The sequence below is a fragment of the Haliotis rufescens genome, unplaced genomic scaffold (assembly GCF_023055435.1).
Source record: "Haliotis rufescens isolate VD_foot unplaced genomic scaffold, xgHalRufe1.0.p SCAF_10, whole genome shotgun sequence".
Lineage (NCBI taxonomy): Eukaryota > Metazoa > Mollusca > Gastropoda > Lepetellida > Haliotidae > Haliotis > Haliotis rufescens.
In genome coordinates this window covers 38,285,207-38,346,154 of record NW_025963780.1, presented here as the reverse complement: position 1 = coordinate 38,346,154, position 60,948 = coordinate 38,285,207, and the positions used below count along the sequence as shown (strand labels likewise).

At 39.2% G+C, this 60,948-nt stretch overlaps 1 protein-coding gene across 1 annotated transcript; it reads left to right on the top strand.

Moving 5' to 3' along the window:
• The first annotated feature begins 1,294 nt into the window (after positions 1–1,294).
• Positions 1,295–30,072, top strand: LOC124142624 (ceramide kinase-like protein). The gene is made up of 13 exons (XM_046511196.2): positions 1,295–1,569; positions 5,913–6,197; positions 11,964–12,095; positions 15,866–15,929; positions 18,249–18,391; positions 18,748–18,822; positions 20,414–20,594; positions 22,036–22,113; positions 22,474–22,583; positions 23,285–23,496; positions 25,673–26,032; positions 27,434–27,630; positions 28,327–30,072. Exons 1-13 carry the CDS (start codon positions 1,344–1,346, stop codon positions 28,421–28,423), a joined length of 2,160 nt encoding a protein of 719 aa, XP_046367152.1. The 5' UTR covers positions 1,295–1,343; the 3' UTR covers positions 28,424–30,072.
• Positions 30,073–60,948: the final 30,876 nt, after the last annotated feature.

Sequence of the window (60,948 nt, the reverse complement as noted above, 5' to 3'; positions counted from 1 at the left end):
TATATCACGGCGTGTAAGCATAATGCGGGAGTGAGTGAGTGAGTTTGATTTTACGCCGCTTTTAACAATATTCAAGCAAAATCACAGCGGGGGACACCAGAAATGGGCTTCACACATTGTACCCATGTCGGGAATCGAACCCGGGTCTTCGGCGTGACGATCGAACGCTTTAACAACTAGGCTACCCGACCGCCCCTCATAATACGGGAGAAACAGATACTAGCCTCAGACATTTACCACTTCGGTGAAACTCACGGGCACAGGTATATGGTGCTGACAAACCTAGAAACATTATCGGGTCGAACCGGGATTTGAACCCACAATCATAGGTTTCTGGCGTGCCCAAGGCACCAATACTTCAAAGATCGACCGGGCCTGGGATCTGTGTTAAAAAGAAAGTATTTTTGCCTTCTAGGGTTTATGCCAACCAAATATGCTCGCTGAACATGCCGGGTGTCCTGAAAAATATATAATGTGTTACTTGTGAAAAAATTAGCTGCTCGGCTCCTCTTTTCAGAGGAAAAAATTGTGTTTTGAATCAGTGACCGAAAAGAACATTATGTCTCCGGCATCCCGGCCCCAACATCGAGAAAATTACATGTCGGGCCCTTAAACGTAGATAAATCTGGAAAAATATATTCTTTTAACAAGGCAGTTAAGCAAAACTGAGCTTTCATATGCTGCGTTTACATAATGCCAAATATATGTAGGTGTGGTGAGATAGCCTAGCGGGTAAAGCATTTTCGCGTCACTCCGAAGGCTCGGGTTTGATTCTCAACATGGGTACAATGTGTGAAGCCCATATCTGTGTTCTCCGCCGTGAAATATATGGAACATTGCTAGAAGCGGCGCAAACCCCTATCATATGCCATGTACAATAATGATAATTTTTCAATCTTTAACTTTAAATAATTTTAATGTTGTCAATTTTTAAAGACCAAAAAACATAACAGTTGTATGTTCTTTGTCATATTCGGCTTCAGTTTCAGATTTCATAAATGCCGTGAAATATGGAAGTGGAAAGGAATTTACAAAAAAAGGAGCCAGTATATAACTTTTCCAACCAAACACTGTTATCTTATCGACACCCGAAGGATAAATTGGTTTTGATTCTATAACTACATGGATATAATCAATATATCAACTAGAGGCCGATTTTACAGTTATTTTGCACTTGACGGCACCCTTGTTTACGCGTTGCCATAACCACAGACGCGCCCTGACCCGCGCAAACGGGTCAATAGGTTTTTAACCAATCAGCGCTGGCTTATACCGCTAGCCCGTAAGTGTGTCAATAATATTCATAACAGATCAATGTGGGAGAGTGGTTTGAGAAGAGAAAGATGAGCAACGTTAAGCAAACACACTTTGATCCTATAGGAGTTACTTACGATGAGGATGGAAATCCAAAAGTTAGCTACAGGTCTGAGGCCGGCACCTCCTCACACCTTCCTTCCTTTGACGCCGAAGAAGATATAACAAATATCTTCGACATCGCCGGCGAGGGTTATGACGTCACACTGTCTCTGGCTCAAGGAAGAATCAGCTGGCGAGCAATGAACCCAAATGGTGGGTATAGATGATTGTTAGATAATATAAAATGAAAGAAGTCTGGTCATTTTCATAAATTGATCATATGGGGATTTTTGTGCATACGACTGCAGTTTTGTCTTGTCAAGATGGTAGATCATATAGAATTAGTGGAAGCTATAGCAGACTTTTGAAACTTCTTGCGTTGTTTTCATAATCATTGTGATGAACATAAAGAGATAAAACATGTAGATATCTAAATAATTTTACTTTATATAAAACGAAAGATGTCCATATTAGTTTCTCTTCCTCCGAATTGTAGATTTTGGATCAGATGGGCTTGTGGTTAAGTGAAGCTCTGTCTTGGTTTGGTTTGGTTTTGGTTTGGTTTTGGTTTGTTGTTTAACGCCGCACTCAGCAATATTCCAGCTATATGATGATTGTTTTTAAATAATCGAGTCTGGACCAGACAATCCAGTGATTAATATCATGAGCATCGATCCACGCAATTGGGGTCGATGACATGCATCAAACCAATGGGTTTAATGTTTACGCCACTTTTAAGAGTATTCAGTTATATCATGGAGTATCAGCTTAATGTTTGAGGAAAGTCCGAAATGATGCAGGTCACAGATATTTACCACTTCGGTGAAACCTACAAGCAGGTGTATGGTGCTGACAAACCAAAAAACAATCCTAGGTTTCTGGTGTGGGCAAGGGACGCAAGATTATAAAGTAGAGTTCTTATTAGTATTACATTAAATTATGTTATTTGACTCGTTAGTTGGCCTTGATGAAACTTTCAAAATTTCCTACATGTCTCAAATATTAATCTTTGAACTTACAAGTTACTTGTAAGAACATCCTGTGTATTTTATCTCAATTCTGTTATGATAACCGTGATCACGATTTAATTAGACTTGCTCAGAGTCCGATATTTGGCCCCAAGTCTGCAGCAAATGATAGTTAAAATTGAATTTGAATTATACATTTTCCAATTCCTGAGAGGTATTGAAAATATTAATAAAATTATTTTTTTAACAATATCACAATGTTGTCCCAGTTTGCCTGCCAAGGGCACTTAGTTTCGAATCCCTGATAAATCCCTGAATGAGTGAGTGAGTGAGTATGGTTTTACGCCGCTTTTAGCAATATTCCAGCAATATCATGGCGGGGGACACCAGAAATGGGCTTCACACATTGTACCCATGTCGGGAATCGAACCCGGGTCTTCGGCATGACGAGCAAACGCTTTAACCACTAGGCTACACGAACCACCCCCAATCCCTGAATGAAAACCCTGAACATATTCACCGTCGTACCTTCGTTTTGAGTCGGTGTTGAATGACACATCTTGAAAGTAGTCCGATACAATTTCAGGATGGAAACAAGAGGTTGTATCAGCAGTGCTCCGCTTGCCTTGCTGCATGACATCTCACAGACAAACAGCATGGGAATGTGTTGTAAAACAAAGACGTCCCTCCCCGATCTTAATACTCAGAAAATCCATAAATCGCTCCGATTATGTTTCTAGGTTTTTGAGCACCATACCCATGTGTTTCACCAAAGTGGTAAATGTCTGAGACATGCATCACTTCAGGCATTCCTCCCACATTAAGCTGACAAGCCATGATAAAACTGGAATACTGTTAACTGATACTCAGAAGAACATTATGAGCTAAATGTCAACATATAACAGTCTTTGCATTCAAGTATATCAGGGCAGTGTGGTAGCTCACTGGTTAATGTGTTTGCTCCTTATGCCAAAGTGTTGAGTTTGATTCTCTACAGGGGTTCAATTGTTTGAAGACCATTTTTGGTGTCCCCAAGATGGAATATTTCTAAAAGTGGCCTAATACCATACTCACACATGCATACACGCACCACACCCCAGGACTCCCACACCCTACACCCCAGTACTCCCACACCCTACACCCCAGTACTCCCACACCCTACACCCCACGACTCCCACACCCTACATCCCACACCCTGCACCCCACGACTCCCACACCCTACATCCCACACCCTGCACCCCACGACTCCCACCCCCTACACCCCACGACTCCCACCCCCTACACCCCACGACTCCCACCCCCTGCACCCCACGACTCCCACCCCCTACACCCCACGACTGCCACCGCCTGCACCCCACGACTCCCACCCCCTACACCCCACGACTCCCACCCCCTACACCCCACGACTCCCACGCCCTACACCCCACGACTCCCACCTGCACCCCACCCCTGACAGATTAACCATAAAATATGAAAGAATCGAGTGGTCCTTAAGTTTTGGCACTATGATGCCACCTTGTAGTGGGACAATACATTGATGCATTGGTGGATTGCGATTTATTATTTCTCGATACAATTATCGATCTCAGTCAGTCATTAAGTTAAAAAATATCGATTCTTACCTTCATTGTTTGCTTTTAATAACTGTCACACCAAACACTAATTAGTTGTGAAAAATTTGTAACTATTTTCATCCATTTCGCCATATGTGACAATGCCAATTGTAAATCGTTAGTGTGCTAGGTATTTGGCCATCCTAGCTATGAGAAAGATGGCTAACGTACCACAGGCAAGAGCACATGCAAGTATCGTGATACGTATCGGATCACACAGTTGGTGTATCGTCCAAGCCCCGATGCCTCTCTATATTCAGATCTGGCAAACATTACATGAAGGTCATATCAGGTGAACCCTGAGTGAACTTTGACCCCCCCACTCAAAATGAAGGATGTGATGGTTTTTGAGCAAATTAAATGTCAGCTTTCAAAACTATTTAGCTTCATTGCTTTATCACCGAGATTCGCAATGTTTGATCCCAAACAAAATGTCCCCACATAGTAAACACTTTTGGGTGTAGATGCCATAAACCTCTAAAAAAAAAAACCAGGGTATGAAAAATATCCACAAGAAATGCCTATGTTACAGAGCTACAGATAAGCAGCATATTTGCGTCAAATACCCCCCCAAATTATCAAAACGCAATTACTTTTAATTAACTTGCATACAGAAACATATGCATTAAATAAAAAACTCAAATGTATAAAAACAGCTTGCGTAAATACCAATTGAAGCTTTTTCAGAATGGGTACAAAGGAGCTAATTTCCGAAACACAATTACGAGCTAATTTGCTTTCTGAGTCACGCCCATATATTTAGAACAGTTATATAGATCAAAAACATTATTTCATTTTTTTTGAAATCTTAAAATGTTCACTACTTTTCGGAAAAACCCAACAGAGTGATGAATAGATGAGTGAAAAAATATTGGTTACCCAATGAAAAATGTAATAACCTAATGAAAATAGGAACCCTAAAGTAAAAAGTCAATTGCTCAAAAAATTATCTGGAGCTCTGATGTTATTTGATATTTGGCATTGCTCATTCTTATTCCTTTTTTAGATCTTTTTGAGAAATCCGAAATGTATTGCTCTGAATGCTTCGCTTGCATGTAAAGACAATTAGCAGTCTTGATGCTGATTGGCTGATAAGATCATTTGACGTGACCTTGTAACATATCTGAATAATATATCTGATTTTCATGACCTTGTAACCCCAGCTGCGTGTTGGGTGCAGATGTACTCATTTGTAGGGATAGAGTAAATGTAAGAAGTCTTCATTGTTGTTTGTTTGTTGTTTAATGCTGCACAATTGGGCAGTTTTGCAGGGACTATAGGACTAGTGCCATTTCTAATGCTGCAATTCAGTGATAACATCATGAGCATCGATATACGCAGTTGGGATACGATGAAATGCATCAACCGAGTCACCAAGCCTGACCCCATGATCCATTTCGTTGCCTCTTGCGACAAACATGGGTTGCTGGGGACCTATATTTTTACCCAGAATCCGCACGGGTCTTCATTACTAATCTTGTTGTAGGGGGCGGTGTTGTAGCCTTGTGGTTAAAGTGTTCTCCTGTCACCATGAAGGCTGGGTTTGATTCCCAACATGGGTACCATGTGTGAAGCCTATTTCTGGTGTCCCGCACCACAATAGACTAACACTTAGTCTCTACAAATACATAATTTTGATAGGAACAAATCACTCCATTTAATTTCGAAAGGAGCCTCAGTGAGATGGGAGATTCAGAACCTGAACCTGTAGAAAATCTAGACTTGCTTCTTGGAGGGCCATAGCATAAGTAAGGACTGGGTGAAAGGGAAACATACTACCTGTGCGTTTCTTATTACCCCCCGGGACGAAAAGGAAGGGAGATATATATGATGGTTCAGTGATTCTACGACAGACTATCACGTGATATTGCCTGAATATTGCAAAACATGGCGTTAAACCACCTCACTCACTCTATTGTTATTATTATTGTTGTGAGAACTCTCTTTGATTCGTTTATGTGTTTTATATGTGTAGGAGGCAAAAAGAAATCCAAGGGCTTGTCATCATTGTTCAAGAGCAGCAAAACCTCTTCGAAGGATACAGATGGTCTTGACCTTGAAGATGCATATGGTGTGAAAATACGGCGCCGACGGCGGGCAGACCAGAGTGAGGGAGAAGGATTCTGTCTTGGGTTTGGACTCTTTACTTATGAGATGAAGGAATCAGCAAATGTGTTGAAAGACAAGATTTTGTTCTTTGAGCATCCAAGTGAAGATGTTTGCATTCGATGGGTGAAACAAATAAGTTCTTACCTGTCTGGTAAGTACAACATCTTTTGTATATTAACAATTACTGATCCTAGATAAAAAAAGCAATGTTAACGCTATAATGGTCAAAAGTCTGGTAGAACAGTGATCTTATTAGGGATCCGGGTTAGAATAGGAATTCAGCAACCCGTGCTTGACATAACAGGCGACTATGCTTGTCGTAAGAAGCGACTGACAGTATCGAGTGGTCTGGCTTGCTGACTTGGTTTATGCATGTTATCGTATCCCAATTGCATGGATCGATGCTCATGATATCAATCACTGGATTGTCTGGTCCAGACTTGATTATTTACAGACCGCCTTCATATAGCTGGAATATTGCTGAGTGCGGCATTAAACAACAAATAAACAAACAAATTTTAGTAGGGATGGGACAGGTGACTCGGGAATACTGGTCAGGTGGGTACGGAGCAGGACCTGGGTACCCATAGTACTACCCGGACCCGTGGTTACTCACTGATATTTTGTTTCATGATAATAACAAAAAATGGTTGCACGTCAAGTCACTAATGTTCGCATTTCTTTCTGACTTAATTGAGTAAAGAGAAAGCTCCAGGTAAGTTCAGTGTATGCATGATCAGATCGTTTTATATGTGTATCTAAATAGTTTTTGCCAGTGCTGCGGTAAAACAATTCCCATTCAGACATTTTGTACCCAACTCTTGAGACATACAGCGGGCACCTGGGTAGGGTCGGGTAATAGGGTGTCGGGTACCCGGGTAGTAAATTTGGACTCATCTCAGCCCTAGATCTTATGATTGTTTTACTACTAAGATTGCTTTGTGGAGTGGGGCCCTGGGCCCCGTTCCACAAAGCGATCTTAGGGCTAAGTTGATTGTAACTTACTAAGTATGCAATCTTAAATTTTTGTTACGATCAGCCTCCCGTTCCACAAAGCAATCTTAACTAAGAGAGTTGTAAGTTAAGATCAAAATGCTAAGTTGCCCCGGACCAACTTAGGATTGCTAAAATCGATCTTACATATGTACCATAACAACAAAGATGGCGACTTTTATTATGGTGTGCAAGGAAATGCGTTGTCTGCTGAACATGACCAAGGGAGGCCACTCCAAGGGAAAATTTCGTATCTTTATGGCTGAAGATTCAGATCTTTGTTAAGATCGGCTACTTAAGAACTTGTAAAGTTACAATCACCCTAAGATCGCTTTGTGGAACGGTTGTAAACTTTAGCTAAGACAATTTTAGAATCGACGTAAGTCTCTAAGATTGATTGTAGTTACGATCGCTTTGTGGAACGGGGCCCTGGTAAGTAAAAATGGTGTCAGTCGGTTGAGAGAGACAGGGAAGGGTCAGCAAAATATATATCATGATATATAGACAATGCAGAATGGTAACAAAATACTGATTTGTGGTAATTAGCACCCTGGGATTTTGAAAATTGACCAATGGTGGCACTTAATGCAACCTTCACATGTTAAGTTGGTTGTTGGAGATCGAGCGTTGCAAAATGGTACTTGGCAAGTCTATACTTCTTCTGCACTGAACGGGTGGCCCAGTCGTCCAAGGTGCAGCGATTCGCTGTGCAGAGTTGTGTCCCTTCGGCACGCCAGAAACCTATGATTGTGGGTTCGAATCCTGGTTCGCCCCGATTATGTTTCTAGGTTTGTCAGCAACATACCCGTGCTCGTGGGTGTCACGGAAGTGGTAAATGTGAGACCTGCATCACTTTGGGCTTTCCTCCCACATTAAGCTGACACGCCGTGATATAACTGATAATACTGTTAAAAGTGGCATTAAACCCAACTCACTCACTCACTCACTCCTTCTGCACTGCTATTTAGTGTGAAAACAAGGAAACAAGGAGTTTTATGTAAATTTTCAAGCTTAGAACGGGAGCTTATAAACTGTTTACAGATTGGAGTAGAGGTTGGTCAGGGTGCTTATTATGACAACTAAGAGGGTATGTAAGTCCAACATCATCAATGTATTGTTATGCATACCAGAATTTTAAAACGTAGTATTTTTGTCATTTTAATCTAAGGCTTAACTGGTAAACTATCGCCAGTGACTGAAGGAATGATATAAATCCAGCCAGGGTCCATGCAGGAAGCAAAGGCACTGTAAGTCCCCATGGTCCCTGGTATGGTGTTCTCCCTTTAGTTACTGACGATCTCTAGCCCATTTTTATACTGTGTTGTTAATTCTTTCTGCTTTTATATGTTCCTCAACTAGTTTTAATACACTCTGTGATATTCTAGTTATTGTACTGTCCTTTGCTGACAGTTTTTTTTTATAAAGTATATATACTTATTTGTTAATAATGTATTAATTCTCGTCACGATATGGCTGAAATATTGCCGAGGTGACGTTAAATATTAACTCACTCACTCACTCACTATTATGACAAATATGAAAGAAATGGTAGAGAAGTATGCACACTTTTAATTTGGGGTCATGAACAGTATGAAAAGAAATTTGACAGTGATAAAATTTATAAATGTAAAAAATAAATGAATAATTCATTCCCAAAATCATGTTTACCATGTTTACATTTGTTAAGATTACCATGGTAACGATGGACAAAGAGAAGGCAGAAAATTCAATTTCAAATATTAATTGGATCAGCCTGGTTCATATTAGCATTAAGTTGATTAACTGCATGTCCGGAAAGGAAAGTTATATTTTTACATGTACAGAATAATTTATTTATCATTAATCAATATGTGTCGTTTTAGAGTCATACTTTTGAGTCAATATTTCGATGCTAAAATTTCCAGTTAAGACACCTCTTGACAGAGGTCAGGAGAAATCTGTTGCAATGAGTGAGTGAGTGAGTATGGTTTTACGCCGCTTTTAGCAATATTCCAGCAATATCACGGCGGGGGACACCAGAAATGGGCTTCACACATTGTACCCATGTCGGGAATCGAACCCGGGTCTTCGGCGTGACGAGCGAACGCTTTAACCGCTAGGCTACCCGACCGCCCCCTGTTGCAATGAAGTCTTGCTTCACTGTGCCTGTTGATGCTGAGCAAGGAGTTAAGCCATCTTGCATCACTGGAGGTATTGATTGTACCTGCCTCTGCAACTGTGGGAGCTTGCTCTGGGAGACCATCACCAGATAACAATTGTTGGTTGTGTCAATAATTAACAAGCACTCGCTCTCAGTGTCAAGTCCCTGAAGCACTCTACAGTGGTAAAGGCAGATGGGATAAAATATCATTAACATTAGATAATGTCCATTCTATGATACAAGAGACATCCGTGATGAGTTCCATCACCTATTAATCTGTACATGTTTTATAGAACAGAGAAATATTTGTGTTTCATTATATACTGAAACGCATTGAAAACGCATCAGAGTGAAATTGAATCCAAATGATATATGGTGTTGGTTGTCTACTACAATCACACTCGACCCGTGAAGATCCGGGGTAGAATAGTTCTTCAGCAACCCATGCTTGTCGTAAGAGGCGACTAACAGGAACGGGTGGCCAGGCTCGCTGACTTGGTTTAAGCATGTCATCGTTTCCCGTTTCCCATCGAAATAACCGTTGTCTGTGCCTCGGTGACCATTGTAGATGTGCATTTCGGTGCTTTAGGGTCAGAATTGACGGGCACGTTAACCAGAGGCGCAGAAAAGGAAAAGAACGAGTACCGAGCAGTCATCAAGTTTTTAACTTTAACCCCAAGAAATTTCATGACCGTATGTCACAAGTGTTTGGCGATAAGTGCCCCAGCTAATCCACTGTGAAATGTTGAGTTTAAGGCTGGGAGAGCAAGCCTTGATGATGACCCTAGGTCTGGATGTCCCTTTACTTCCATCAGTGAAGATTCAATCAAGGAAACAGGAAACCTGTACTGTCAGATAGACCTGATACCATTGCTGGATTTGAGAAAGACACAGGTCTAAACCCAAGATCTATTGAAACTATTATTCATGTACATTTTCAGATGAATGAGATATCTGCTCGTTGGGTGCCAAAGTTTCTAAATTCTTATCTTCAGGAAACAAGAACTGACATTATCAGAGAAAATTTGGAGCTAATTGAGGGGGAATTCATCGAATTCAAAAAGAGATTAGTAATGGGTGATGAAATATGGGTGTACCACTATGATCCCAAGTCACAACCACAATCCATAGAATAACACCATTCCACTTCTCTGGCACTAAAGAAATTTAAGTCTTCTAGTTCATGATCAGTGGAGAAAGTTATGGCCACCTGCAAATGGTGTGATCCTGTTTATTACTTAGAAAGTCAAATGACGATTACTGGTGCATTATACTATGCTGATTTCCTTCATCACCTGAGAGATTCTATCAAAGTAGAGCGGCAAGGAATGCTGACTGCTGGAATTCTACTACTTCATAACAATGCCTCTCCTCAGACCTCTCGACTTGCAAAGACTGCTGTGCAACATTGTGGGTTCGAAGAGCCTCCTCAGCTTCTGAACTCGCCAGACCTGGCACCAAGTGATTTCCACCTGTTTCCTGAACTGAAAGAACACCTTCGCTGAAAGCGCTATGACGACAACAATGACCTCAAAGGCTGTGAATGGCTTTTCAGGGTGGCTTCAGAAAACTTATTCCTGACAGGAATTGAAAAGCTTCACTATCAATATGAGTAGTGTTTTCAAGTGCAGGGAGATTCTGTTGAAAAATAAAATTAAAAGCTTTTGATTGTCAGACTTAGAACTGTTTGACCAGCCCTCGTAGCAGTTGGTTAAGCTGAGTTACAGATACAGAAATTGGCACTACTCCTATAACCCTTGTCAAACTTCCCAATAGTTAAGGTATCAAAAGGGCAAGGAGATTTCCATTTCCAAAGGTTTTGCTATGTGCTATCATTATTAGGACTAGTGGACTAAATATGTTAGTTTCTATTGCTGTATCTTTAGATTTTCATCATTGCCTCCTCCTGTCTTGCGCTTGGCATAAGGGGATAAGATAAACAAATAAACAACACTCAAACACACACTTTCTCGCACACACACATGCACATCGCTAATAATGCTTTCAATGCTACTGTCGAACCCATTTGACAGTGTATGTCGCTAGCTGTGCCGCTACTGTCGAACCCATTCGCCTGGCGAATAACATGAGCACATGTCCAATCAAACTCATAATAACTGTTTTCGGAGCAGGGTTTCATATCATTTAAATTATGTTTGATGTACTCGGCTTGCTAAATCTTTCAGATGTATGTTTACCTCAAAAAGAAAATTCTGCAGGTTAAAAAAGTATCGGTCAAATGTATCAGAACACAACCACCTGAAACGGCCATTGATGACTTGAGTCAATTCAAGTGGAGCGGCATGCAATCCGATATTATAAAAATCTTGAATGAGAAGTTAAACCCGTTTTCACCTCACATCACCAGACTATATATATATTCATATGGTGGCTATATTGTTTTCTGATAACTTAGAGCAGCAATCTTAAAAAGCAGAAACTTTGTTTTGAGAAAGAGTGAAATGGAAAGCTACCAAAAACTGTTTGTTCTGTCTGAAAAAAAACATGCTGCAAGCGACAAGTTTAAGCTTCTGTGTAAATATATTGGTTACCATGGTGGCGAAGCTTTGTTTATGATATTTCTTTCATAATGATATATGAATGAAGGCAGGTTGGATCACCACGGGGAGAAGTTTAAAAAATGTTTTCGCTTGATTCCATAAATGAAATATTCTAATTAAGAGCATATATGTAGTAATATATAATTTATATGATATTATGAATGCTTATTATGTGTAACCTATTCCTAGGTGCTTGTTTGTGAATGAGTTTTCTTTGTTTCAGCAATCAAAGGAAGGCCCAAAACGATCAAACTGTTTCTACAAGAACACGCTGGACATAAGAATGGCCGCTCCTTCTATCGACACACAATTTTACCAATGTTCAAAAATGCTGATGTCAGTGTGGACATGACAGGTTGGTACTCTTCTCTTCATCCACAAGTACCTCATCTTCCCAAGACCACCTCCGCCGTCTAGTGGTAGAGTGTCTGTCCGGAGAGCGGAAGGTCCGGGGTTTGATCCCCGGCCACATCATACCAAAAGACGTTAAAAGATGGTACTTGTTGTTACCCTGTCTGGCGCTTGACATTAAGGGGCTAATAGAAGGACAAATCGGCTCGGAGACAGCATACTGTGTCTGAGGGGCCAACCTTGCAAATGTGTTAACTGTAATAGGATTTGTTGATGTTACTAGCTGCCCAAATTTAGAATAAGACAGGTGCACAATGTAATATTTTGGCAACATATTTCTCAAATTATTAAAATATGGCCCAATCGTACAAAAATGAAATTCTGTTTCTATACATGGAATGACACAAAGTGTACAAAACCTTTGATCTTAGGCACCCCCAAGTCTTCTGCATTCTTTTATCATTCACCTGTGATAAGAACATCGAAACTTTGTCAAAGCAATTCTATAAATAGGAATTGTTACAATTGATAAATATTCTTCAAAGATAAAGTACATTTTTAATGCCCGATACATATCAAGCTTAGAGTTAAGTGCTATTTCTGCAAACCATATTTGAATAGCTATTGCAATGCATCTTTCTTTAAAAGCAGTCATAAAAGAATTATTACACCCAACATCCTGGTTTTGACATATAAACCAAAATCCATATCCAAGCTTTGAATATTTACGGGCCTTTTGATTTAAACCTTTAACCACGAACCTAATGGGCTATTGAACCTTTCATTTCATGGCATTATACAAGTCAATTCTTCAGTCTAATTCATTATACAGTCCTAAAATACCAAACCAAAAATTAATATTGACTAGGTATTCACTATCTTTATGTGAATAATTGAATGTTAGCTCAGCCAGAGTAATTACAGTTCTTGGCCAAAGAATATTTTATTAAATGAAATTTGCCAATAGCTTTTGGCACTAGTTTATGGTGATGGTGGTTGATTAATGATGTAGAATTCCTATTGCAGGGAGAAGCCGTTAATAGCCTACAGGGAAGTTGTTTATTGAGTTTTCTATTCAAGGGATGTTCCTGTTTATTTTGAGCCATTATTGCGTTAATGTATCGGCAAGTCAAATCTGACAATCAGTCAGTATCGCTGTCCTGTGATTTGTGTGTTTGGGAGCAGGCTTCAATCCAGGTTAGATCCAACACTACATGTTGATGTTAAAATTTAAATTTAAAACTGAGATAGACAATTTTAACACACCATATTCAACGTAATAAGCGCTCTCATAATTAGATATAGGAGGCTATTATTAGAATATCATTTTGGTGAAACAAACAGAGTTAAAGGATAAATTTTGTGGTTTATGCCGACAGCCTGAAATGTTTATATACGACAGATATATTTTTCGAGAATTTAATTGCCCATAATTAAGGGTGCAAACAACACACGAGTGCGTATTATACGCAAATAAATAAGTCCTGTGTACATTGATCAATCGGAAGGGGTCTAATTGGGATTGTTCACTAGCCAATATGTTAGCAAATATTGCCGTGGGCGCTTATTAGAGTGGGGCGCTTATTACGTTGAATACGGTAAACTGTTTCCTTTAATAAATGGATGATTGAAGTTGAGAGAAGTGATTTGATTTTTCAGATCTTCAGGGATATTTGTTGTTATCAGATATTTTTATTGTTGATTTAGATCAGAAATCAAAATTTTCTCAAAGAAATGCTTTTCAAACATTGATACAAACAAAATCAAGTTTTAGCTTTGATATGTTATGTGTGATATAGATCAGAAATCAAAATTTTCTAAAATAAATGCTTTTCAAACATAATACAAACAAAGTCAAGTTTTAGCTTTCATATGTTATGTGTGGTACATTTACACCTATTGTGAAGCTTGTCAATAACGTGACATACATAAAAAAAAACAATTTGAGTTTGAAATTTCCTTGTTTTTTATATATAGAATAAATATATGTAAGAGTTGACTTTCACATTGTGTGAGTTCATTGGAGTATGAACCTTCATAGAATCAGGGCTCAACTGTATGAGGGACTGGCGATGACATTCATACAATGGTTAGCTCTCAACGGTGAGTGAGTGAGTGAGTATGGTTTTACGCCGCTTTTAGCAATATTCCAGCAATATTACGGCAGGGGACACCAGAAATGGGCTTCACACATTGTACCCATGTCGTAAATAGAACCCGGGTCTTCGGCATGACGAGTGAACGCTTTAACCACTAGGCTACCCGACCGCCCCTCTCACTCTATGACGGTTCATACTCCAATGAACTCACAAAAAGAGAAAGTAAATATTATTAAGTACACAATTTAATGTTGTACGTGTGTCTTCATGTTTACACTGACAGCCATACAACAGCCAACTGTATAACAGAATAAAATAGTTCATCAAAGGAGAGGTAACATGAACGTTTATCATACCTCCATGTCAGAATGATGAGATCTGATTGGTCCAGTGATCGTGATAAAATACTGTTTAACCTGCCTTGGAGGGTAATAAATTTCTAAGCGGGGGTATAAATCTCTTATACCCCGCCACGAGCAACACAGGCTGCACATGGATTTCTGAGAAGCAGACTATATCCCTCATACCCCGCTTCGGGGCGGTCGGGTAGCCTAGTGGTTAAAGCGTTCGCTCGTCACGCCGAAGACCCGGGTTCGATTCCCGACATGGGTACAATGTGTGAAGCCCATTTCTGGTGTCCCCCGCCGTGATATTGCTGGAATATTGCTAAAAGCGGCGTAAAACCTCACTCACTCACTCACTCATACCCCGCTTCAAAGCAAAAAGCTGCACGCTTTTTCCGAGTCAATCTGACATAGTCATGTGACATTGTCATGTGACATTGCACAAGTTAACCTCATCTCAATCGAAAAACTGTTTTCCTCAGGCTCGTGGTATAAAACCATATAATATGTGGGACACATAAAACCCCATCTACCCCTCATGATCCTGCTACAACTTATAATGTATTCTTAACTTGCTTCACACTTATGAACATCATACACTTATGAACATCATTTTGTTGTCATGTGACTGACCTCTCATCCAATGCAAATCCTGCATATTGTCAAAACTTCACATTAAAATATTATTGTTTCATTGTGCATTGTGCAGTAATTGTAACCCATGTTTGAAAGAATGGTCAAAATTTCTGTCAGATCATTTTTTAACAGAATGCATTTTATGAACACACAATGCCATTTAGAAAGTGGTCAAATGTGACAAATGTTATATTTGGGATAACACTTTCTCTGTAAATTACAGAGCCTAGTACTTTTTTGGGGTTGAGTCCCACCCAGGATTTGAACCCACACTGCCAGAGTGAGCCACCTAATCATCAGTACACAAAGTCACTTAGTGGAAGCCTCGGTGCCTGAGTGGGTTAGATCGCTGACTTTGTATGCTGGCAATTAGGCAGCTCACTCTCGCAGTGTGGGTTCAAATCCTAGGTGGGACTCAACCCAAAAATGTATAAGAATCTGTACACTCAAAAAGTGTTATCCCAAATATAACATTTGTTATAAAAATACGCTTAGAGACCGACCATTTAATACTTAGGTGTGGTGGGGTGTGGTCGAGTCTGGGGATAGTTAAGGTTATGGGGTCCTCCTACATGCTAGTGTAGAAACTATACAAGGACTCACGATCTGTCTTAGCTTAATTAGCAAATTAATATTGTTAAAAGTTTGCTGAGCGGGTTATCAAATAATGAGTAATATCTTTGACTATTTTTCAGAGGTTCAGCACAACGAACACATCAAGCAGGAAATGATCCACATGAACTTGGAGGACTTTGATTGGTATGTTTACAAACGTATAACACCAGTAGGTATAATACATTCATTGTATATGAAGGGGAGGATGTTTTTTAATGTATAATCTGGCCAGTGAAATATAGGAAAAAATTATTGTACTCCATATCTAAGCTGTGATATAAGGGGCATTTTCCTGTGCAGAGTTCTGTCCCTTTGGTGTGCCATAAAACTATGATTGTAGGTTCGATGCCAGATTAGCCCTGATTTTGTTTCTAGGTTTGTCAGCTCCATACCCTTCCTCATGGGTTTCATTGTGGTAAATGTCTGAAGATCTGCATCACTTCGGGTGTTAAACCCAACTCACTTTATAAAACAATTGTCAGATGAATGAATGGATGAGTGCCAACTAGAGTCCTATCATCCTGAAAAGTAGAATTGTTGACTGAATGATGAATTATTTCATCTAAAATATTTTATGACAAATATGTCTGGAAAATATCCCATTTCATAAACAAATAGAATGTTTTGAATTTGAAAAGACCATAAATGACTTTGCATGTAAATAGTTACCATATTTTCTTGAGTATAGTGCGCACCAATGTATAATGCGCACCCCCCTCTAGCGGATTCAATATTTTGGAAAAAAAGAAATTTGAATATTATGCGCAGAAAAAAATTTCCACCGTACCCCTTCAGCCGAGTCCGGCAAACGAACAGGTGATGAGAAACTTTTATCAGTACAAATTCGAAATTTGAGATAAAAAATCACCAGACATGTTGATTTACTGTTTAAATTATATTTTTTGTTCTACTAGGCATTGTTTTATATCCAGGGATTAAGTTTACCTTGTGTATTTTCTCGTAAACTAAGCCGGACACAGCAATCAGCTGTACACACGTTCTCTTGGAATCTACCGGTGATTCGGTCAAGACACACCCAATGATATAACTTTACAGTATTTTTAATGCAAGGATCGGCAAAAATTGTATCTGCAACTTTTTTTTATCAGGAATAATATATTCCAATATCTTGTTAATTTAGATGCAGCTTTTACTAAACATATTTAAAATAATAATAACCATAAGCGAAGCAGCTGATCGTTATTGCCGGGTATTATTTTTTACATGGAACCAGTCTGACAATTCACCGTCAAGGCTCCCGTGCACGTGATCGCGAGAATTACGTGTTGACATAGAATCGTCCAACAAAAACAAATATGACTTTTAACGATTCAAAGTATGGTATGTATGATATATGTATCCATTCTCTGTCAACTAAAGTTTGTTTCAAGGCGTCAATAGCAGTAATCTGACCGTGGTTGCTGTTAATAACGGTGAGTTGTTCGATCTTCCGATCGCTTCACACACGATTTCGCCGCAATTAATTAAAACAATATTAAAAGGAATTTTGAATAAAATTAATGAAATAAGTTACAAACATAAGTCCAGATATACAAAGAACACTTTTTATAGCCAGACAGTGTAATTACATGAATAATTTGCGTACTTCAGTATGGATTTGTTGACATGGTATTTTCCGGTGTTTCGTGCTCACGGTAATGTCTTTCCATGGAAAAAACATAAAAACTCATAATTCGTGTATAATGCGCACCCCCTTCTACACAGCTGTGTTTCTTGGAAAAAAGTGCGCACTATACTCAAGAAAATACGGTACATATCATATTACAGGTGACAAGTGATATCTGAGAAAATAATGTCACGATATGGAAGGCTGATAGGCTTGTCAGTGCAAGTTTTCGATGTTGATGTGATTGCCCTCAATGACAAGGTTCTGTAGACATGAAAGACTGATTCACAGATAACATGATCTCTCTTAAAGAAGTGGGTTACAATTGGTCTTCAACAACCCATGCTTGTCGTAAGAGGCGACTAACCGGATCAGGTTGTCGAGCCCACTGACTTGTTTGATGCATTTCATCGTATCTAAATTGCATAGATTGATGCTCATGATGTCAAGCACTGGATTGTCTGGTCCAGAGTATTAACAGACCACTGTCATATTGCCAAAATATTGTTGATATATCGTTAACCAACAAATAAAGAAAGAAAGAAACAAACTGTTAAGATGACATCAATTTAGCCCTGTTGCCAGTAAACTCTACATGTGGGAACTCATTTGGTGATTGTGTGGCCACAATAACTCCTGAATTCCTATGGACCTTAGTGATGCAGCACTCTACGCTGTGACCTGTCACCGTGGCATGCTCATGCTTTCAGCCTCTGGTTCTCCTGCTCCAATCAGAGTCCATATTGGAGGTCATGTGATCATAATGAGTGACCCTTATTCTCCTTGATTTTCGACCCACCCTTGCAGAATCATTGTTTATTTATTTTATTTTCCAGCATTGTTGCATGTGGTGGAGATGGGACTGCATGCAAGGTGGCGGATGCTCTACTCAACCGATGGCAAAAAGACAATGATATCGATGTGAAGCCAGGGTTTACACCTGCCAGGTGCCATATTCCATTAGGCATAATTCCCCTTGGTAAGTAGCTTATATAAGGTATAATACCCACAGGTAAACAGTTGGTATAAAGAATAATAACCACAGGTAAACAGTTGATGTTAGGCATAATAACCACAGGTAAACAGTTGATATAAGCCATAATACCCACAGTTGGTATAAGGCATAATACCCACAGTTGATATAAGGCATAATACCCACAGTTGATATAAGGCATAACACCCACAGTTGATATAAGACATAATACCCAATGTCAAATAACTAGTTCTTTCCAACTGTAACTGACTTATTGAATGCTTGAAATAATGATGATGATTATTATTACAATTACTCTGATTATGTATTTGGATGAACATGTCACATTGTTATATTCCCAGGTCTGACCAATCACATCGCAGGGTCTGTCGTTGGCACAGTGGAACCTATCTCAGCAATACTGCACATCTTATACGGTCAGTATGTCAACGGGTGGGGATTACAGGGCACACTGGGTTCCTAGTGAGTCAACAATACTCGGGGTTGGGGGATACAGTATTGGGTGAGTGATATAAAATAGGTCTGGGACAAGTCCAAATTTACAACCCGTGTGCCCAACGTCCTATTACCCGACCCTACCCAGGTACCTGCTGTAGGTCTCAAGAGTTGGGTACAAAATGTCAGATTGGGAATTGTTTTACCAGAGCCCTTTCAAAAACTATTTAGATACATGAATGAAACCATCAGATCATGCGTACACTGAAGTTGACTGAAGCTTTATCTTTACTCAAACATATACAAGTCAAAAGGAATGTGTGCATCGTCAGAAAGAAATGCCAACTTTTTGTGTCTTGTGTAACGACTGAGCTATAGTGAGTTTTTGTCATTAAACAATATATCACGTGACTAACCACGGGTCCGGACAGTCCTGTGGGTACCCAGGTCCTACTTAGTACCCACCTGACTGGGGTACCCGAGTTACCCGTCCCATCCCTAAGGAGGGATGCATAAAACCCCATCTACCCCAAATGATCCTGCTCCAACAAATTTATCCTACCGACATGTTTTAATATGACATTTGTAAAAGAATTAAAACAAATTCAAAACTGATAGAAAACAGCGGTTTCAATTGAGCTAAGGTTAACTTGTGCTATGTCAGGTGACTTTCACTGGCTTGGAAAACGTGTGCACGTTTTTGCTTCGAAGCAAAGTATAAGGGATTTATTCTGCCTGTCAGAATCCAATGCAACCTGTCTTGTTCATGGCGGGGTATAAAGGATTTATTCCCCTGCTGAGAAAACATTTTCCTCAAAGTTTGGAAAATAGTATTTGATCACGTGAAGCAATCAGATCTCATCATTCTGACATGGAGTTATGATAATGTGTGATGTAGATGGCCTGTACAGAATATACCCCATCTGCCTCTGTTGTTACCCATCTGCTCCACATTCATTAACAGGATGTAATTCACCTGTAATACGACTGATTTCAACATCGACCAACATTAACTCAGTCTCTCCTTCTTTGATCACAATAATGTTGTTATGAAACTGAAATATTGTTCTTATGAAACTGAAATATTGTTCTTATGAAACTGAAATATTGTTCACAGGAAACTGAAATATTGTTCTCATGAAACTGAAATATTGTTCTCATGAAACTGAAATATTGTTCTTTTGAAACTGAAATATTGTTCACAGGAAACTGAAATATTGTTGTCATGAAACTGAAATAATGTCGTGAAACTGAAATATTGTTCACATGAAACTGAATTATTGTTCACATGAAACCAAAATATTCTCATGAATCTGAAATATTGTTCACTTGAAACTGAAATACTGTTGTCATGAAACTTAAATATTAATCACATGAAACTGAAATATTGTTCACGTGAAACTGCAATATTCTTCTCACGAAACTGAAATATTGTTCAAAGCAGTGTTACAATCAACTCACTCAAGCTCATAAGCATGATATGTCTGAATAAAATATGCGTTAAGAAAATATTGTTTTTCGGGAATGTTTTGTTATCAATATATAACAACATGTTTATGTGTTTTATCACAGGTCATAAACAACATGTAGATGTGTGTTCCGTGTATTCCGAGGACAAGTTTCTCCGATGGGCATTCAACTCCCAGTATGGGTTTGCTGGCAATGTACTGTCTTTCCGCAGCCGGTACAGCTCACTAGGGGCCAAGAAGCTGGATGTTGCATTTATCAAAGCTTTAACTAAAGCAAAACTCAGGTAAAACATACAAGGATGATTGCTAAGTTATAAGCATCACAGTCACATGGAAGGAATTGCTTAGGCTTAAAAAATAAAAGAATTCGTTCTCAAGCAATGGCTTTTGAAAATATAGTATGGGCGGTGTTTTTTAAAATATTTGGTTGTTCAAGTTCCTATGTAACCAAATTTTGTTTACTATAATGTCGGCGACATATTCATGTTGTTCTTAAGTATCTACATATTAAAATAATCCTATATTGTGAGAACATCCATTTGGTGTTAGGGACATATTCAATAAGGTGACATAAAATATTTGTTAGAATTGGTCTTCAGCAACCCATGCTTGTCTCCATCCACGAAAATCTAGGTTAGAATCGGTCTTCAGCAACCCATGCTTGTCTCCATCCATGAAAATCTAGGTTAGAATCGGTCTTCAGCAACCCATGCTTGTCTTCCCCCATGAAGATCTTGGTTAGAATGGGTCTTCAGCAACCCATGCTTGTCTCCATCCATGAAAATCTAGGTTAGAATCGGTCTTCAGCAACCCATGCTTGTCTTCCCCTGTGAAGATCTGGGTTAGAATGGGTCTTCAGCAACCCATGCTTGTCTCCCCCCATGAAGATCTGGGTTAGAATTGATCTTCAGCAACCCATGCTTGTCTCCCCCCCGTGAAGATCTGGGTTAGAATTGGTCTTCAGCAACCCATGCTTGTCTCCCCCCGTGAAGATCTAGGTTAGAATTGATCTTCAGCAACCCATGCTTGTCTTCCCCCGTGAAGATCTGGGTTAGAATGGGTCTTCAGCAACCCATGCTTGTCTCCCCCCATGAAGATCTGGGTTAGAATTGATCTTCAGCAACCCATGCTTGTCTCCCCCCCATGAAGATCTGGATTAGAATTGGTCTTCAGCAACCCATGCTTGTCTCCCCCCATGAAATCTAGGTTAGAATTGATCTTCAGCAACCCATGCTTGTCTTCCCCCGTGAAGATCTAAGTCAGAATTGGTCTTAAGCAGCCCATGCTTGTCATCAGAGGCGACTCACGGGATCGAGTGGTCAGGCTCGCTGACTTGGTTGATGCATGTCATCGTATCCCAATTGCGTGGATTGATGCTCATGATGTTAATCATACTTGGGTCTTCAGCAACCCATGCTTGTCTCCCCCCCGTGAAGATCTGGGTTAGAATTGGTCTTCAGCAACCCATGCTTGTCTTCCCCCGTGAAGATCTTGGTCAGAATTGGTCTTAAGCAGCCCATGCTTGTCATCAGAGGCGACTAACAGGATCGAGTGGTCAGGCTCGCTGACTTGGTTGATGCATGTCATCGTATCCCAATTGCGTGGATTGATGCTCATGATGTTAATCATACTTGATTATTTACAGACTACTGTCATATTGCAGGAATATTGCTGAGAGTGATATAGTCTCCAGCCATGCTAAAGCAATGTGATATTTGTTTTCAGATCTTACCACTGTGATGTAGAATATATTCCGGCTACCGGCATCAACACGGCCGTGCTCAACACACCATGTCGAATAGGGTAGGTCGTAGTTCGAAATAGCCATCATTGTCAATACTCCATTGGCTTGTCAATGCTTCATTCCTCCTTCAGACAGACACCTTTAGCCACCACAAGGTAGTACAGTGATATTTGTAACCAATGATTCACACCACAGGACGCTGCCAATGAGGGTACTGACCAACCAATGCTCCATTAAAAAACAGATGAATAATCTACCTTACCAAATCTGATTGAGATTGCAGGGCATCTGTTTATGTTGTTCCTTTCAAAAGATAAATCAAGGGCTTGACCACAAGGCTAGGATTAGTAGATGATGCATGTGTTTATATTGTCTGCATGTCCAACCCATGATCCACACTGATGTGTGTGATGTTGCAGGTGCCGCGTGTGTTGGCACGAGGACAGCAGCGACCAGGACAGCGTCACTCAGGACCTGGTGGAGGAGCTGGACCCCCTGGCTAACTCCGGCTCCAGCAACTCCCTCATAGGTGACTCCCACATCTACAACACACAACCTGTACAATACACAACCTGTACAACACACAACCTGTACAAAATACAACCTGTACAATACACAGCCTGCTCAATAGATAACCTGTATAATAAACGTGTTCAATACACAACCTGTTCAACACACAACCTGTTCAATATACAACCTGTTCAATACACAACCTGTTCAATATACAACCTGTTCAACACACAACCTGTACAATATACAACCTGTTCAATACACAACCTGTTCAATACACAACCTGTTCAACACACAACCTGTTCAATATACAACCTGTTCAATACATAACCTGTTCAACACACAACCTGCACAATATGCAACCTGTACAATACACAACCTGTACAAGACACAACCTGTTCAATACACAACCTGTTCAATACACAACCTCTACAAAATATAACCTGTACAATATACATCCAGTTCAATACACAACCAGTTCAATACATAACCTGTACAACATGCAACCTGCACAATACACAACCTGTTCAATACACAACCTGTACAATATACAGCCTATACAACACACAACCTGTACAATACACAACCTGTGAAATACAAACAACCTGTCAAATACAATCTGTAAAATACAAACAGCCTCAACAACACACCACCTCTACACATAGGAGCACTAATTATATGAATCATTCAATTATAGCATTTTCTATTTTCTTTTGCCAGAAATTGATCATGACAGTCCCTGGAAGACAGTGAAAGGATCATTTCTGAATGTTGGTGTGCTGACCTTACCTGGGCGCAGTGAGTTTGCCCCGAACGGTCTCAGTAAGTTCACCCATCTGTGTGATGGCAACATGGACTTGGTGCTGGTCAAAGACACGGACAGGAAAGAATTCATTCGGTTCCTAAGAAGACATGGCAATGCCAAAAATCAAGTAAGTCGTTGTTTCAGGACACCACTACTATGAGAATACCTATACATTTATTCTGTGTATTCTTCTTCTTCTTCTTCTTCTTCTGTTTCAGGACACCACTAGTATGAGAATACCTATACATATATTCTGTGTATTCTTCTTCTTCTTCTTCTTCTTCTTCTTCTTCTGTTTCAGGACACCACTAGTATCTGAATACCTAAACATTTATTCTGTTTCTTCTTCTTCTTCTTCTTCTTCTTCTTCTTCTTCTTCTTCTTCTGTTTCAGGACACCACTAGTATCTGAATACCTAAACATTTATTCTGTTTCTTCTTCTTCTTCTTCTTCTTCTTCTTCTTCTTCTTCTTCTTCTTCTGTTTCAGGACACCACTAGTATCTGAATACCTAAACATTTATTCTGTTTCTTCTTCTTCTTCTTCTTCTTCTTCTTCTTCTTCTTCTTCTGTTTCAGGACACCACTAGTATCTGAATACCTAAACATTTATTCTGTTTCTTCTTCTTCTTCTTATTCTTCTTCTTCTTCTTCTTCTTCTGTTGCATCAGAGCAGTCAATAAATGATTGTTTTGTATCTTAACAAATTTGAAAAGGTTTCTCTCAACATGCCTGTAATATGGGTTTGATTCTTAACAGAGATGTTAAATTTAAAGTTCATTTCTATTATAATGCGTTGATAGCCCATGCTGAAGATGTTCCACACAACGATCTTAGTACATATATTCTGTGTATTTTCCTGTGAAAAGGTTGTATTAAGATTGTCAATGTGTTGTTATTTGATGATCTTTCATGAAATTGTGATCCTGCAGTATATAATGTGATCTTTCATGAAATTGTGATCCTGCAGTAAATAATGTGATCTGTCATGAAATTGTGATCCTCCAGTAAGTAATGTGATCTTTCATGAAATTGTGATCCTGCAGTAAATAATGTGATCTTTCATGAAATTGTGATCCTGCAGTATATAATGTGATCTTTCATGAAATTGTGATCCTGCAGTAAATAATGTGATCTGTCATGAAATTGTGATCCTCCAGTAAGTAATGTGATCTTTCATGAAATTGTGATCCTGCAGTAAATAATGTGATCTTTCATGAAATTGTGATCCTGCAGTATATAATGTGATCTGTCATGAAATTGTGATCCTCCAGTAAGTAATGTGATCTTTCATGAAATTGTGATCCTGCGGTAAATAATGTGATCTTTCATGAAATTGTGATCCTGCAGTAAATAATGTGATCTGTCATGAAATTGTGATCCTGCAGTAAGTAATGTGATCTTTCATGAAATTGTGATCCTGCAGTAAATAATGTGATCTTTCATGAAATTGTGATCCTGCAGTATATAATGTGATCTTTCATGAAATTGTGATCCTGCAGTAAATAATGTGATCTGTCATGAAATTGTGATCCTCCAGTAAGTAATGTGATCTTTCATGAAATTGTGATCCTGCAGTAAATAATGTGATCTTTCATGAAATTGTGATCCTGCAGTATATAATGTGATCTTTCATGAAATTGTGATCCTGCAGTAAATAATGTGATCTGTCATGAAATTGTGATCCTCCAGTAAGTAATGTGATCTTTCATGAAATTGTGATCCTGCGGTAAATAATGTGATCTTTCATGAAATTGTGATCCTGCAGTATATAATGTGATCTGTCATGAAATTGTGATCCTCCAGTAAGTAATGTGATCTTTCATGAAATTGTGATCCTGCGGTAAATAATGTATCTATAAGCTAACTTAATTGGTTTGTTTTCTTCTTCTTCTTCTTCTTTGAACCCATGTCGGGAATCGAACCCGGGTCTTCGGCGTGACGAGTGAATGCTAGACTACCCCACCGCCCTATAGCTAATTGTAGATGATGATGATGATGTTGCCTCAGAGCAGTCAATAAATGATTGTTTTGTATCTTAACAAATTTGAAAAGGTTTCTCTCAACATGCCTGTAATATGGGTTTGATTCTTAACAGAGATGTTAAATTTAAAGTTCATTTCTATAATCCTCAACCATTATAATGCGTCGATAGCCCATGCTGAAGATGTTCTACACAACGATCTTAGTGCCAGGGTGATCGTAACTCCCACACTTTAACATAGGCTTATGACAGTCATAGTGCTGCAATCGCTTTGTGGAACGGATCAGTTGATTTTATTCATGTATTTTGTTCTTTTTTCAGTTTGACTTCCCATTCATTGAAGTGCATCGTGTAAAGGAGGTAAGATTCCGCCCCCGATTACCGACCAGCTGGAAACACAGAGACCACAGTTTCAGTGAGATTGACTATGAAATGTCAAGACTCAAAAGTAGGAAAAGTAGCAAGTCAGCTGAGGTGCTCAATGACTTTGATCTGGACGAAACCTTCATGACACGCAGAGCATCTCGATCTGACTTCAGAAGGGCAGACAGTGTGAAGGCTTTGAACGGAATGAGTGATTCGGATAATGATGATGACGACTCTGGTGATTGTTCTGATGATCTTGATGGCGACAATGATGATCGACAGAGGCGGGGAAATCCAAGACGGCGACAGAGTGAGGTATGAAGATAAAGGAATTTGATTTCATCAACTTGTTGAAGTAGCTAAATATGAATACAAAGTTGGCAGCCAGTGACTATATGGGTCACAGATTGGCCACTTTTGTTGATAGGACAGTGGTTTAAGTGTTGGCTTGCTTCACACAAGGCCAGGTTCACTTCCCAAATATGTAGAATGTGTGAAGCCAATTCCTGGTGTCCTGTCAGGGTTTCAGTGGAATCGCCAAATTCTGTTTTGTGAGCTTCATCTTGATTATCTGTATGATGTAGATGAGCACAGCAAGCTGCACGAACTGTGTGACTGGCAATCTAGAGTGAGTGAGTGAGCGAGTGAGCGAGTTGGGTTTAATGCTGCTTTTAACAGTATTCCAGTTATATCGCTGAATGTCAGCTTAATGTGGAAGGAAAGCCCGAAGTGATTCAGGTCTCAGACATTTTACCACTTTGGTATGGTGCTGACAAACCTGGAAACCTGGAAACATAATTGGGGCAAACTGGGCTTCGAACCCGTAATCATAGGTTTCTGGCGTGCCCAAGGCACGCAACCTAAGTTGTAGCAGGATCACTAGAGGTACATGGAGTTTTATGCATCCCACGTTAGGTTTCATACCACGAGCTTTTCAAGGAACTTTTGTTTCCTGGATTCTAAAAGATTTGTAGCCGGTTCTAAAAGAATTAAGTTTTCCACTGTTATCAAATATTACTGCTGCCGTGCATATGCGGTGGGAAATGTTACCTGCACTTGGTGCAACCTGGCAATACACGTTACCTGCACTTGGTGCAACCTGGCAATACAAGTTACCTGCACTTGGTGCAACCTGGCAATAAAAGTTACCTGCACTAGCAATGTTTTACCTGCACTGGTGCAGCTTGGATATAGCGAAATCGATCCCTGTATGTACAGTACATAACTTGGTTATATCGAACAAGGATATAATACATTTTCAGTATAAGGAAGTATTTAAAAAGTCAACTGCATTAGTATATATTATCATATTAAATTCACGCGAGTAACGATTTCTTCAGAACGAGTTAACGGCTATATAGCGAGCTGATTTTTTATCCCAAAGAAATATAAAACTCAATATAGTGTAACAGGAGAAATGAACCGGTCAAACTCAATCCCTGCAACCCTTAATGTACATTTATCAAAAATATCCCTGCTGTCTCTACAAGTGCATGCTGCATCAGAGTCAACCTTGGTTATAAAAGATGTAATTTGTACATTTTTACAGATTTTCAGATTTGAACCTCAGCATCATCACTCATTATCCACATGATGGCAAAGCAATGATTCTCCAACAGAGTTATCTCCCTTCTATTGTCAGCGTTTGATGAAAAGGTTCAAATAATGGACGCAATTTTCTTGTGCTTGTCCTCCACCGATCTGTTTCACTTTCAGCCTGTGAATCCCCTGCACCAGAAGCCTCGCTACGTGGGGCCCCAGTACAGGCTCACCTTCACCGAGCAGGAGAGAGCCAAGAGGCAGAAGGCACAACGAAAAAAGGAAGAAAAAGCTAAGAAAAAGGAGGAATCCCGCCTGAATTCTTATTGGAATCTTGACAACGAGCTCTGCCAACAACGAGAACTTGATTTCAGGTAGGATTTTGTTTCATAGTGTTCTAAAGTTTGTGTGTGCCTCGTCAGATTGAGTGAGTTGTATTTAACGCTACTTTGAACAGTATTTCAGTAATGGCTTGTCAGCTTGCTTTTGGCCATCAGGAAAGGAAGGGACTGACTGACAGACTGAGTATGGTTTTACACCGCTTTTAGCAATATTCCAGCAATATCACGGCGGGGGACACCAGAATTGGGCTTCACACATTGTACCCATGTCGGGAATCGAACCCGGGTCTTCGGTGTGACGAGCTAACGCTTAACCACTAGGCTAGAAAGGGATGAGGCAGTCTTTTCTTACATGTGATGCAAATATCTTTCTACGTTTTTCTGTCACTTCCTCAAAACATGCGATTTATTCACTGAAATGAGGACTTAAACAATTTTCTTTAAAGCCACAACCAGCTGTCCAGTAAACAAACTGTTTGGTTTTGTAAAGCCTGAACCAAACTATTCCCCCCCTGCATTTTCGGGAGCAAATTATATTGTTCCAAAAACTCTATCCCCAAGACTATCAAATAGGAGGTCTCTAATGGGATGTCCCCATATGTGTATTAATATGTTTGTTTCGTTCCTCTCTCTGATATTAACTGTTGTAAATGTTATGAACAGGTTTGATCTGCTGACTTATGTACATGTAAACAAGTACTTATAAATGTGTTTCCTGTTTCCCTTCAGAGTACACCATGGCCTTCTGCAAATATGTGGAGAAGGCGTGTCACCTGACTGTGACAATGTGGAGGTCACTATGACTTGTTTACAACTTGTCAAATAGGTCATTTCATGGACATCATTGTTCAGGGTCATCAAGGATCATTGCCATCAAGGGTCATGGCCATCGAGGGTCAAGGTCATCAAGGATCAAGGTCATCAAGGATCATTGCCATCAAGGGTCATTGCCATCAAGGGTCATTGCCATTAAGGGTCATGGCCATAAAGGGTCAAGGTCATCAGGGATCATGGCCATCAAGGGTCATGGCCACCAAGGGTCAAGGTCATCAAGGACCATAGTCATTAAGGATCAAGTCATCAAGGATCAAGTCATCAAGGATCAAGTCATCAAGGATCAAGTCATCAAGGATCAAGGTTGCAATAGATCTAGGTCAACGATCATTTCATGCTTTCATTCTCATTACTTCATCATTATATATTGCATTAATTGTTTCCCCTGAGGTCTATGACAATGAGTTGATTCAGTTCTGAAGGTCACAGTCAGTGTGTGGAAGATCTCATGATGGATAATCACCTGGTTATGATCACTGATGTTAGCACACTATTTCAAGTACATTTTGCGGTTTATCATTATGATGAAATCTGGGATAACTTTCTGATACTGTTTTGAAATTGAAAACATTAAGGGACTGGCCATTTGCTACTCTAGGGATTATATAGGAAAACAGAAATTGTCCCCGAATATTCTTGGAGAAAATAATATTGCTTTAGACTGTTGAAAAATAGAAAGAAATTTCCTGCCACAAAATGACATTTTTGCAAGGTTTTTTTTCTTACAAAATACATTCAGGCTCATAATTTTAAGTAACAGAATATCTGGTTTTGTACATACTGTAGCCGAAAATATATCTAATCTGGATACAAAATCCTCGGTCCCCTGCCAGAATATCAAATGGTCGGTCCCCAATGATTGTCATTAAATCATGATCATATTCAAAGATTCACACTCAAGTCTACAAGGAAGTTGTCATATGTACAAATCACATTGTTCATCATCTGCTGAGATTTTAGTACTAACTATCATATTCAGGGTGTAACAATAAGCCAAACATTATGATATGATATCAGTATTTGAATGGTGCTGTGACGTTTTGTGTGACATTTTTATCACTCATAATCAAGTTTTATATAAAGAACCCATTGAATATCACAGGAATGCTATCCACACAGGTCAACTTTGTGAGTTGCAGCAAAGTGTTGTGTACGGTTTTTGACATCCTGAATCAGCCTCATCGGTAGCCATGGTAACCATTGTCAGAGATTACATCTGGAACCTTGTATTTTGTTCCATAATCAAACATTAGTCTTTTACTAGGCAGAATACTTTTTTTGGTATGAAAGCTCTGATAAGATGCTTTCTTGAATTGGTGCTTTACTGATGGAGGACCTATGAAGATACAGGTTAAAGTAGGTCTTAGCAACCCATGCTTGTCGTAAGAGACGACTAACGAAATGGGGGGTTGGCCTTGCTGACTTGGCCGATGCAAGTCTTCTATCCCAATTGCATAGATTGTGATGTCAATCACTGGATTGTCTGGTCCAGATTCAATTTATTTATAGACCACCGTCATATAGCTGGAATATTGCTGAGGACAGCATTCAACAACAAAAAAATAACAAAGAAACAAAACTGAAAGAGGAGCTCTGGCAACCAAGAAGTACTTTATATATTCTTTAAAGATTGTTAACAAATACCAGAAATAAAAAATACTGATCCATGAGTATGGCAGACTAATAGCAAAATCGTTTGTGCTTTTGTGTATGTTATAAGTTGTAGAAGGATCACAAGGGGCACAACCTAACGAGGGATGCATACAACCCCGTGTGCCCTGTGTTAGGTTATACCACTCACCTCCGGCTTGTGGTTAAAAAACCTAACGAGGGATGCATAAAACCCGATGTGCCCCTCCTGATCCTGCTACAATGAATTTATCTTTCTGACATGTTTCAATGTGATGTAAAAGAATTAACAGCTGTTCGTTAGAGCTGAGGTTAACTTGTATTATGTCACGTGACTTCCATTGACTCGGAAAAAGTGTGCAGCTTTTTGCTTTGAAGCGGGGTATAAGGAATTTATTCTGCCTGTGAGAATTCCACGGGCAGTCTGTGTTGCTCGTGGCAGGGTGTAAGAGATATATTCCTGACGTAATAAGCGTCCAGGGCGCTCTCAAAATTAGAAATAGGGGGCTCTTATTAGATAATTATTTTGGTGAAAAAAACGGAGTTATAAGATAAATTTCGCGGTTTATGATGACAGGCTGAAATGTTTATATATGACAGATATATTTTTCCAGAATTTAATTGCCCATAATTAAGGGTGCATATAACACACAAGTGCGTATTGTATGCGAATAAATAAGTCTTTTGTACATTGATCAATCGGAACGGGTGCTAATTAGGATTGTTCACTAGCCAATATATTAGCAAATATCTCCATGGGCGTTTATTAGAGCTGGGCGCTTATTACTTCGAATACTGTAAGTTCCCTTGGCAGGCAAATTGGGAGAAAAATCATTTTGTTTAAAATTTGGATTCTTTATTTTTTAATTCTTACTTTCTGCATTCAGGGCAAGGATGCAAGACTAAATGGAAATGGGTCTACCATCACTGGTCCTTTTACCGGTGAAATACATGTCACCTCAACAAGGCTTTAATGTCAGTTGAATATTATGACATGGGAAAATGTTATTCCAGTTTGTAATTGTTCACTGACATTTGTTGCAGATTTGGCCTGTGAGCAGGACCAGATAAATCCCTGTGATTTATATCAATCTTTAAGTGGGAGAAACACATCAGAGGGTTTTTATGAGATTTAAATCCCAAATCCAAGGGATAAAACCGAGGGTCAGGAGCCCCATGGTTTTATCCTGAGGATGAGGGTTTTAGATGTGATAAAAACCTGAGAGTAAGTGTTTTATCTAGCTTCCAAAGTGAAAATCCTGGTGTTCTGGTACTTGAAAAAGACATTGTGAAAAGCATTTTGATTTATCAGTGCGTCTGTAGCCTAGTGGTGCACTCACTGGACTCAAGATGCAAAGGTTGTGTGCTCGATCCAGGGGAATGTAAAGGACACATTTGTCATAGGATTTTTACATTTCATTACATTGTGTTCCAATGCCAAATAAATTTCTGGCAAGAAACATTCATATGTAACAATATAAACGGAAGTTGTATTAATAAAATCCCCAGCATATAATACAAAATCCTGGTGATATTGCAACATTCCTGGTTATGAGATTTAGTCCGACTGGAGAACAATAACATGTGTTCCAATGCCAAATAAATTTCTGGCAAGAAACATTCATATGTAACAATATAAACGGAAGTTGTATTAATAAAATCCCCAGCATATAATACAAAATCCTGGTGATATTGCAACATTCCTGGTTATGAGATTTAGTCCGACTGGAGAACAATAACATGTGTTCCAATGCCAAATAAATTTCTGGCAAGAAACATTCATATGTAACAATATAAACGGAAGTTGTATTAATAAAATCCCCAGCATATACCGTATTCGACGTAATAAGCGCCCAGGGCGCTCTCAAAATTAGAAATAGGGGGCTCTTATTAGAATATTATTTTGAGTTGAAAAATCGTAAATTTCGTGGTTTATGCTGACAGCCTGAAATGTTTATATACGACAGAAATATTTTCAAGGATTTAATTGCCCATAATTAAGGGTGCATATAACATACGAGTACGTATTATACACAAATAAATAAGTCTTGTGTACGTAAAACCCTTGGAAGGGGTGCTAATTGAGATTGTTCACTAGCCAATATATTGGCAAAAAAACGCCGTGGGCGCTTATTAGAGCAGGGCGCTTATTACGTCGAATACGGTAATACAAAATCCTGGTGATGTTGCAACATTCCTGGTTATGAGATTTAGTCCGACTGGAGAACAATACGATGATGTCACTGGAGGGTGATAAGTTGATGATTTGCTCAACAGCGCAAACACCACAGAGACACAGTTACCGGTACCTTTGAAACTTTTAATTTGTTCTCGAGATACAGAAATCAGATAGGCTAGTTTGAATCTGGTGCCACCAGAGAGTTGAAGTTTTGTCCCTTTTTGTAGGATTTGAATGTTCAAAGTGATTAATGTTTGATATAAATTTGATGGTCGAAGATTTGATTTTTTGTTTGTATATTATTATAATGACAGAGATGCTAATGTGTGTGGTACGTTTTTAAAGTTGCTGTTTTGTTCTATTGGAATATACAGTCCTGCTTGTTGATAGTTGTTGTTGGTTTGTTGTTTTTTACTGCTGTTTGTTGTTGCTGCTGAATAAAGGCATAGATATTTATTTGTATAAATACATATGATATGATACATATGTCAACTGTGTGTAACAATAAGTAGCATGTCATGCACCTGAAATGATACACATGTCAACTGTGTGTCACAATAAGGAGCATGTTATGTAACTGAAATGATACATATGTCAACAGTGTGTCACAATAAGGAGTATGTTATGTAACTGAAATGATACATATGTCAACTGTGTGTAACAATAAGGAGTATGTCATGCACCTGAAATGATACATATGTCAACAGTGTGTCACAATAAGGAGCATGTCATGTAACTGAAATGGTACATATGTCAACTGTGTGTAACAATAAGGAGCATGTCATGTAACTGAAATGGTACATATGTCAACTGTGTGTAACAATAAGGAGCATGTTATGCACCTGAAATGATACATATGTCAACAGTGTGTAACAATAAGGAGTATGTTATGCACCTGCAATGATACATATGTCAACTGTGTGTAACAATTACGAGTATGTTATGCACCTGCAATGATACATATGTCAACTGTGTGTAACAATAAGGAGTATGTCATGCACCTGAAATGATACATATGTCAACAGTGTGTCACAATAAGGAGCATGTCATGTAACTGAAATGGTACATATGTCAACTGTGTGTCACAATAAGGAGCATGTCATGCACCTGAAATGATGCATCTGTCAACAGTGTGTCACAATAAGGAGTATGTCATGCACCTGAAATGATACATATGTCAATAGTTGGTGACAATAAGGAGCATGTCATGCACCTGAAATGATGCATCTGTCAACTGTGGGTCACAATAAGGAGTGTGTCATGCACCTGAAATGATACATACATCAACTGTGTGTAACAATAAGGAGCAGTCATGCACAGAAATGATACATACATCAACTGTGTGTAACAATAAGGAGTATGTCATGCACCTGAAATGATACATACATCAACTGTGTGTAACAATAAGAAGTATGTCATGCACAGAAATGATACATATGTCAACAGTGTGTAACAATAAGGAGTATGTCATGCACCTGAAATGATGCATATGTCAACTGTGTGTAACAATAAGGAGCATGTCATGCACCTGAAATGATGCATATGTCAACAGTGTGTCACAATAAGGAGGACATCAAGCTTGTGGATGTTGTGGATGTTGGTACTGGGGAGTGATGACTCAGATGAACAGTTACGTTCCCTTCTGATCCCGGAATTACATCATTCATCTGAAAAAAAGGATATTTGCCAAAATTGTTTTCATAACATTTTTTTTTTATGAATCAATGTTTACCATGATCACATATTTGTGTTGTTGATAATGTTTTGAATTTGTTCAATCCTTTATGTAGAACAAACTGATCACTTGTTCTTGAGATTGTTTTGATGCCTCAACAGATGGAATATTTATTGACCTGTGTAGATCTGGAGTAGACTAGATCTTCAGCAACCCATGCTTGCCGTAAAAAGCGACTGTGCAATGTCGTAAGAGGCGACTACCGAAATCGGGTGGTCAGGCTCGCTGACTTGGTGTGATGCATATCATCGTATCCCAATTGCATGGATCAATGCTCACGATGTCAACCACTGGATTGTCTGGTCCAGACTCGATTATTTGCTGACCGTCCTCATATAGGTGGAATATTGCTGAGTGCATCGTTAAACAGCAAACAAAAAAACAAACGAACAAACAATGACTATTAATCTTGCCTATTGTTTATGACATGCAAGTATAGTAGTTTGTCAAATATAATGAAAAAGATATTTTCTCATTTCCTAAGTTACAGAGTCTAGTGTGTCCAAAGTGTCTGCTTAATACAGTGTTTATTCCTAATACATCACATTAACCATCCAAAAACACATTCACATGATATTCACCTATATTTATGTAGACTATATGTGTGCGTTTAGCAAAATCTTTTACTGATATGATTTTTGACCGTCATTTCGATTATATTTGATTGTTTATATAAGGTCCATGTTCACATTCTGTGTTCAATATATTTAATCCGTCCATGCACTAATATGTTCCGTCCATGTGTTCTGTCCAGGTGTTCCGTCCATGTGTACCTTCGAGACTCTTCATTACTGGGTGTCATTGTTCAAAACAACCTTAGCGCTACGACTGTTGTAAGTCTATGTTAAGGTATGGGAGTTTCGATCACCTAAGCGCTAAGATTGCACCCAGGGTAGTGACAATAAGGGGCAGTTGGGTAGCCTAGTGGTTTAAGCGTTCGCTCGTCACGCCGAAGACCCGGTTCGATTCCCGACATGGGTACAATGTGTGAAGCCCATTTCTGGTGTCCCCCGCTGTGATATTGCTGGAATATTGCTAAAAGCGGCGTAAAACCATACTCACTCACTAGTGACAATAAAATGGATTGACATGTTGGCCCTATTACACAGGTCTGTTTACCTGATTTACCATTTTCTTTTTTATGGATGCTATTGACGTACATTAATTCTTAAGAATAATTAATCACCACCACCAGTTTTTGTTAGTCCCAGCCAAGTCTTCTCTTGTTTTAAAGACGAGTTTCCCTTAAATTGCAGAAAAAGAAAGAAAGGAGAATGAATGATGCTGGATATGTTATTTTATAACTTGTAAAGTCTTTGCAAGTCTTTTATTTCACTCTAGAAGTTTTATGTTTCAATTTAAAAGTCTTGTATTTCACTCTGGATGTTTTATGTTTCAATTTGAAAGTCTTTTATATTTCACTTTGGAAGTCTTTCATTTAACTTTGTAAAGTTTTTATTTCAATTTTTATTTTTTTGTCAATTTGAAAGTCTTTTAAATTTCTCTTTTGGAAGTATTTCTTTCATTTGATGTTAGAAGTCTTTCATTTAACTTTGTAAGCCTTTTATTTACATTTTTTTTATAACATGTTTTTGAAAAAACCAAAACGAAATCATCAACTGCTGATGTAAATACTTGTAAACCTTCTTGTATGTGAACCAACAATGGCATTATCAACACATCTTCTTTGGAATACGATACCACAATTTACAGATTCGTTTTACAATTAATGTTACGGCACATTTCCACTGGAACAAAACAAGTAGATCATGCAGGGTGTTACCATTTCTGTTTAAGTGTGCAGTTATTCCATAGCATGGTAGCTCTCTGCTGGTTGTCTTTGGTAGGGGGGGCACGGGTGGCCCAGTCGTCTAAGGTGCTGCAATTCGCTGTACAGAGTTGCGTCCCTTGGGCACGCCAGAAACCTATGATTGCGGGTTCGAATCCCGGTTCACCCCAATTATGTTTCTAGGTTTGTCAGCACCATACCCGTGCTCGTTGGTTTCACCGAAGTGGTAAACGTCTGATGCCTGCATCACTTCGGGCTTTCCTCCCATATTAAGCTGACACGCCGTGATATGACTGGAATACTGTTAAAGCGGCGTTAAACCCAACTCACTCACTCACTCTTTGGTAGGTCTGATGGATACAATGCAGCTGTAAATGAGCAGTGAAGAAAGTGGTTCTTCTCCACCCTATTTAGCAGTCAAAGTACACACAAATATAGCCTAACAGTAAAATAAAGAAGTTGTCATCCATAAATTGTGTCTAGTTTGTCATCCGTCAACTTCTAAGTAATGTCTATCAAACAATTTTATTTAGCATCGTTATGGATATCAAAACTGACAATTTGAAGATACGAGTAAATGAGACCGTCACTGCTTTCTGTCATATTTTTTATCAACTAATGAAGAAACATGGGACAAGTTAGTAGTTTGCAATTTGAGTAAACAATCGTCGATTCCATCTGATGTCATAGAAGAATTAGATAGGAACAGTTGTCATTCAAAAACATGCTTGTGAACAGTTCTGAATAAGTATGAAGAATTTAATTAAATGAGGGTTTGACTTGTCAGCAATGGGTGATCTGTTCAGTTTGAAACAACAAAATGATTGCTTTTGTGTTTGAATTCATGTTAAATTTGACGATAATGGCATGCTCGCATGGTCAGGCTCGCTGACTTGGTTGATGCTTGTCATCGTATCCCAGCTCTGTCAATAGGCATAGTATCAGTCACTGATTGTCTGGTCAATACATGACAATTTACAGACCGACGTTTTAAAGCTGGAATATTGCTGAGTGCAAACAAACAAACAAACAAACAAACTGAAGTATTAGCTGTGAACATGTGTTTAGTTCTACATGACTCAATGTCACTATTTGCCCAAGAAGATAACAGCTGTATTTCCTGGCATTCATGTGCCACATCTGATGCAGATCCTTCACACCACTCTGGTTTATCGATCGATCGATTACCTTGCTTCTTTGGCACATCTTCAGCGCTATTTTTTTGTTCTGGTCAATTGTGATAGGACTGTTAAGTCAATCTGTATTTACGTTTCATTACACATGTCTGTTTACATGAGAAGTGCTGAATAAACGTTATACGTTCATGGAATGTGTTGCCTTTCGTCTTTTAGTTTGAGAAAAGGACTTTGTTTCAAAGTCTGATGAGACTGTCACCGCCTCCTTGGACAAGTGAAGATCAGGGTTAGAATAGGTCTTCAGGAACTCATGCTTACCGTAAAAGGCGACTATGCTTGTCGTGACGACTAACGGGATCGGGTGGTCAGGCCCGCTGACTTGGTTGAAGCATGTCATCGTATCCCAATTGCGTGGATCAATCCTCACGATGTCAATCACTGGATTGTCTGGTCCAGACTCGATTATTTACTGACCGCCCTCATATAGGTGGAATATTGCTGAATGCGTCGTTAAACAGCAAGCAAACAAACGAACGAACAAACAAGGAATATTCATCTTGTCGATTGTTATGACATATGCCAGTATAGTAGTTTGTCAAATTTAATGAAAAAGATATTTTCTCATTTCCTTAGTTACAGAGTCTAGTGTGTCCAAAGTGTCTGCTAAATACAGTGTTTATTCCTAATACATCACATTTACGAGCGTACCATCCAAAAACACATTCACATGATATTCACTGTCTAATATAATGATCAGCAACCCATGCTTGCCGTAAAAGGCGACTATGCTTGCCGTAAAAGGCGACTAACGGGATCGGGTGGTCAGGCTCGCTGACTTGGTTGATGCATGTCATTGATCCCAATTGCGCGGATCGATGCTCATGATATTAATCACTGGATTGTCTGGTCCAGACTCGATTATTTACAGACCGCCGTCATATAGCTGGAATATTGCTGAGTGCGGCGTTAAACAACAAACCAACCAACCAAACCAACTTATGATATCAATCACTGGATTGTCTTGTCCAGATTCGATTATTTACAGACCTCCGTCATATATCTGGAATATTGCTGAATGCGGCGTAAAACAACAAACCAATCAACCAACCTTGGTCAAGTGGTTCGATCAATTACAAATATTTATCTTAACCGAAGTTTGACCAAGAGCAAGAAACAAACTCTTCTGGGATTTTGAATACACTAAAATCTCAGGCAGCTCGTCTATGTCCTATATTATGTATGGCCTGTGGAGGCTCATTGGAGCGGAAAGCGCTCACCTTTATATGGATTAATCGAATCCAGGTGTATGGTCACCAGAAAGGGGGCTGGTCACAACAAACCGTCTCCTCTGTTCTCGGTCATCAGTGCTTCTTCACACAGAAGTTGTCAACCGAAACCACTAGACTAGAGTTAATTAGTCGACTTTAAAATAAATTGGAAACTTATTTTCTATCAATTGTACCGGTGCTCTATGTTTGTGGAATATTGATTTTCATGTTAGCACTGGATATCTCTAGAGGGATGTCACAATCAGAGCAATGAGGACGTGTACACTTTCCCGCACCTCTTTGCGTGTCTTAAAATATAATTGTTTTGACATATAAAACATAGAAAGGATCAGATAGAGTGATGTTCCTTTTTCATGTTAACTGTCACAAAGACAGGTGAAAACGTTTCCTCGCAACAGCGACAGTTGGATCAATGGACAAAGAATGACGCTGTGTTTAAAGGTGTAAAGAAATTGTAATTAAGTTGTAAAGAGCTTAACACATGTGCTCGTGGACAAGAACACCATCGGATACAACTAGAAAGACAAGTCAAAATGAAACGGAATGAAGATAATGGAACATAATTATGTAATTCTTTGCTCATTAAAAGTTCAAGACATAGCATCTTAATGATACACGATTTCTAATGCAGTAATTGGCAAAACAAGACATGGTGATAGAAATTTTCAATAATGGATTTTCCTCACATTTTTATGTTCAAGAACTGATGTTCAAGCCTTTAATTGGGTATGTTGGCATACTCTTATCCCTTTCAACTCTCCATGGCTGCCATGCGGAATAACATCTTGCAGCGATAGTTCAGCATTATCACCTGTTTTGCAACGTGTATGAAGGAGTGTTTGTCGAATTACGCCAAGTCAGCATGTTTCCAGTTAAACGCGTCACACAACAGTGGTTTGTCTTTGATCCATCTGGTGGTTGATAGCATGAACCTTAAACTGCGTCCTTTGGGTACGTTGACATGCCACCTGTCCCTATTCGGTTCTGTGATGTTGGCTCTACGACGACAAGCCATTCATTTACGCCACCAGTTCCCACTCAAAGCATGGTGGTAAATATATCAGAACATACTCAGTTTGGGGAAATATTGTTTCCATTGTTATTATGACTTATAGCTTGGCTTGCTTGCTCTCATTTGTGTAATGTTTTTTTGTAAGTATTATTTACCCTAGGTAGTTGGAATATAGACCCGTGATGATCCGGGTCTGAATTTGTCTTCTGAAACCCATGCTTATCGTACGAGGCGACAAACAGGATCGCGTTGTCAGGTTTTCTGACTTGGTTGATGCATGTCATCGTATCCCAATTGCGTAGATCGATGCTCATGATGTCAATCATTGGATTGTCTGGTCCAGACTCGATTATTAAAGACCGCCGACAAGCTGGAATACTGCTGAATACAACATTCAACAAATGAAACCTATTCAACAAACCAAACTGAAAAAGAAGTCTGGTCCAGTCTCGATTATTAAAGACAGCCGCCGCAAAGCTGGAATGTCGCTGAGTGTGGCGTTAAACAAACAAACAAACAAGCGCGCAGTTAGAAAATATTGTTTTATTAAACACTGAATATTGAGTATGTAAAAGTAATTAGTAATTATTAATAGTTATTTATGATTTAATGTTGATTCATCCGTGTGTGAAAACAATTTAATGAATAGATCTTTGTAAATTAACTCGGTGAATAGATCTTTATAAATAACTTTGTCCTTTTGACTTCTGTGAATAAGATTTTAAAACTCATACATTATGCATTGGGCAAGCTGTATTGCCCCTTGTACGCATGAGACAATCGGCCTGCCCAATGCACGCAATGGGCAGTTGCACAGGTTGGGTGTAACATGATATATCTCTAGGACGGAAGAAAAAGAACAAAAACCCACTAAGTAGAAAAAAAACCAAGTAGCCATATTTTCAATCAGACCACAACATGAGCAAATTTCAATGACTATCAATCACATGGTTGTTTACATCTAAATAATATGCATTGTGCAATGAATGTTGTGATAGAACCTTGTGAACAGTTGTTAAGGAGTCAGGAAGACCCCAGACTCCTAACAATTCCCTGCTTGTCGTAGCGGCCACTGATACGATGATCGGATGGTAATGTACGAGATCTGGTTCATACTTGCGTCCTCCTACCAATATGGAGATCCTTGCTCATTGCTGGCAACATACAGCATTGAACTAGTAAGGTTCTATTATGTCTACGTCAAAACTGCACTTATAGGGCTACTGATATACGTTCCGATCTGAACTTACCGCCTCCCTGGTCTAGTGGTAGAGTGCCCCCAGAGAGCGTAAGGGCCGGGGTTTGATCCTTGGCCGCGTCATACAAAAGACGTTAAAAGATGGTACTTGTTGTTACCCTGTCCGACGCTCGGCATATAAGGGGCTAAAAACAAGTATTTTTCGGCTCGGAGTCAGTGTACGATGTCTGAGTGGGGTATTCATGTTAAACTGCGGTAAGTATCGCAGTGGGCTAGCACTATAAAATCGGATTTAGTCCGGACTAGTACAAGCAGCCACATACACACATACGCACACGTGCCAGCACTCCAAAATATGCTGTTGTCAGTGATGCCATTATTTAGTCCAATCGAAATTAGATAGCAAACGAGACCGGTAGGACATCTAGCATCAATGCTAGAACGGCATTTCGCAGCATATGTTAAATTAAAAAAATCTGACTATGAACATTCATTTGGACAATGAAACTACTTCGCAAAAAAAGGCATAAAACAGTGGTAAACACCATTGGTCACATACAACTGGTCTGCAGCCCATTTGGGACTAGAAGTAATATATAATAACTAGTTTTACGAATAAAACAACTAGTCCGTCTAAATTGTTACTAGTTTCTGACTAAGGGACCAGCGGCCATGTTTATCCCTGTAAAAGAGGAAAACTATTTCATAAATCAGACTGAAAAGAGGTTACATTTGAGTTGTTAAGATTTCTGTCAGCATAAATAGTCGTCATGACTTGTATTTAAAGTGGATTCTTAATCTTTTAACAAGAAACCAAATTCACCTGAATACATCTTGGACTGCCAATTGGCCCAAGCCTAGTCCTGTTGTTGATTTTGTTTGTTTCTTGTTTAACGCCACACTCAGCAATATTCCAGCTATACGACGGCGGTCTGTGAATAATCAAGTCTTGACCAGACAATCCAGTGATTGACAACATGAACATCGATCCACGCAATTCTGATCGATGACATGCATCAACCAACTCAGCGAGCCTGACCACCCGATCCCGTTAGTCGCCTTTTACGACAAGCATAGTCGTCTTTTTCGGCAAGAAGAACTATTCTAACCCGGATCTACACGGGCTTGTTGATTTTGAGATCCTATTGTGACCCCAATGTAATGTAAACTGAATGTTACTGCTTACTATTTATATGGAATATACTGAGCTGATAATGCAATATGGTTGTTAAACACCGTCATAGTGTTTACTCACACAAGGTTCATGTGCAAGGACACCCTCTTCGCTGATGCATTTACATTTTTTTGATAAATTTATGGAAGGGGCAATGACCATCTGACATGCAAGATTCTCATAGGTGATAGATTACATGTTACTTAGTCAGGGCATCCTTATCAGTCGCTGAAGATTTCTCATTACAAAGGCTAGATTACAATATCAGCGGTAGAGTTTCCAAATCGTCATTAATCTATCCCGTTAATAAATCAATGCCCAAAATATCTCAAAATAAACTATTAATATTTTTCAATTCAATAGGTAACAGGTCGCAAAAGAACCGTCACCATGGTTAGATATATACGAAACCTTATTTGTCCAAACACTGTAAACATACTTGGAGACATATTAAAAAGATGAAACTTGGCAAAACTGATCATCAAGGTTGAAATTAAAGTGTCAAATGGTCTTTAAGTGAAACACAACACATTGGCTACTTGCCGGGCGGTTTGTCCAAGGGCTTGGTGTCGCTGATTTCTTGTCAATCCTGGCATGTGGTATCAATTCAATAACGAATGAATCTTATCCGTTCTGGGTGGATGTTTATAGTGCAAAAAATGGGGGAACGCTTGTGCATTTCAATTTGCACGGAACTCACGTGCATCGGGTTACCATGGCCGTTGCCGTGATGTGTTTGGGCGATCGGTTTTATTGTCATCTGCTTTGTTTTTTTTATCATCAAATTTCATTTTTCCGAACAAGGTAATGTTAAATTTGAGAAACTTTGACAAAAATTACCCAGATATTTAAATGACAACTTTTCATGCAATGTTACCTGGGGTGACGTTTCTTTTGCGGTTCAGTATATTAAACCGTTCATATGAAATAATGAAACAACAATTACATGCTAAGTTTTTCACAATCGTTCCATCTGATTTCAGTTACACCGATACGGCGGACTTGGATATGTTTATTTAGCAATGTTTTACTAAAATCTTACCCTGATTGTTTTCCTTTATTCTATCGTGCGATCATTTCCCCCAAAGAGCACCTGAACACGACAACCCTGTACTCCACAACATCCAACCCTACCTGCACGCCATGAAAACATTCGGATTGTAACGATCGCCGGCATATACTTCTAGATTAATTAATTGGAAACAAACCCAAACTTCATCGCCGTGTCCAATTGCCCCTTATCGCCGAATTTATTCTGTAAATTAATGGCCAATCTGGCATGCCGACGGGATCCTAATCCAATGTAATCAAAATCATCAAATGCTGAGTCACCTTGATGGTGGTTGTCATACGATAACCTGCAGATGAATATTTCGGAGTGTTTTCAAACAAGAAACTTGAATTATGACCCTTTGCACTTGTAGAATTCTTTCTTATTTTTATTGTAGAATTACCTTGGCATTTCTCTGTCATTTCTCTGTCAACATCTCGTTTTACTTACTGCTTCTGGTGATAAGTTGCATGACGTCAACTGACATATTGGTAGATGTATGTGGATAGAAAATGTCAAAAAGATGTGAACGGTAGCCAATGGTTAAAAACATGATTTCTCTGATGAAAAGGTATACACTGATCTTCGTTGACATACACAGTTTAAAATTTGTTCATTATAAAATTTAGGAAAAAGTGCATGCTTATGGCATTATGTACTGCTCATAAGAACATCAGGTCAAATTAAGCTTGTAGCATTGCACATTGTCTGTTCGTTTGTTTGAACTCTACGCCGGTAGTATGGATTCACATGACATCTCAGGAACATAGGGCTCAATCATCAAGGAGCAAGACATTCAACAGTACGGACGGGGAGCATGTCATTCAATATTGTAGGACAAGGAGCATGGCAATCAATATTGTAGGACAAGGAGCATGGCAATCAATATTATAGGACTAGGAGCATGACAATCAATATTGTAGGACAAGGAGCATGGTAATCACTATTGTAGGACAAGGAGCATGTCATTCAATATTGTAGGACAAGGAGCATGGCAATCAATATTGTAGGACTAGGAGCATAGCTATCAATATTGTAGGACAAGGAGCATGACAATCAATACTGTAGGACAAGGAGCATGACAATCAATATTGGAGGACAAGGAGCATGACAATCAATATTGTAGGACTAGGAGCATGGCAGTCAATATTGTAGGACTTGGAGCATGGCAGTCAATATTGTAGGACTTGGAGCATGGCAGTCAATATTGTAGGACTAGGATAATAGCGATCAATACTGTAGGACTAGGAGCATAGCGATCAATATTGTATGATAAGGGGCATGGCAGTCAATATTGTAGGATAAGGGGCATGGCAGTCAATATTGTAGGACAAGGAGCATGGCAGTCAATACTGTAGGACTAGGAGCATAGCGATCAATACTGTAGGACTAGGAGCATAGCGACAAATATTGTAGGATAAGGGGCATGGCAGTCAATATTGTAGGATAAGGGGCATGGCAGTCAATATTGTAGGACAAGGAGCATGGCAATCAATGCTGTAGGACATGGAGCATAGTGATCAATATTGTAGGATAAGGGGCATGGCAGTCAATATTGTAGGATAAGGGGCATGGCAGTCAATATTGTAGGACAAGGAGCATGGCAATTAATATTGTAGGACATGGCGTAGGTTCATGGCGTAAAATAAAGACAACATTAACATCGGACCTCTTTTAACAAACTCGACCTGAAATCCGCTATTTCCGAACACATCCCGAAGAACCAAAACCATAACATCATGTTGGAAGCCACCAAAGTCCTGTCTACCAACAACAACAACTGGCGACAAAGAAAACTACAAGAAGCCATTGACATCAGGAGACACCAGCCAGCCATGAACCGTGACCAGGGAACATACCTGCCTAGTGCTGGGAACTTCTTGCTTTGATCTGTGTTGATCTTTGTCGGTGCTATTGCCTGGCTGGCTTCAATTTGCCCTTTGCTATGTCCATTCTTTCATCTATCAGTGCTAAGTACCCCCGGCCCCCCGTTTGCCAATTGTCCATTACCTATTACTTATCTATGATAACTTAACTTAACTGACTTCCATACCATCAGCGCTAATTTCTGTAAAGTGTTGGCTTGTATTGTCTATTGCTAATCACCCATAAGAGCCAATCATCTGTTGGCTTCCCTTGTTAGTTTCTACCCTTTGATATTTTCCACCTTTTAATTATCTTATTAATTTTGTTGTCCTCACATGTACATATATCTGCTCTCTGCCTCATGACATTCATTTACCTGATGAAGGAGAAAGCAAACGTTCCGAAACGTTGTGTTCCTCATAATAAAGAAGTTGACATCCATATATTGTCTTCCTTATGTGTATCACTTCTAAATGCCTTTCAAAGACCAAAAGTTGATAGTTTATATGTGATTTTGGCAGATGTATTTCTTAGTTAACATAATTGTTTTGTATCTGGCATTATTTAATATTTCACTCAAAGTTCTTTGATAAAGCAATTATTGTAGTTATGCTTAAAAATAGTGGTTATATCTGAGGCTTAGTCTGTGGGAACAACTAGAAACTTGTGATGAAGGGCAGACAGACGTGGGATGGGACAGAATTGGTTTATTCCAGCTCTGTTTCCTTTTCTATTCAGTTTGTGTATTGTACCAGTGTAAGACATTCAAAAGGCTCCACTTCTGTTTGGGATATTCTTCGACAACATCCATAATGATTTTAAACTTGTGATCCCCAATGTTAGGAGTCCGTTCATGATATTTTAGTTCCTATTTGAACTAATTTGAATTTGACGAAGTTTGTTTTTTGTAAACAATAGAAACGTTATCTGTGATTATAAGACCAACAGGCTGGAAACAATCTGATGAATCTTGGCAGCCACAAGTAGTGGAATTTACATCATGACCTCCCAAACCCACGTTCCTAATAATAAAACATTTGTATGAAATGGCGTTTGTGTAGTAAATCGTAACTTTGGTGGCAAAAAAAACAAGAACATTTTTGCTCAATATTCACATATCTTTTCAATTTATTGGGACATATTTGCTCGTTTTATTTGTCGGTTATGCTTAGGATTGTGCACCCGTCCTCGGGTTTTACAATCCATATCCTGTCTTCCATTGGATTAAATTCTAAACCCAAACTCTGAATCGAGATTTACAAGGGCTCCAAGACTTAAAGGCAAGAGCCCTAATGTAATCTATCTATTTATTATTTATTATTATTCATTATTTTTGTACCTTCGAAAACTCAACATATTGTAACGAGAACCTCTCCAAAACAATGTGATCAATGGGAAACAGATACCACAAAATCCCATGGCACTAGTCGCAATGATTAAGGGCAGATGATTCAACATTAATTCACTGAAAGCAACTTTTACTCAGAAACCTACATGCTTCCAAATTTGGCATGTGGCATCGGTATCAGATGCCCATCAATTTCGACTCGTCGTCCCATTGGCATTGTGTGGCAGCCATATAATATTAAAGGTTTCAGCAATGCATTTTTCTCAGTACTGCGAAAACACTGCTCCGACCAAACTATCGGATCAAACTCTCAAAAGAACATTGTCCAACAGTCGTCATGCAGTAATGAGGACCTTGCAAATAGTTTCAACACCTACTTTATGGAGAAGATTGAGAAGATTCGGCAAATTATACTAGATGACTTCTTTATCATTTTCTATCATGGAAAGTACCATGTAAAGTAATCGCACAATTTGCTTCATATATTGCTATTGGCTAGAGAAGATCTTCTGTTCTTGGTCATATGTCTAAAGTCACATGATGTGACGCTCATATTGGCTTCAACATCTTCCGCAATCGTTTCCTCTTTATCAAGCAGTTGCAGTTTGCATTGTTCCCATAGTCCCTACATATTTTTTTTTAACTGCTTTAAGATATATCTCGCTTGCTGGCCGCCATCTTGGATTTTTCTTCTGATATAAAGTTTCTCAGAAAGTGTGCTTTAGAAAATCGTATCTTTATTGGTTTTGCACAGAACAGATATATAGCAAAATGGAAGTATGTGGTAACATCATATGATCGCCATTTTTTGTTCTAAGATGCATGATACAATGTGCTGTGGTTGGCGGCCATATTGGATTTCAATAGTTTTTAATTCGACTACTTTGGAAAGACGTATCTGCCCAGGTATTTCATAGAAGGCATTGCAAATTGACACGCAAATCAATAGATGCTAAACATTTTGTGTTCTTAATTGCCAGTCAAAAGTCGCCTCGTGAGTCGGTCATATTGGATTGAAGATTCTCTGAATTCAATTCATAAACACCCCCCCCCCCCCCCCCCACATAAAACATCATATATCTCAGAAGCTATTAGACCAACAGCTTCCAGATTTGACATGTCGCAACGTCATTAGATGATGTTCAACTTCGACTGTAGTGCTACGGTAATGAATCTTCAAATGGAACGGTATAGAAGTGTGTCTTTGACTTTGCACCATCTCCTCCATAAAAGTATGTTATTGACACAAAGACAAAGGGTCAATAAAATATGTGAAATACTCCCAATAACCGCCTTTATTATTTGAGTGAATGCGTAAGAATAAACTGCCTGACACAAGAATGTTGCAACTGAAATTTTTCACTCCCCTCCGCACATTACATGTACTGTGAAATCCCACTATGTTCCTTGGGACGCTATATGCGCACGTCACCAGATGTGAGACATTATTTTATTAATAGGATGCATGTAATATCGACTGTGATATTTGTATCAAATACAAAACTATTTCTTGTTTCTGTTTGCTTTTAGCCACCATCAAACGTGGGGGTATACTTTCTTATGCCCGGCAGTTTATTTAAAGAATGAATTACGTACACGAAAAATCAGAAATAACTGAAAGATGATGATGATGATGGTGATGATGATGATGATGATGATGATGATGTCATGTATTTTCATACATTTATTCAAAGTTGAAATTGTTTGGGGTGTTTATGACACAAACAATAGCTCTGTGGCTTTGAGAAACAACACGAGGTTTGATAAATATGTTCTGCGTCTCACATGGAAGGAATTGCGTAATAGTGTAATCTTTTGTTGTGGACATTATGCCATAGAGGTGTATTCCCGAAAACTTGAGTCAGTTGAACGAAGTGTTATGACAAGATGGTAAAAAAGCAAGGTCTGTGGCCTTTGCAATATGGGCAGACCTAAAGAACGTGCCGTGATCAAGCCGTTGCTTTACACCAAAAGCCATTCATGAAGATATGAGTACAACACTAGGGAAGGATTAGGCTTCCTCTTTTACGCAATTTCGGGATGAAATTATGACTACGAGTCGTGGGAAGCTGAAAAAACGGTGTGCTCTTCCATCAGGAAAATGCACCAGGGTACAATCAGTTATTGCAATATCTACAATCTACGAGTGTGGCTTTGAACTCCTCTCGCACCCACCTTTTTCTCAAAAGCTCAAGCCTGAACTCTTGTCAACGAGATCGATGATGTCAGAGCCACTGTGAAAAACATAGCTAGTATGAATACCCCCAAGGCTTAGCCTTAGGTCCTTTCTTTTTATTGTTTATGTTAATGACATAGCAGATTATATAAGTTGTAATCTTAGTAAAGCTTTCAAAAGGTTTTATGGTAGACATGTTTTATGGTAGACATGCGCATCAGTGACAAAAATGATGTCCGATGCAATTTCCTATTTTGACATGTTCCCATGTTTTTGCAGGTGAACAATTAACTTGCCTTTGCATGTTTTTGTGACGTCTCCCACCTGTGGGGTATTATGCAGTGATTTCTGTTGGATAGGGAAAGGGTTAAGTCGCTTTATTTACAAGACATTGCTGATGACACATCACTTCCGGTTTCTTCTAGACGTAGCGCAATGCTTCAAATTAATCTGAACAGAAATTTAGCTTCAATAAATGAATCGGCCAAAAGCTTGCTGATTTCTTACAACCCTGATAAGACGGAAGCTGTTATATTTTCACTTAAGGAAGATAAAGATATACTAAAATTAAGTATTTTAAAACAGTTAAAAGCAACAAACATATAGGCCATACGTTCGACTCAACCGGCAATTGTCTTGTCATATAAACAATATTGTTAAACAACCTAAAAAATGATAAACGCATTAAGACAACTTAAGTTTATATTAAACCGAGCCGCTCTCAGTAATATTTTCATTAGGCCCCATTTTGAATACGCATGTGAGCTTTGAGATGTACAATAGGAGATTGGAGATAGACGAGGGAGATTGTAGTTGGAAGCAGTCAGAATCATTACTGGGCAACCAAAATACAAACTGCGATTTTCATCATATTTCGAAACTGGTTGGGAACTTTTGCAAGAACGTAGAAGGAAGCGAGAACTTTGTCTTTTATGTAACATATATCACAACTTAGCACCATGTCACTTAATGATATTTTGCCAATTCGGTATCTTCCAAAATACATATACCCTAAGAAATTCGAAAAATATCCAAATTCCCTTTTTATGAATAAAAACTTCGCATGAGTCTGTTTCCCTCCTACTATCAAGCTGTGGAATGAGATACCATTAAATGAAAGAACTTGTAGTTCAACTCAACATTTTAAGAAACTTATCAGTCAAAATCAGCCCAAGGCTCCATCGTACTTCTCCTTTAGACATAGAAAACACAATATTATACATACTGAGCTAAGGTTAGTCAGTTAAATTATGATTTACGTGGACTAGGAATTAAAGACACAACAGAATGTTTATGTTATAGTACATGTGAATTGCATATATTTTTCTTCTTTGAATATGGCTTGTTTAATGAAGAAAGATACATTTTACTTAGAAATATAGGCAGTGTAGCCGAAAATACACCAACTTATCTCAATTTGATATTCAATGGAAATGGGGATTTACCAGAAAAAGATAACATTAACATTTTCAGTTATTTCAAGTTATATACGTAATACAAAGGATTTATGTAAACTATATTTCCCATTCTGTTCATGTTTCTTAAAAGCTGGAAATCAATTGTGTAAATATATGGGAGAATGAACCACGAACAATGCCATTAAGAAAGTGGTCAAATGTAACAAATGTTATATTTGGGATAACACATTCTAGTAAAGTATAGATTCACGTACTTTTTGGGGTTGAGTCCCATCCGGGACTCGAACCCACACTGCCAGAGTGAGGCTCCAAATCGCCAGCACACAAAGTCAGCGATCTAACCCACTCAGACAGGGATGCTTCCCCAGAAATGAAAGTCTGACAACTGGTAGTCTAGATCCCGTACTTTGTGTATCCCTCTGACAAGTGTGAATTGGCCCGGTTCCCATGGGCGTAAGCTCTCAACATACAATGCCATTTAGAAAGTGTTCAAATGTCCGGGATTCTAACCCCAGAGTGAGGCACCTAATCGCCAGCACGCAAAACGTACTTTGTGTACCCCTCCGACAAGAGTAAATGAATTTCATATGTTGTTCATAGCTTTCGGCCAGGGAGCCGGGCCAATTTACACTTGTCAGAGGGGTACACAAAGTACGTGATCTAGACTCATTTGTCAGACTTTCATTTCTTGTTTAAACCTCGGTGGCTGAGTGCGTTAGATCGCTGACTTTGCGTGCGTGCGATTAAGTGCCTCACTCTGGCAGTGTGGGTTCGAATCCCGGACGGGACTCAACCCTCAAACATTCGAGTATCCCAAAGATAACATTTGTTATAAATAATTATTATAGTAAAAGACTGCAAAGCTCAAACCAAACACATTGAGTATTTTGGCTGCCTCACCCTCAGTTTTAATAGTTGTAAGCATGTTAATTGTGCAGACGACGCATTCCCTATCTGATCACAGACACTGTATTAAAGGAAGAGTAGAGAGTTTTTGTGTTACTCTGGACAATAAAAATATAAAAAATACTCATGACTCAGAGCGATGTGAAGACCGTTCACTGATGTGTCCAAATGACCCACTACTGATCACGTAAACGGTGGAATTGCATGTTGCATGTTCAGTCTTTCATGTGTTTCGGGCGTTAGGGTTTGGTTTATAAAGGTAGCCATTTTTCTTAAGACGATCTTTCTTCTGACGACCGATCCTACCATGGTCATTTCACGAGCCCCTTCTTCTTTTGGAGAATTTAATTAAATTTTGAAGTATGGCCTTAAGTATGAATTGGGGAAAAGGAATTTGGAAAGTGTGAACAAAACTGAGCATAACATACCTCATTTGGCTATCAAAGATAAGATACCTGTTTCGGCTTACCTTAAGTTTGGGGACATTAAATATAATTGTTTCAATCCATACGGCGACCTACTAGCATGATGTTGAGCTTCCTTGATGATAAACTGCCAAGTGATATGACCTTTTCGTTGGTTTAAGAAAGGCTCGTAGTGCATTATGCAAAGGAGTGACTTATATACGATATCATCGTTCTGCACAGAGTGGAGACCTTTTACGATGCCTTTAGCAGAAATGCAGTCTCGTCGTGGCGGGGACATTGAAACTTGTCAATGCCAATGCATATATGATAGTATTGCTATAACTTCCATGCAAAATGGATTGACAATAGTGAGTTGAGTTGTTCTCTTGTTTTGCTGGGAACCAGAAGGTAGATTTATTAGTGGTAACTAATATTATTAATGTTGTTTTGGACCCGTGAAGATCCGGGGTAGAATAGGTCTTCAGCAACCCATGCTTGCCGTAAAAGGTGACTATGCTTGTCGTAAAAGGCGACTAACGGGATCGGGTAGTCAGGCTCGCTGCCTTGGTTGCGTGGATCGCTGCTCATAACATTAATCACTGGATTGTCTGGTTCAGACTTGATTATTTTCAGACCGCCGTCATATAGCTGGAAAATTGCTGAGTGCGGCGTTAAACAATAAACCAAACCAAAACAAAAATGCTGTTTTGAGATATGTATACATTAGTCTGCAAAAAAGGTTAATCCAGTCAACAAATTACGACATACCTTCAAGACAGTAGTCAATGAGGAATGAACCAGATTTGTGTTATAGATGAAATACAAAGCAAGATGTTACAAATTAAAAAAAACTATCAACTTGGTGTCGCGGAAACAGATTGATTGTAACTATTTGCCGATAGAAAAATTCATAATTCCGATGTGAATGCCATGGTTGGCATACACGATACTGACTTACAAGGATTAAAGTGAGTTTCACGTTCTGATTTCAGTGTTGATCGATTACTGAACAACTGACCCCATCTTGGAAACTGTGAACACTATACCTCACGTTTGTTATCATACACGGCATAATTTGGAATGATGATATTAATTCATGTCTTTTGATAATACAAGTATCTACCTTGATTTTGCCCAGAAACAAAACAACTCGTTTGGTGACGTTTCCTTTACTTGTTAGAGTATATCTATAAGTATGTGTATGTTGTATTGTATTCCAAGTAAGGGTAAATGGTGCTTAATGGGCTGTTCACATCACCGTCAACAACTGTGTCAGTTATATAACAGCGGGACAAGAGGAGATCATAAACTTGTCAATAATACAAGTCAGTGACTTCCATGTCATGGCCTGTTGAGTTGAAATGTTAATTATTTGCAGACATACTGTCTCTCATGCTCCTCTCTCACTATGTCAAAGATTATGATTTTGCTCACGAATCTGTATTGATGAGGGTGCCCATATTACTGTCGTGACTTTTTATTGAGGCTGAATTTGTTTACAAGCAGATGGAGGCTGAGTTTTTATTTACACAAAACACTCAAATGTTCCACCACTAGACGTTGACTTTTACCCATTTGGAGCATGCCAACAGCTCTACCACGATTGTGCATGCTCAAAAAAAAGACGCATGTTCACAAGTCCCCAGGCTGCCTTAAGTTTAAATATGAGGTGCATCACACGTTTTCTCACCAGGAAATGCGCATGCAAATCGTATCAATAGGGCGTTCATGTTTGTAAGCCATTGTTAACACTTGCAATTTGGCGTGTTCGCGTGTTCTTCTACCGTACGTGGTGCAGGAGTATGGCAATACTATCTTCCCCAGCATTATGTTTATGACTATACCCCATTTACATGATATGATATTTATGAAATATAATATCATGGGCGACCCTTTTATAGTGTTTATGCAGATAGAGTTAATAACGACAGGATACATTGACTTGGCTTCTGTCAACCTAAACGAGTAGACGACACTAAAAATATCATTCGTTGGTCCTATCAAATGAAATCAAATAGTGGACAACAAGTGTGTTAGTGAAGTAGAATTGCCCTTAACAAAGGTATTATCACAGACGCTTCACGTTCGAAATGTCGACATGTATCCATGTTTGTTTATTTTCGAAACAAGAATTCTACTCGTGCGCACCTATTTCAGGATAATTATTTTACAAATGATGACGAATCAAAACAAGGAAATGGTTGTCTATAACCACGTCGCCGAGGCTGTTGCCGTGGATGTTGTTGGGGATGTGATGTACTTTCGTAGATTATATTTGAGATGAAATCGATTTGATGATTTTTTTCTCTGGCATTTGCTTAAGCTATTAATAATTTTACGCATGGTGATGATGTTATGGATATTAGTATATTTTGCTTAAAGGTTTCTTTGTTTTAGCTTTATGGCTGCGAGAGACGAGGTTGCATTGAAAGCATTTGATATCACCGCCACCAAAGAAGGAAACTACTGATTGGTCAGCTGAAAAGGTTATGACCTCCGTGTTCTAGGATGCCGAGGGTGGCATCATGGTGGACAACCTAAAGAAAAACACCAGATAATGAAAGAAGCATTTTATTCTGTACTTTTGAAGCAATTACAGGACGAAATTAAGACTACGAAACGTGCGAAGGTGAGAAACTGTGTGCTCTTCCATCGGGACAATGCGCCAGGGCACAAATCAGTCAGTGTCATGGCTTCAATCCACGAGTAGCTTTCAACCAGGGCTTTGAACTCCTTGAGAACCCACCTTGTTCTCCTGATCTGGCTCCATCTGTTCCCAAACATGAAGGCAGCTCTAGACGGACATCCAAGATAATGACGTCTATGAAACTGGGATAAACTCCCTCCAACATCGTTTGTAAATTATGTTGAAAAATACATAACTTAGATGTCTGTCAATAAAGTATTTATATGTGAGACTGTTTAGTTTGACCAGATATTATTGGGAATTTTGCATGGGATCAATATTTACCACATATGTGCATGTAGATCTTATTCTGACTTTGCTTTACGGGAGACGATAATTAAAGAAGCTAAACAGGATGACTGTGGAAATGACAGCTTACAAAAAGGACGATTATTTACACATTATTCATACACACATCATACATTATACATCTTACAGTTATACAATCAATAAATCACTTTACGGGAGACGATAATTAAAGAAGCTAAACAGGATGACTGTGGAAATGACAGCTTACAAAAAGGACGATTATTTACACATTATTCATACACACATCATACATTATACATCTTACAGTTATACAATCAAGAAATCAGATCAGCACAGGTCATTACATGGAGAATAGACATCCCGCTGTCAACTGTGTACCGTGTTTTGAAACATGTTGTGGGGAGAGATAACATTAAACACAAACAGGGAGCAAGTTGGCCAACAGAATTGACTGTTGGTGACGGAAGGCGACTTGACGCATAAACATTGAAAATATTAGACAACAAATGAATAATAGAGGCACAGTTAATGTTTCTGTAGAGACAATACGATAGCATTTGCATGCAATGGATTGGCAAAATTTCATCAACATTCCTAAAACCCGAAGAGCAAGAACGACGTTTAATTTGAACTGGTGGTGAAAATGTGGGCTAAAGGTACCGGAAAACCAGGTTGTCATCGTCCAAAGTACAGTCCTAAAGTTCAGGTGTCGGGTAGGGTGTCTGTGCTGGGTGCCACATCGTTACGTGTATTTGAAGGTGACATAACTAGTGCAGTGTACACTGATACTTTACAGGGACCTCTCCTTTCAAAAGCACAAGTTGTGTATGGTGACGGGTGAGTATTCCAGCAAGACAATGATCCAAAGCACAGAGTAAAACATTCTGGTGAGAAAATGTTTTAACGAGCAAAATGTTACACTCCTGGTATGGGCCAGGTACAGTCCGGACCTGAGACCAATTGAAAACATTTGGGCAATCTTGAAGGACAATATCATACAATACATCTAAAAGATGTATGTGATACGAAAGCAGAGGTGTTGAGATATTGGGACAGTATGACTCATGATTTTCTAACTTCCTTTATAGGCAGTATGCCTCGCAACGTTGAAGCTTGTACATGTATTTGGAAAAGAGGTGGTCTGACAAATTATTGAACTGTTTGCTGTGTGACTTAACAAATCTATAATTAACAAACTTCTCATGCTCAATAATTTCTGGTAAAACCATATCAATAAACCATCGTATCAGCTCATCTAGTCAGGATGTAGCCTTAGATGTAGAAACGCTGACTTACTATTGACATTTCCTCACTGCAAGCCACCAGGCGGAAAGACCGTGTTCTCTGCACCGCTCTTTGACATCGAGGTAGCCGTCACTGGACAGCTTACATTCACGCGCCTTATAACAGAAATCTACAGTTTTGCATACGAAGGAGGTTTCTTGAACACATGCTGACATGCACATCTTCATCGCATCTTCCAGCCCTCCAACGACCTTCAGCCTCTTCCTGTTATGGCCTCCTATGCTCAGGCCCTTATACGGCGTCATGGTGTCTCCATAACTCTTGCAGTCTGAAACATAGGGGTTTCAGCTTATTTCATTGGTACCCCGATTTAGAGATAATCTATTTTTTAATCTGAACCTGTAAAAGCCCCTCCTTTAACCAATGACAGCATACATGGACAAGTTGTTATTTTTATGGTGATGAATTCAATGAGACAATGCAAGTGAATGATTAAGAATGACTTTTTATTTATTGTGAAATATAGAGAGCAATATGCACACACACAATAGAAGAAAAACACACGTGTATTCTCGTCGCTGTACAAGTGCAATAATCGTTAACCCCTATTTCGACCAACTCCGTGGTCTAGCGGTAGAGCGTCTGCCCAAAGAGAGGAAGGTCAGGTGTTCGATTCCCTGTTGCCAAAAAACGTTTAAAGATGGTAATTGTTGTAACCCTGCCTGGCTCTCGGCATGAAGGAGTTTAAACTATGAAATTAGTCCGGACTAGTACAAGCAGCCACACACACACACACACACACACACACACACACACACACACACACACACACACACACACACACACACATACACACACACACACACACACACACACGTCGCTTTAGTCTTGAAGGCGACACCTCACCTTTAACTCCCCTTTGGAACTCACTCATCCTTAAAAGGCTCACCTCTGTCACAGGAGTAACGTCGGATGTTGTGACTGTATCCAGGGTGACACAGACACTGTCCTAGAAAGCATGACGTCATAGTGACGTAGCAGTCGGCATCACGAGTACAGTTCATGCCAATTACTGAAACAAACAATGTCAAAGTTGATTTTATTGATATTCTTTGAATGAAGGAACACACACACACACACACACACACACACACACACACACACACACACACACACACACACACACACACACACACACACACACACACACGCACGCACGTCTTGAAGGCGAGGTTAAAAACACCTCACCTTCAACTCCACTTCATCCTTAAAAGGCTCACCTCTGTCACAGGAGTTACGTCGGATGTTGTGGCTGTATCCAGGGTGACACAGACACTGTCCCAGAAAGCATGACGTCATAGTGACGTAGCAGTCGCCATCACGAGTACAGTTCATGCCAATTACTTAAACAAACAATGTCAAAGTTGATTTTATTGATATTTGGAATAGTAACTTTTGTTGTCCGATGAAAAACAATCTTTCTTAAAGATAGGAAACTTGTTTTGATTCTGTTATTCGTAGGTAGGAATTTAGGATAATATGAGCACTGAGTGGTTTATTCTCTCTGCGGTGTATTATTATATGATAAACAACGGCCACGAGTCGTTTATTTCTTATATGAGATCTCATCATTATGTACAGCCTCTATAAGGGTTTTGATGAAATGTACACGCTTTAAAACATATTTACCCAAATTATAAAAATGATGAGTACCTGAATAGAATCCGACCTCGTAAATGTCGGACAAATCAATTTTACAAACAGATGGGTTACGTTTGGTCTTTCCTGCAAATTTTCACGTCGATTATCTGTACCTTTATTCCTAATACTGATTGTCATATCTCTCCCACTTTTGGATGCGATCGTTCGGCCACTGCGTTTAACTGCGTAGCCCAGCCACATCCATGTTGAATAAGTTACTAGATACTTTCCTCTAAATGATAACGTCGTCCAATATATGGCGTCATCAAATTGCGAGCTCATAGTCGAATCTCCAAAAATGACGTTATGATAGACCAGTGGTTTATCGTGAAAAAAACCACTCTTCGTTATTCATGGTTATTTGCGATTTATCGCGTAGCTATCTTAGTTCATGTATTAATGAATTATTTCATGTTTTACACACCATGGGATTGAGAAACCATATGTGTGAAATCGGCCCGTGATTGGCTACTCCATTGTGATGACCTGAGGTCAGATTATGAGTAACTACTTTCCTAATCGTAAGTCATTGATAAGTTACTCGTGCCTCAGTCACCTACGTCTTTGTTGAACGTTATGGCTTTAGAGAGTTACCCCCTGGATGCCACGGCGACATATATGCCCCTCCTCATCAACTCTCACTTCGAAGTCGAATAGAATGCACACGCATAAATTTCACATTTGTGATTTCTGTGGAAACTTGGGATACGATGATATGCATCAACCATGTCAGCGGCCCTGACCACCCGATATCGTCAGTCGTCTTTTACGACAAGCATAGTCGCCTTTTACGGGAAGCATGGTTTACTGAAGACCTAGTCTACCCCACATTGTAAATCTCGCCATTTTTGATACATTACTAAATCAAATTTCACGGCGTATATTATTTCCTGTTTGTTTAAAAATCTAAATATCGGTTATATTTACTCAAATAATTGAATTTCAAAAATAGCATATTCGTCATAACGGTTAGGTTTCTATCTGTTTTTCATAAAATCAGCAATGATAATTCTGAAACGTCACCGATAAGCCAAGAATTGTTTGGAATGTTTAGGAAAATACACAAACACGAAAGCCGAAGTGTACTTTCCTTTTTCCGCCCATATTGGCTTTTAGTGTTTACAGAATCACGTTTCACGAATGCAGGTAATGAGACGTCAATTACATTGCGTATATTTCAACACTCAACTGCGATACATATATCTCAGAATTCCTCATACGTGTTTTTTAGAAATATGACAAATGGTCACTAATGCAAGTTATCTAGATCGAATCTAGATATAACTGATGTTTGGAATCGAACACTGTGCTCGGAAAACTACTTGTTTGAAATGTGAACAAAAGAGATTTTACACTGTGTAGCATTCTCTCCTAATTGGAGAGATCCATTCGTCTAATTGTTGCAATATGTTGACTCGGGTGTTTGAGAAAATTATGGGAAGAGTATCGTAGCACGAATTATGGAATTAAAAATATATAGTCATAACAATGATCAGGTATATTCCACAGAAATTGTAAAAGTTTCTGTGCTGTGTGACGCCATGACAGAAGCAAGATCACGCTCAACGACGATGGTAGTTATGTGCATTTCCCGACTAATTCTCTTGGTTACATTGGAAAACATAAAAACAAATAACAGTACGCAGATGGTCATATTGTTTCCGATTACGTAGCATATTAGTGATCACGGTTATAATTTGTATCAGTCTTTCATCAAATAACCAATGATAATCCTCAAACTTTCATGTATATTACGATCCCTGGGTCAACGAAAATCCTCCTCTGAAATTCCCGCGTAGTGTACACTCCATTTTGTAAAAGTCGGTAATGTCTTACGGAAGTAAACACTGTTGTACATATTTGGTCAAACATATTTACTCGGCATCCAGCTGGTTCTTTGATCTTATCTAGTTTGCATTATCATCACCGCCTTATTAATCATCAGACATAGCGGACATTTTTTAGTGTAGGATCACATTATTTATGACTAGTGAGCAGTACTTTAGGTGTCGTCAATAATGACCGTTGTGTTGTGTATTAATGTGCCCCTGCGGTCATGAGAAAAGACAAAATTCATCGATTCGATGCTAAAAAGATGCGATTTTAGGTTGTGTAAGAAACAGAATATTACACTAGTGTTTGTCAGATACCATTTATCTTACAACGAGTTGTGTCAAAAGGTATCCAACGAGTGAAATACATCATATCGCATGGAACAAAGAAATGAGGATGACAAAGGAGTACTACCACCGTATTTATAAACTCCATTCATTATATCCACAACTTGATGTGCACAACAGATTGTGGGTTCGAATCCTGGTTCGCTCCGATTGTTTCTAAGTTTGTCATCACCACTTTCACTGTCCATAGGAGAGGCTTAGAAGGGACATAACTCGTAATAACCACTGATGGCGCTACGATCGAGCTCAGGAATTCCAGCCAAGTTCGGCAAGGGGGGAAACTGGACTTGCCTCGGGAAGATGCACCAAGTTAAGCTGATATAACTGGAATAGTGTTAAAAGCGGCATTGAACACAACTCACTCACTTACTGTTCACATACTTACCAGACCTTAAACACAGCGGATGTCCCTTTCGTCCCACAGTGCACCGCCATCTTAGGCCACAGGAAGCCTCACCACAGGCTCCGGTCAGTGGCTAAGTATAGAAACATTTTATATGCAACGTTTATAAGATAGAATGTTGATATCCATATTCATATGAAAAATGACATGTTAGAATGAAAAATAGAAACATCCCCATAAAGAGTTGACTAATATGCACGATTTTCGCCGGACTTGGATATTTTTCATGATGACACTATCCCAACGTCAGACTAGAAATAATACTGCGAGTTCGAACCCATGGTTTGAATTCGGTGAATTTTTCAGCCAAATTTTGAAACATGGCGCTCACATTACATGTTAGTTGACCGTCACGTGTCTTTGGTTTAATCTGTCATATTTTGTAGCCTAATCTGGCAACATTTCTTAAAATTACTCTCAATGTATACATTGCAACGTCTCAACCCAGAAGGGTTCACATCACCATGGCGTGTTGACCAGAATTTGTCGCGTTGTGTACGCGACAACTCTCCTGATCTTATTGCACACGGTATTCCTGTGTGCAAAATCAGCCGTCCTTAAGAAATCAGCGTTCATAAAATCTCAAACGATCTCTCAATATGTTTTTGTGGGATGGGAAGTACATGTCGTAGGAGTTAACACTTTAACGAAACAATGAGATCGGATGTGGTCCTGACAGACCACGAATCACAATCACAGAAACTTCGGGATTCGAAACCATGACCATTATATCCCGGCATGGCGTTGGTTTCGTAAATCTGCACAGGTCATGCTAACTTAGAATAAGCCTTCATACAAACCATTTTCCAGTCTTGAATGTTACTAAAGAAGACGCCACTGCCGACAGTGACGCTGGGGTTAGTTTTCTCTAGGAGTTGACATTCGCGTTTCTCTGGGTCAAAGGTGAAGGCGAGGCATGGCGGCAATAGTTTGCATTCAGCTGCGCAGTCGTACATAGAGGGCGCACCAACAGACCGGATGTAATCAAGATTCTTGTCAGGGGCAACTTCATGAACTGGAGGATGAACACAGTCGTCATCACTCGCCTGCAGTGTCAGATAGAGAGTACAGAGACAGGTAGCAGCCAAGAGGATGGTCGGCATCTTTGTTTTTTGTTGGAGACTGAAAAAGATTATGAGTGAGAAATGATGTTGGACAGTGACTGTGGATACGCAATGTATATCTCTTTGTGAGTATACTTTGTTTTATACTTGTTTTAAAGCATAAATATGGTGCAAATGTGTTAAATGTGTGGCCAGGAGAGAGACCAAATACATACACTAAAACAAACGCGTTTCTTTGTGTGGTTTTCGATCACTATGTAAATATGAAATGTAGATTGTGAATGAATTTAATGACACCGTCCAACACATTGTCAGTGCATGGCCATCGTTGTTGTGTAGCCTAGTGGTTAAAGCGTTAGTTAGTTTTACGTTTGAATATTTGCTACTGCCACCAAGATCTCCACCCGAGGACCCCAAGTTAATTCCCGAGAAGGGTACAATGTGGGAAGCCAATTTATGGTGTCCTCCCGCCGTGAATTTGCTGTAATATTGCTGAAAGACGGATAAAACCAAACTCACTCTCTCGCTAATTCACAAACACAGTAGCTTAAGCTAGATGAGAGTTGCTCTATCGTTGTATTACCGTCGTCGCTATGCTTGAGGTTTTGACACAGAAGTCCATCCATGGTACAACTTAGATATAGCGTCATGGAAA

What these genes read in the sequence shown, in the direction of transcription:
- LOC124142624 (XM_046511196.2), top strand. Translation starts at nt 1,344, where the DNA reads ATGAGCAACGTTAAGCAAACACACTTTGATCCTATAGGAGTTACTTAC. An exon ending in AACTTGGAGGACTTTGATTG is followed by an intron (nt 15,930 to 18,248) that starts GTATGTTTACAA and finishes TTTATTTTCCAG; the next exon opens with CATTGTTGCATGTGGTGGAG. An exon ending in CTCCAGCAACTCCCTCATAG is followed by an intron (nt 22,584 to 23,284) that starts GTGACTCCCACA and finishes TTCTTTTGCCAG; the next exon opens with AAATTGATCATGACAGTCCC.